This window comes from Balaenoptera musculus, chromosome 1 (assembly GCF_009873245.2).
Source record: "Balaenoptera musculus isolate JJ_BM4_2016_0621 chromosome 1, mBalMus1.pri.v3, whole genome shotgun sequence".
NCBI classification, from domain to species: Eukaryota; Metazoa; Chordata; class Mammalia; order Artiodactyla; family Balaenopteridae; genus Balaenoptera; species Balaenoptera musculus.
In genome coordinates this window covers 20994596-21055543 of record NC_045785.1, presented here as the reverse complement: position 1 = coordinate 21055543, position 60948 = coordinate 20994596, and the positions used below count along the sequence as shown (strand labels likewise).

General features: G+C 48.7%; 5 protein-coding genes across 9 annotated transcripts in view; 3 read left to right on the top strand and 2 right to left on the bottom strand.

Annotated features, from left to right (window-relative positions):
- Positions 1-284: 284 nt before the first annotated feature.
- Positions 285-13696, bottom strand: NUDC (nuclear distribution C, dynein complex regulator). Of its 2 annotated transcripts, none has more exons than XM_036824716.1 (9): positions 13461-13696; positions 11314-11391; positions 3868-4071; positions 3711-3776; positions 2785-2901; positions 2517-2711; positions 1218-1301; positions 1004-1122; positions 285-555 (listed from the first exon to the last, which is right to left on the bottom strand). In XM_036824716.1, exons 1-9 carry the CDS (start codon positions 13539-13541, stop codon positions 504-506), a joined length of 996 nt encoding a protein of 331 aa, XP_036680611.1. In that variant the 5' UTR covers positions 13542-13696; the 3' UTR covers positions 285-503. The 2 variants fall into 2 exon arrangements, with proteins under 2 accessions (XP_036680611.1, XP_036680604.1); XM_036824709.1 differs by having other exon boundaries at positions 288-555; positions 3862-4071; positions 13461-13663.
- Positions 13697-24663: 10967 nt separating this feature from the next.
- On the top strand, positions 24664-26481 carry NR0B2 (nuclear receptor subfamily 0 group B member 2). The gene is made up of 2 exons (XM_036864500.1): positions 24664-25244; positions 26216-26481. The coding sequence occupies exons 1-2, from the start codon at positions 24704-24706 to the stop codon at positions 26455-26457; spliced, it is 783 nt and encodes a 260-aa protein (XP_036720395.1). The 5' UTR covers positions 24664-24703; the 3' UTR covers positions 26458-26481.
- A 5-nt stretch (positions 26482-26486) lies between these two features.
- GPATCH3 (G-patch domain containing 3) lies at positions 26487-42564 on the top strand. Of its 3 annotated transcripts, XM_036864422.1 has the most exons (10): positions 26487-26578; positions 34439-35210; positions 35334-35441; positions 35999-36553; positions 37828-38246; positions 39791-39965; positions 40294-40353; positions 40960-41081; positions 41190-41317; positions 41819-42564. In XM_036864422.1, exons 4-10 carry the CDS (start codon positions 36121-36123, stop codon positions 42054-42056), a joined length of 1575 nt encoding a protein of 524 aa, XP_036720317.1. In that variant the 5' UTR covers positions 26487-26578; positions 34439-35210; positions 35334-35441; positions 35999-36120; the 3' UTR covers positions 42057-42564. The 3 variants fall into 3 exon arrangements, with proteins under 3 accessions (XP_036720317.1, XP_036720309.1, XP_036720323.1); XM_036864414.1 differs by having other exon boundaries at positions 34439-35441; XM_036864428.1 differs by lacking the exons at positions 26487-26578; positions 34439-35210; positions 35334-35441 and having other exon boundaries at positions 35675-36553.
- Positions 42565-42709: 145 nt separating this feature from the next.
- Positions 42710-54215, top strand: GPN2 (GPN-loop GTPase 2). Of its 2 annotated transcripts, none has more exons than XM_036864476.1 (5): positions 42710-43380; positions 43966-44122; positions 46839-46999; positions 51872-52002; positions 53495-54215. In XM_036864476.1, exons 1-5 carry the CDS (start codon positions 42970-42972, stop codon positions 53565-53567), a joined length of 933 nt encoding a protein of 310 aa, XP_036720371.1. In that variant the 5' UTR covers positions 42710-42969; the 3' UTR covers positions 53568-54215. The 2 variants fall into 2 exon arrangements, with proteins under 2 accessions (XP_036720371.1, XP_036720360.1); XM_036864465.1 differs by having other exon boundaries at positions 42710-43467; positions 53495-53867.
- A 6316-nt stretch (positions 54216-60531) lies between these two features.
- SFN (stratifin) overlaps positions 60532-60948 on the bottom strand; it is a 1449-nt gene continuing 1032 nt past the window's right edge. The window contains exon 1 of the mRNA XM_036864512.1: positions 60532-60948. This exon is cut by the window's right edge and continues 1032 nt beyond it. The gene's annotated coding sequence lies outside the window, so the exon portion shown is untranslated.

Genomic DNA, 60948 nt, shown 5'->3' with positions numbered 1-60948 from the left:
CAAGCCGGGCTGGTCTTAAACTTTGCTGAGTCATGGGCCCCTTTGAGAATCTGACATATGTTCTGGTCCCTTTAGCCACTTTTGGTCAGAATCATACACAGACTAAAAGCCTTGTTTGAATCCTCCATTTAAGTTAATGAGAAACTGAGCCCCAGGGAGGGGCAAGGACTTGCCCTAGATCACATGGCAGAACCTGGGCTGGAAGACAAGCCCCCAGATCCCAGCAGCAGCCATAAGAGGCCTGTCCCCCAGGGAAAGGCCAGAGGGAAGGGAGGACACAGGTGGAATTGGGTAAATAGTTTTAATGTGTAACAGCAGGCCAAATGGGAGGACAAGACACCCCTGAGGCCCCAGCCCTTCTCCCATGATGCCCTCAGACCTGTGTGTGGGCCAGCCCCATGCCTGCCCCAGCCCTGAGGCCCACAAGTCCCAGGGAAGGGTGGGAAAGGAAGGTGGGTAGCTGGGAGCTCAGCCCCAAGGGTTCAGGGGGGCCAACACAGGGGCTAGTTGAATTTGGCCTTGGAAAAATCCATCTCTGGATGCTGATCCATGAACCTGGGGAGGGAAAGTAGGAAGAAGGTGAAACAGGCCATCCCTCTCCCCCAAATTAGTCCCTTTCTCTTAGCTCCCACATGAAGTCTAATCTCTTTAGAACTCTGAGCAACTTGGAGCCAGGCCAGGCAGGAGTGGGGCCCCAGGGACTCTCTTTAAGGCCCATTTGAGGACCTGAGGCTGGAAGCTGAGGTGCCAACACTGGCGCTGTTTTTCTGTCGGTGACAATGACCGCCTGTTACCCCTTCCTACCCTGAGGTGGCCTTGCCCTCAAGATGACCTCAGCAAGTGATTAGGGGAGGCAAGCCAAGGCTATAAAGCCACAAACTTGGCTGGCTCATCCTGGAAGGGGCAGGGCAGCTCCTGTGTTCTGCTCAGTACACACTCGTTGCTGTCACCCAGGTCCAAGCCCCAGACACCTTCCCCAAACCCCCATCTCTCAGTTGCTCACTTCTTCAGAATCTCCTGTTTCTTCTGCTCATCTGAGGTGGGCAGCCCCATGGACTTCTGTCTCTGGTCGTACATCATCTTCTCCACCATGCTGCGGGTCTCACTGTCCAGGTCTGACAGCTGGGGGGCAGGCAGTGACAGGGATGGGTGAAGCTCTGGGGACACCTAGGCCCCTCACCTCCCAACCGAAGCTCCTCCAACCAGCCAGGGCTCACCTTGGAGTTCTCAGGGTTGATCTTCTTGGTATTGATCTCAGGGTCACTGGACACCAAGCGGCTCCACCACTCCATCTTGTTGATCTGAGAGGAAGAGGGGGACCACCGGGGGATGGGTGGTGGCTTGCTCTGTGCCCTGGGAACCACCACCCAACCCTTCCAGAACCGAACTCTCTCCCATCCACATCCTGCACTGGGGACCTGCGAAGGCCTGTACTGGGACCTAGGGTGCAAATGAACAAGACTTCTGCCCTCCACAGTGGCTGGGGGAGACAGACACGGAGACAGTCACAAATCAGCATGATAACGGAAAGAATAAAGTACAGAGGGAGGACTTCCCTGGTGGCACAGTGGTTAAGAATTCACCTGCCAATGCAGAGGACACGGGTTCGATCCCTGGTCCGGGAAGACCCCACATGCCACGGAGCAACTAAGCCCATGCACCGCAACTACTGAAGCCCGAGCGCCTAGAGCCCATGCTCCGCAACAAGAGAAGCCACCACAATGAGAAGCCCGCGCACTGCAACGAAGAGTAACCCCCACTGGCCGCAACTAGAGAAAGCCCATGTGCAGCAACGAAGACCCAGCGCAGCCAAAAAATAAATAAATAAAATAAATGTATACAAAAAAAAAAAGTACAGAGGGAGATATTCATCCAGCGTGGAGGGAGAGGTCAGAGCAATACATGGATGGGCTAGGCCTTTAAGGACATGCAGTAAACCACATTAAAAAGCAGGGAAGGACATTCCAGGTGGGAGGAAATGCAAGTGCAAGGGCACAGAGGCAGCCAAGGCCAGTCAGGTAGGCTGGGTCAGGTGGTATGTGCCATGGGACGCTTTCCTTGGACCCCTAGCACTTTACAGAGACCACATTCGTTTACTGGTGTCTGTAATCCCAGCTCTCTGAGGGTGTAAGGGAGGGAACGTAGGCTTCCTCAGGGCACAGTTTTCTACGTGTTGTTCACTGTTCTCTCTCCAGCGCTTAGAACAGTCTCTGGCACGTAGTAGGTGTTCAAGTATTTGTTGAATTGAATGCATGTACAAACCTAATGGAAAGGAAAAGGCTTTGGTACTAAGGACAGTTCCGATCCCAACTCCACCTCCTCCTAGAGGCAAAAGCCTGGGCAAATCTCTGAGCTACCCTTTTCCTGAGTCTAAAACTAGACAGACCTACTTTAAAAGTCTTGTTGTGGGGATTAAAAAAGGTATGTCCATCAGGCCCCCAGCACGGTCTCCGAGTTCATGAGCAGCCCCCTCTCCCTAAGTCACAACACAGGCCAGGAGGCGGGGCTTCTCGCACCTTCTCCAGATGCACCGTCACCACCTTGCCGTCCTCGATGAGCCACGAGCTCTCCTCCACCTTCACCTCGTTGTAAAGGTCCCCGTCCACGATCGCCGGCTGCCCCTTGAGCCCCACCCGGAGGCGCCTCCGCTGGATGTCCACCACCACGTCCTTCCCCTTCAGCCGGAAGTTCACGTGGAAGGGCACTGCCAGCTGCATGGGGCAGGAGCAGTCAGGAGAGGCCCCAGGCTGGCTCCCTCACCTCCGCCCCAGCCCCTGCACTCACGTCCAGCTCCGACAGGGTCTGGGTCCAGCGGTAATTGGGCAGGTCCGCCCCATTGCCGAAATTGGGCTTCAGCTTCCCTTTGTCCTTCTCGTCCTCCTCCTCCTCCTCCTCAGCCTCCTGCTCACAGTTGGGGTGCTCGGTTACTTACTTGACAGACCCAGACTGAACCCCACTGGGCCAGGCCCAGGGCTGGCACTGGGCGTACAGCCATAGAACAGTACAGACCTGGTCCCTGCCCAGTCCACGGCCCACTAGGAGCCAGAGGTAAAACCTGTTCTGATCTCTGCCTGAGAGGAGCTCAGATTGCTAGACCATGTGACAGCTGGGGGACGGTGACAGTCAGAGATGGACCCATGGGACCCACCCAGCTGGCAGTTCAAGCCAAAGGACTTAGGAAGAAAGCCCAGCACAGAACAGGTCATGAGGTGGCCATCAGTAGAGCTGTTCTAAAGTAAAACCAGGCTGACAAATGATCAACTTCCTTTTTCTGTGTCTGTAAGGTTGAGACCCTAGTCTCAGACCAGAACCTCTGCAAAGCCAAATGAGTGCCCCAAGGATTATTTGGGAAGCTGGACTCAGGTCAATGGGAGGAGCCCTGAGGGGAACATGCCTCAGGTGTGTCAGAGCAATCCACCATGAAGGGCCAGGCTGGGCCCACAGACCCCAGCCCACCCAAATGGTGCCTGTCCAGGCACTGCCCTCCCTGGCTCTTGGGCTTTCCTGCCAAGACTTAAAGCCAGTGGGTTTTGTTTTTTTTTTAACCCACTTTGGTCCAATGTGGAATCTTGAAGTATGGGGAGGATTCCCAAAGCTAAGGAGGGGCGGGGTGGGGAAGGGGAAGGCTTTCCAGAGAAAGGGAAAGGTTGAAGAGTCCCCGGAAGTTCCCCAGCCCCCTGCTAGTCCTGAGCAGCCCCAGTCCATCTCACCTGCTTCCCTGGTGAGCCGAGACTGCCATTCTTGAGCTGGGCTTCATGATTCTCTGCATCCTTTTTCTGTGGCAAAGGGCAAAACATTTGGCAAGAGGGTACCCACTTCTAGTGCCAATGGGGATCAGGGGGGCAGGGGAGAGAAGCCCACTCCTACTTGGTCAATTTCCAGCTGCAGCCTCTCGGCCTCCTCATCAGTCAGTTCCTTGATCTGGGGCCCAGAGGTCTCTGACTTGGCCTCCTTGGCCAGCCTGGCTGCCCGCTCCGCTTTCTCCCGCCGCTCAGTCTCCTGCCGAGCTCTCTTCTCCCGCCTGGCCTTCTGTGCCAGCTGGTTGTGGTGGTTGAAGGTCTGTGTGATAAGCTGAGGAAGAAAGAGAAGGCAATGAGGCATCAGGGGACGGGACATGTCCCAAGACGTGAGGCTAGTCCTATCTCTATTTGCTGAGTGCCTGGGCAAGGCATTGCACTCAGAACCTCAGTTTCCACATCTACAAAATGGCATTTAATACACACCTATATCATTGAGTTGTAATAAGAATACCTGCAGGGCTTCCCTGGTGGCACAGTGGTTGAGAATCCGCCTGCCAATGCAGGGGACACGGGTTCGAGCCCTGGCCTGGGAAGATCCCACATGCCGCGGAGCAACTAGGCCCGTGAGCCACAATTACTGAGCCTGCGCATCTGGAGCCTGTGCTCTGCCACAAGAGAGGCCGCGATAGTGAGAGGCCCGCACACCGCGATGAAGAGTGGGCCCCGCTTGCCACAACTAGAGAAAGCCCTCGCACAGAAACGAAGACCCAACACAGCCAAAAATAAATAAATAAATAAATAAATATATAAAAAAAAAAAAAAAGAATACCTGCAAAGAATCTGCTTCAGTAAACAGCGACCACTTTAAAAAAAAACAAAAAAAAAACAAGGCAGTCCAGGGACTAAGACCCAACACTGAAGTTGGACAACCTGCATTCTAATCCAGGCTTTGTCGCGCACTAGCTATTGTATTTTTGGCAAATTACTTAACCTGTTAAGAGCTTCAGATTCCTTATCAGCGAGGATGAGTTCCTACCTCACAGGGATGTTGTGCAGACCAAATGATAAGTGCTCTGAAAAGTCCTTCATTATGGAGTGAAGCTGTTAGAAGCAGAACTCCAGCCTCAGCCCCTCTGAGAAGCTCTTCCCCAGCTCTCAGGCCAGAGAGACCTTTCTTGAGGGAAAAGGTAGTCTCCTCCTCTCCTCAGCCTGCAAGCTAACCATTTCAAATCCTGCCTCTCCCATGAAACCTTCCCAGGATGCTTCCAACACACATCCTGCTAGCTGGTCCTCCTGCTGCCCAAGAGCAACCCCAATACTGTTGCCACCTGTCTGGTTCTGTGGCCTTGAACAAGTAAACAACTTTGACACTTTCTAAGCCCCAGTTTCATCAGCTCTCATGACATGTGTCACCTGGCTGAGGCTAACTCAGTGTGAGCTGGTGGAGGGTGGGGAGAAGCACCTTCTCTGCTATGAAAATACAATGGGAGAAATGGTTCTACCTCATGTTTTACACCAGCAGCTCTCAGAGTGTGCTCCCCTGACCCACGGCAACAGCGTCACCCAGAATTTGTTAGAAATGCTAAATCCCAGGCCCCACTCTACACCTACTGCATCAGAAATTCTGGGGATATGGCCCAGCAATCTGTATTTTTAACAAGCCCTCCTGGCCAACTCTCGTGCATACGTGAGAGTCACACCTACATTTGAGTTCCTGGTCTACTCCTACCTGTGTGACCCTGAGGTCATCTCTCTGTGCTTCTATCTTATTATTTCTAAAAGCAGTCTTACATAGCTATTCTTTGCCTAGAGTGTCCTTGCCCCTACTCCCAGGTTGCCTGGCAAACTCCTACTCATCCTCCAGGACCAGCTCAAGTGTCTCTTGAATTTCACCTCTTCACCTTTGGCAGGCTCAGGAATTTACCCAACTTAGGAAACCCAACTCTGTGTCAACCCACACACCTGGAGGAGGCCTCACAGGGCACCCACCACATGATCAGCGGTCAACAAACCATCTTTCAAGAATCTCTGAGCCATAGATGGAGGGAGAAAGGGATCTGCAAGAGCTGAGGGGAATCACGTGGGGCTCAGGGTCACTGGAGTCAGCCATGGGCTCCCAGATCTAGGGTTCTGCCAAATGCCCTGTGGCCTCTCATTCATTTGAGGCCAGTTCCTCCTCTTACCCTCACACCTCCAACCTCACGCCACACTGCAGTAGCTCCACACTCTTCAAGTTTAAAGGGTACCAAAAGAACCCCCAAACCAAATGGGTTAACAAAGTGAGGTGTGTATAAGAAAGAAATGAGCCACCTGAAGGCCATTCTGCTGTCAACAGAAGGGATCAGTCATGGCACAATTACGCCAGCAGAGGCTGTTCCACCACAGGGCCTTGGTCCCAAGTCCCTAATCAGGACCTTGAACTCAAGCCATTTGCCAATGAGTGGCCAAGGGGAGGCGGGAGCGGGGCCATCCCCTCTTCCCGCTCCAGTGAATCATGTTACGTCCCATTCGTCCTGTTCTTTCCTAGCTCCTGGAGGTTAGATGAGGGCAGAGCTGAACCACCAGGCATAGTCAAGGCCAATCACAGCAGCCTCTGACCCCCTCCTCCCAGTCTCCTCCCACCAGCTTTACCCGGGCCCAGCCCCAGGTAGAGACCCCTGGGAGTGTGTAGCCTAGGCAGGAGTACCAACTGGCAGGCTGTCAGAGCCAAGCTTCTGTCACTGGACACATCTTTGGGAACCACAGACCAGCAGAGTGGGGAAGCAGTGAGGAGGGCTGGGCCAGTTCTAAAAGACAGCCCCCGACTGCTCAGTGGGCATACCTGAACACAGCGCTCCCTGACCTAGGCTGGGCGACAGGGGAGCAAAGGGTGGTTCCCACAGCCTGGCCGGGAGACCCCAGAGGGAAATTTAAGCTAAACCCAAAGGCATGAGGTCCTGAACCTGACCATAGGGTGAGGGGACACATCTGAGGGAGAAGACACACTCCTGTTCTAGAACTTCATATAAATGGAATCATTCAATATGTGCTCTTATCTGTCTTCCTTTAAAAGGCTGAATAATGTTATATTATGTGTATATATGACATTTTGTTTATTCATTCATCAATGAACGCTTGGGTTGCTTCCACTTCTTGGCTATCATGATCAGTGTTGCTATGGGTGTACAAATCTCTCTTCAAGACCCTGCTCTCAATTTTGGGGGGTATTCACCTAGAAGTGGGATTGCTGGATCATATGATAGTTCTATTTTTAATTTTTTGAGGAACCACCATACAGTTTTCCACAGCAGCTGCACCATTTTACATTCCCACCAACAGTGCACCAGAGTTCCAATTTCTCCACATCCTTGCCAACACTTGGTGTTTTCTGGGGTTTTTGATAGAAGCCATCCTAATGGGTGTGAGGTGACAACATCTCATTGTGATTTTGATTTGACTTTCTCTAATGATTAGTTGAGCATCTTTTATAATAAAAAGTTTTTTTTTAAAGGAATTCCTTTATTTTTATTTATTTATTTATTTATTTATTTATTTTTGGCTGTGTTGGGTCTTCGTTTCTGTGCAAGGGCTTTCTCTAGTTGCGGCAAGCGGGGGCCACTCTTCATCGCGGTCGCGGGCCTCTCACTGTCGCGGCCTCCTTGTTGCGGAGCACAGGCTCCAGACGCTCAGGCGCAGTAGTTGTGGCTGACGGGCCTAGTTGCTCCGTGGCATGTGGGATCCTCCCAGACCAGGGCTTGAACCCGTGTCCCCTGCATTGGCAGGCAGACTCCCGACCACTGCGCCACCAGGGAAGCCCTCTTTTTTTTTTTTTTTAATAGCAAATATTATGTGCCAGACACTTTTTTTTTTTTTTTTAATTAATTAATTTATTTATTTATGGCTGTGTTGGGTCTTCGTTTCCGTGCGAGGGCTTTCTCTAGTTGTGGCAAGCGGGGGCCACTCTTCATCGCAGTGCGCGGGCCTCTCACCACCGTGGCCTCTCCCGTTGCGGAGCACAGGCTCCAGACGCGCAGGCTCAGCAATTGTGGCACACGGGCCCAGGCTCAGCAATTGTGGCACACGGGCCCAGCCCGCTCTGCGGCACGTGGGATCTTCCCAGACCAGGGCTCGAACCCGTGTCCCCTGCATTAGCAGGCAGACTCTCAACCACTGCGCCACCAGGAAAGCCCCGTCATTACGTCTCTTTTGCCACACATGTGTTCTATTGTGAAGAAGCAAACAGCTACCTTTTATTCTATAGCTTCCAGGTTTCTATCCTTGCAAGGTCTCCTCCACACAAGGTTATATATAGTTTCCCAGCTTTCCTTACTAAGCTCTTCTTGATCTGCAATTTATTTTTAGATATGAGTAAAACAGATGGTACAGTATGGTACACGTTTTGTTCTTTTACCAGTAGCCAGTTATAGCAGCATGAATCATTAAATCGTCCTTTGCCTATTGAACTGAATTACCTACCTTATTGGACACATCTTAAATCCTCATATGTGCTAGACTTTTTCTGGATTCTCTATTCTGCTTCACTAGTCCACTCATCTCTTCCTATGTCAATAACATACTGATTAGATTATGGCTTTATCCGAATCCATAATGCCTAGCCCCAAAGCTATAAAAACGAAAAGTATTTTTGTATTTCTCTAAGTTTGTAGCATGAAGGTATTTACAGTCATTTACAGTGGGAGTCATATCTCCCACTTGGTATAAATATTGATACACATTTCTCTGTAGAAATATTAATGTTTCATTACATGATGCTGCTCCTGACCCCTGGACTGGGGTACTGTACGTAATGTACAGTATATGCACTGTATTCCCTCCTAAAATCCAATGAATTCTAAATCCCAAAACACATCTGGCCCCAAGAGGTCCAAAAAAGGGTCTGTGAACTTGTATCCTCATGTGCCAGCCACACTATATGACCTCTTTTTATCCTTAAAACAGCCCTGTGAGGGAAAGATTATCCCCTTTTCCAGGGAAGAAAAATGAGGCTCAGAAAGTGATTCACCCACCACCACACAGCTGTCAAGCAGGAAGAGGGGGAGACCAGGATTCACTCACATCTGCCTAGCTCCAGAGAACACGTTCTTAACCAACGCACTTGGAAACGATGCATCTGGTGGCCCAGTGCACAGTAAGTCCCCAATACAAAGAAGTTACTGGTGTTACAAATGGAGACTAGGCAGGAAGGCTAGACAGGTTTCTGCCTGCCTGAGAGTCGGACCAACCTCCTGGGAAAGAGCTGACTCTAAGGGAGCAAAGAGCCAAGGAGCATAGCAAGGTCTAAGAGGGACCAGCAGACATCCAATCACAGCAGTGACACCATCATGCCCGTGACACCTCTGAGACACCACTTCTCAATATTATTCATCTCTCTCCCTTCTGCCTGCTATCTTACTCATCCTTCACACCTCAGGCACCTCTTCCTCATCAAGTCTTCCTTGAGCCCCCAACCTAGGTTAGTCCCCATTTTATGCTCCCAGGACTTCCGCCCTAACACCCGTCACTTCTTCATTGTCTTTTTTTTGGGGGGGGGCGGTTTGTAAGGGGGCCACACTGTGAGATCCATGAAAACAAAGACCATTGTCTGTATTCACCTCTATAATCCCGAAGGGTTTGTCATAGTAGCTAACACAGGCAAAGTGTTAAGTGCTCAATAAACATTAGTTTACAAATGAATGAATGCAGATATTACAAGGTCATCTGGCCCACAGAAAAATGGGAGGTGCTAGTACTAATACAGAAAGAGTATTTGAGCCACAAAGGGTCCTACAGGTCAGTGAGTCCACCTTCTTCCATTTTACAGATGTGAAGATTAAAAGGACCAGAGAATTGGTGGGAAATCAACCAGGCCACACAGCTAGACCAAGAACCCAGGACTCCTACTCCAGGCCAAAGTGTCTATAACAGAGTAGCCTCAGACCATCAAGACACATTATCAAGCATTTCAGCTTGTTAGAACCCTGAAGCCACAGAAAGCAGTTTGCAAAATATCTCCTTCTTGTTATTATGTCTCTTAAATTTAAGTGAAAACAAATATCAAAGTTATAAAAATCACGGTTCAGTGAGGTGACATGATTTACCAATCTTCAAAAACATAATCACAACCTAAGGAATTAGAAGATGTTCAAGGTATCAGAACCCATACCACAAAACACAATTCTCAGGAATCACCTCACACCAGTCAGGATGGCCATCATCAAAAAGTCTACAAATAATAAATGCTGGAGAGGGTGTGGAGAAAAGGGAACCCTCCTACACTGTTGGTGGGAATGTAAATTGGTGCAGCCACTATGGAGAACAGTATGGAGGTTCCTTAAAAAACTAAAAATAGAGTTACCATATGATCCTACAATCCCACTCCTGGGCATATATCCGGAGAAAAACATGGTCTTCAAGGATACATGCATCCCAATGTTCATTGCAGAACTGTTTACAATAGGCAAGACATGGAAGCAACCTAGATGTCCATCAACAGATGAATGGATAACGAATATGTGGTGTACACACACACACACACACACACACACACACACACACACACAGAGGAATATTACTCAGCCATAAAAAAGAATGAAATAGTGCCATTTGCAACACCATGGATGGACCTAGAGATTATCACACTAAGTGAAGTTAGAGAAAGATAAATATCATATGATATCACTTATATGTGGAATCTTAAAAAATGATACAAATGAATTTATTTACAAAACAGAAATAGACTCACAGACACAGAAAATAAACTTATGGTTACCAAAGGGGAAAGGGGAAGAGGGATAATCCAGGAGTTTGGGATTAACAGATACACACTGCTGTATATAAAACAGATAAAAAACAAGGACCTACTGTATAGCACAGGGAACTATATTCAATATCTTATAATAACCTATAATGGAAAAGAATCTGAAAAAGTATATATATATATATCTGTATGTTTGTGTGTATGTGTATATATATATATCTCTGACTCACTTTTCTGTACACCTGAAACTAACACAAGATTGTAAATCAACTATTTCAATTTTAAAAAAAAATTTTTTAAACCCTGCAATTCTCAAATCCTTGAACTTTTGCTCACAGCATCTGGGAAGACTGGGATAGCCGGCTTTGAGTTTTCCTATATCTGTCTTCTAAGCTCAATTTCTAACATTTGCCTACTCTCATCTCCCAGCTAGGTAATTAGAAAAAACCTCAATGGAAAAGGAACCAAAAAGCATGGTGTCAGGGGCAGAAGGCACTTTTACAAAAGACTCTGGCTCCAATCCTGGGTCTCCCGTAACTCAGCTCAAAAATTTGGACAACCCTAGCTCTCCCAAAACTCAGACCAATTTCCTCACTTGTAAATGGGGATAGTAACATCTGCCCTTCTCAAACTTCTAGAGGACCATGGGGATAGGGTAGATAAAGCACTTGGCAAGGAGAGGGGCTTCAATAAATGACAGCTTGCTTCCCTTCCCCGACTCTTTGCCCTTGGCATTTTACTTCTGCTATAGGTTATTATTATGCCAAAGGAAGGCCAAGTAAGCTCTTCTTCTGGAGAAACAGAGCTGCCCAAGGGACAGTGGTCCCCAACACTCACCTTCTCTGCCATCCCCTCTTCTCCTCCAACGAAAAAGTCCGTTTTGCGTCGAAGGAAGCTGAAGAAAGTGTTCACGAGCTGAAAGAAGACAAAGACCAAAGCTGTAGAGATGCCATATTGGGAGCCCCTCACCTACACAGAAGCTAACTTCCTTAGTCTAGGAGGGAACTTGGGACTGGACTGTTTCACCCCGAGCCTCCCAACTGAGAAAACAGGCCCTGACTTAGTCACTTCTGCCAGGAAGCCTAGCCTAACCTTACCTAGATCACCTGAAAGGCAGATTTCTCATTTCTTGTGTGCATGTGTATATGTGTTTCACATTTTTTGTGGTGCTAGAAGCAGCCTGAGGATATCGGACACTCCTCTGCATCCAGGGCTTAAAACACCTGGGATCCAGCTTTCCTCTCCACAAAATAAAAAGCCCATCCAGAGTGGCACTGGCTGAGTTACTAGGGCAGACCTAGAAGGAGGGGAACAAATGAAGCCACTTCAAAGAAGGTTAAGACCAACTAACTCTGGCTGGGGTATCAGTGTAGCCAAGTCGTTTAAGAGCATCGGTCTGGGTATCAGACTGATATACATTAGCTCTGTGGCCTTGGGAAAGTTTCTTAACTCCATAAAACAGAAACAGCAGCAGGACCTATTCCTAGGGATATAGGTGAGGATCCTCTGTGAGGAACAAAGGAGGTAATGGAGGTGAGGTCCTTAGCAGTGTCTCGCCCAGAGCAAGAGACCCTCTGCGGGAGAGTGAACTCATCACAAACAGGCACTGTGAACCATGACTTTGTCTACATCCCCAATGCCTAGCACCAGATCTGACTCAGAGTACATGCTCAATAAAATTTTTGCTGAATGAAAAGACCTAGTAGTGACCTAAGATTAGCACATATAACTAAGCCCTTTTATTTGCCCAAGTGAGTGGTTCTAAATCTGACGCTAGAATTTATCTCAATGGTTTCAATTCCTGCTTCTAGACACTTTTTCAATTCACTCAAAAACGAACTCACTCCCAAATCCAACTGTGTCAACAATTTAGGGGGGTGGGGGATGGGAGCCTTTCACATCTCCAAATTAATAGCACTCTTCCCACCTCAAAGGGCTTAGGAGTCCTTGGTCACCACAGGCACCTAAATGAGAGAATGGGAATGGAAAGCTCCATGAAAACATGTCCCCAGAGAGACACAGAATCAGAAATGGTCTGTGGAAAGCACACACTGGCCTAAGGATTCTGGTTCCCTCTAGGTCAGGACCCTTTTGGATAATCTTGGGCAAGTTCCTTCAGTTTCTTTATAGAAAGACTGATCTTGATAGGCTTTTCTACCTTTTGAACTTTCCATGGTTCAAAAAACCAACTCCAGAATCTCGACTAGTTGGTCTTTATCCTTCATACACTACGTGTTATTGGGTCTGGTCACTACACATGAATTATGTTCTTGCACACATCAATCACTCAACAGATACTTGCTGAATGTTCAAGCCTGATTACTGAGAATTCCTCACTGTCCTTCACTTCAAGACACTACTCTCCTACAAATACAGGAAATAAGGATAAGTAGCTCTGTCTCAAAGAAAGAAACTGAGGCCTGGAGACGTGGAACGGTCTCAAGTTGGTAGGTGGTGTAGAACAATTGTGAACACAGGTCTCCTATTCCCCCATTCAAGCCCTAAAAAGACCACGTGTTAATATCACCACCCCACCCCACACACACACACCGCACACATTCTTCCGCTCGTTCCAAGTCTTGGTACATGCAAATCTCAATGTCTAGAATAGATCATCCTAAAGGATGCTCTTCGGGAGCGGCCAGCAGAAAAGAAACGGGGCCAGAAGTATGTGGGAGAATAAGGGGGGCGCGGGGAGAGATCCCAAGACTCCGGGTCTTTTCCAGGGGCGGGTGCAGGGACGCCGGAGCTGCTAAGACAGGAACTACTGAGGGGCCCCAGGGTCCCATGACTGATACGAGTGCAAGACTTGCGGCAAGGAGGCCAGGCCGGAAGCTGGAGTGCAGTAAGAATGTGGGGGGGGATCCCAGAGCTCACGAGGCCCAGGGGTGTATCTCGGCCCTTGAAGGCAGAGAAGGACGGAGAGAGCGTGGCTGGGGCCCCCCGGGTGGGCCAGGCCGAGCCAACGCCGCACGGGCCGTTACCTCCTGCACGCCGCCCTCGTGCTGCTGCGCCATGGCCAGCAACATGCCGTCGAACCGATCCTCCTCCTGCTCTCCGCCCATCGTGCCGGCCGCTAGCTACGCTCCGAAATCTGAGCTCCGCACACGCGTCCCGCGCTCTCCGGTCCTTAGGGTCGCGTCCGGTCCAACCGCTCTAGTCCTCGGCCTTCCGCAGCGGAGCCGGAAATACGCACACGCCCCGCCGCCCAGGCCCGCCTGCTAGCTCTCTCTTCCCGCCTCTCTTCCGGCCTGCAGCCATTGACCGCGCGGCAAACAGCCCGCTTCGCCGGCCATTGGTCGACTTGCTAAACCAATTAAAGAGCTCGTCAGTGAAGCTGTGGGCGGAGACGAGGGCCCCGGAGTTTGGTGTGAGTTGCTATGGTCACCAGACGCTTTTTATGGGGCCTTCCAGAAAGCCCTGAGCCCCACTCCGGCGGGATTGGAAGCTAAAAAGGCACGAACTTTGTTCCTATGGGAATGACCTCCCAGCTTGTAGAACAGTGAAGCGGAAAGTGTTCTTAGTCATCTCTTCTAACCCTTCAATGAGTCAATTGAGGCCCAGAAAGGAGAAGGGACTTGCCCAAATGACCGCCCACCTCCGTCATCATTACATACTCCATACAAATTTGAAGGGTCCCCAAGCTTATAAGGGCTCTGTGCTTGGGTTAATTCTCTTCTGCGGAAGCGTAGAGTCTTAACTGCTGGACTGCCAGGGAAGTCCTCTTAAATTCTTAATAATTTTTGAACAAGAGACTCCACATTGTCATTTTAAACTGGTCCCTGTAAATTATGTGATGAGTGCTTTATTCAACCTTCACTTCAATTAATGTGCGGGACGGGTCCCAGCCATCTAAGGCCAACCACTTTACTTTTTTTTTTTATTTTTTTTTATTTTTTATATTTATTATGTAGTTACTTTTATTTATTTATTTTAAATTTATTTATTTATTTTTGGCTGTGTTGGGTCTTCGTTTCTGTGCGAGGGCTTTCTCTAGTTGCGGCAAGTGGGGGCCACTCTTCATCGCGGTGCGCGGGCCTCTCACTGTCGCGGCCTCTCTTGTTGCGGAGCACAGGCTCCAGACGCGCAGGCTCAGTAATTGTGGCTCACGGGCCCAGCCGCTCCGCGGCATGTGGGATCCTCCCAGACCAGGGCTCGAACCCGTGTCCCCTGCATTGGCAGGCAGACTCTCAACCACTGCGCCACCAGGGAAGCCCCAACCACTTTACTTTTGTATTGAATTTCATCATCTTGGTCTTTTCAGGGATTCTACTCTTCTTATTATCCTTTTCTAAATCTCCTGCATCACAATCTTCTTTCTTCTGGATCATCCCTTTCAACTTATAAACGCAATTCAATGTCACTTCTTTTTTTTTTTAAATAAATTTATTTATGTATTTACTTTTGGCTGCGTTGGGTCTTCATTGCTGTGCGTGGGCTTTCTCTAGTTGTGGCGAGTGGGGGCTACTCTTCGTTGAGGTGTGTGTGCTTCTCATTGCAGTGGCTTCTCTTGTTGCAGAGCATGGGCTCTAGGTGCACGGGCTTCAGTAGTTGTGGCGCACGGGCTTCATTAGTTGTGGCTCGCGGGCTCTAGAGCGTAGGCTCAGTAGTTGTGGCGCACGGGCTTAGTTGCTCCGTGGCATGTGGACTCTTCCTGGACCAGGGCTCAAACCCGTGTCCCCTGCATTGGCAGGCGGATTCTTAACCGCTGCGCCATGGGGGAAGCCCGTCACTTCTTTTTTTACTATTCTATGACCCCACTTTCTCCTCCTACCACCCCAATTTTCAGTTCTCTTTCACAGCAAAATTTGAAAAGATTGCTTGTTTCTCCACTTCCTCACCTTCCATCTCTTCTTTATTTACTCTAATTAGTCTTTTCTTAATACTCTGACCAAGGTTACAATGACCTACTTATTGCCAAAGCCAGTGGACCACTATTACTTTACTTGACTTAGCTGCATTTGACACAGTTGACCCCTTCTTCCTTCTGGAAATAATTTTCTTTTTCCTTAGGCTTCTGTTATGGACGGAACTGTATTCCCCCCAAATTCCTATGTTGAAACCCTAACTCCCAGTGTGACTGCTTTTGGAGATAGGGCTATTTAAAGAGGTAATGAAGGTTAAGGGAGTTTGTAAGGGTGGGGCCCTAATCCAATATAACTAGTGTCCTTACTAGAAGAGGAAGAGACCCCAGGGACTCATAAGCAAGCAGAGGAAAGCCCATATGAGGCAGCTATCAGCAAGCCAAAGAGAAAAGCCTCAGGAGAAAGCAAACCTGCCAACACCTTGATCTTGGACTTCCAGCCCTGAGAACTGTAAGAAAATAAATTTCTGTTGTTTATCACTCAGTCTATAATAGTTTGTTATGGCAGCCCTAGCACACTCATAGAGCTTCCATGTCACCACACTTACCTGGTTTTCTTCCCACCTCACTAACACTCTTTCTCAGTGTCATGACTTACTCAGATTTATAACTGTTGGGGGCTCTGTCCTTTATCCCCTCCTCTTTTCCTCTATCTATACTTTCTCTGTAGGTGATCTTTTTTTTTTTTTTTAATTTGGCTGCATTGGGTCTAAGTGCTAAGATCCCTTAGTACACGGGATCTTTGTTGAGGCATGCAGGATCTTTCGTTGTGGCGCACAGACTCTTCTTTGTGGCGTGCAGGCTTCTCTCTAGTTGTGCCATGTGTGCTCAGTAGTTGCGGCACGCAGGCTTAGTTGCCCGCGGCATTGTAGGTGATCGCATGATGCCTCTGGCCCAGATCTCTCCTGAGCTCCTGGAGAGCTCCACTTGGGTCGATTAACAGATATCTGAAAACTCACATGGCTGGTAATGGATGGTGGTGGCGGTTGCACAACAGTGTAAATGTACTTAATGCCACTGAACTATAGACCTAAAAATGGTTAAAGTGGTAAGTGTAATGTTATGTATATTTTAACACAATAAAAAATTTATAACTTTATGAGACAATCTGAAATTTGAACTCTTAATAGATATTCTATTATATTCAAGAATTATTTTTATTTTTAAAAACCAACATGGCCAACACTGATGCTCCCACACACACACAAATTCCTCCCAAAGTCTTCCCCATTGAGTTAAATGGCCCCTTCAAGCACCAATTTACAAAAGCCCAAAGCTCCACTCATCTACGCATTTGGATGAGCCAAAATCTGACCTCATCTAATCCATTAGTAAGTCCTGTTAGCTCTCCCTCCAAAATATATCTTGATTCTGTCGCCTCACCTTGCTGTGTGAAGCAAGATGCTGTTGCTACTCCAGTCTAAACCAGTATCATCTCTTGCTTGACATCTACTCCGACAGCTTCCTCTCTGGTCTCCTTACCTCCTTTCTTGTCACTTTGTAGTCCATCCTCCACCCAGCAGCCAGAGCAATTGCTCTTAAGGATAAGCCAGGTCTTGTTATTCCCTTGCTTAAAATTAGCCCTATTGCCATTGCATTCAGGATAAATTCCAAGCTCCCCACCATGGCCTCCAAGGAGCAACAACATCAGGGCCCTGCCCACCTCTCCAGTCTCATCTTGTCCCACACTCCCCTTCACACACCAGGCTCCCTCCACACTGGCTGCTTTCACTTCCTCAAATGCCCTGTCCTAGTTCCTAGGCCTTTGCCAGCAACTCCTTTTCACCCATCAGGTCTCAACCCAAATGCCACTTCCTCTGTGAGGTCTTTACTGACCTTGATATACAGATTAAATCTCCATCTCCATGATTTTTGCTTTCAAAGTACCTTGTGCTCATCCTGTGTAATTACTTACCACAATTGAAATAGACAATTAAGAAATTTTGGTTCTAGGGACTTCCCTGGTGGTCCAATGGCTAAGACTCCGTGCTCCCAATGCAGGGGGCCCGGGTTCGACCCTGGTTAGGGAACTAGATCCCACATGCATGCCACAACTAAGAGTTCACTTGCCGCAACTAAGACCCGGCGCAGCCAAATAAATAAATAAATAAATAAATAAATATTTTAAAAAAGAAAGAAAGAAATTTTGGTTCTATATCCATCCCCTTTCCCTGGAATATAAACTTCAAGAAAGATAGAAACTGTCTGATTCATCCAAGCATTCAGCTCAGAGTCTCAAATGTAGAACCTCAATAAATATTTGGGGAATGAATAAATGGTCTGTGCCTGATACTGTTGACTCTCATTATATAACTTTTCAATAAATATTGGTATAATTTATTTTACAAATTGGTAAAATTTATTGGTAAAATTTAAGTGCCCAGTACCGTACCAATCACTTTATAAACATTATTTGACTTAACATAATGCTCCTATGTTGTTATCCCCATTTAGGGGAGGAGAAAACCAGGGCCAGAGAAATGAAGTCATGTGCCCAAGGCCACACAGCTGAAAGGCTAGAGCCAGGATTCAAACCCACGCAGTCTGACTCCAGAGACCACACACTTACCCACATCTTATCTCAGAGTTCTGCCTCCCTGAATTGGCATTCTGATTTTATAAATCAGACCCAGGTGCTTGTTTGATGTGACTCCCCGCTGAGAGACCTAGGCCTGATCTTGAGCCCTGGTAAATTCACTGAAATAATAAATGTTGCCCAGGAAGGCCTCTTGGTGATAAGTCAGCCTCCCCTAGTCTGACCCCGTCTACATTTGAACACCATCAACAGCAGGTAAGGGCTTCCCTGGTGGCGCAGTGGTTGAGAATCTGCCTGCCAATGCAGGGGACACGGGTTCGAGCCCTGGTCTGGGAAGATCCCACATGCCGCGGAGCAACTAGGCCCGTGAGCCACAACTACTGAGCCTGCGCGTCTGGAGCCTGTGCTCCGCAACGAGAGGCCGCGACAGTGAGAGGCCCGCGCACCTCGATGAAGAGTGGCCCCCACTTGCCGCAGCTAGAGAAAGCCCTCGCACAGAAACGAAGACCCAACACAGCCATAGATAAATAAATAAATAAAATTTAAAAAAATTAAAAATGACGAACCATTGGCAAAAATCATTAAAAAAAAAACCAAAAAACAGCAGGTAAGTGCGTGATTACACCACCATGTGCTAAGTGCTCTATTAGGGGCGGTGAACCCGATGACCTGGGAAGTCAGGGAGCGAGCAAATTGTTTTGCCAAAGAGGTGGAGAGGGAAAAACTGTGAAGCCTGTGCTAGACCATAAAGGGTGACCAGGAACTTACCAAACAGACAGGGTAACGGAAAGACATCCCAGACACAGGGAACAGCTTGGAGGCACAAAGCTGCATGACACGTTCAGAGTATGAAAAGGCATCTAGTCCTGACTCTGCCTCCCAGTTCCAGTCCTTAACCCAGGCCCTCTGCTGCCCAGGGTCTCCCAGCTGCATCCTCAAGTAGTCAGGCCTCTGTACAGAACAAGAGCAAACGTGTGCACCGTGGTCATAGGATTGCAAAGCACTTTCACCCACGTTGCCTTGCGGGGTGCCCTTTAATTTACAGGTGATGCCCAGCCCAGTGCCTGACACTGGGCAGTAGGTGCTCAGCAAGTGTCACTGCTTAGAATGATGGTGGTTGTTGTCCCTGTTGGAATAGTAACACCTTCGTCCCATTGTCACATGAGGATTAACTGAGATAATTATTGGGAAAGCACTTTGTAAACCATAGAGGGCTGTACGGATGAGAGAGTGTTGTCATGACCTTTTCCTCCAGAAAGCCTTCCAAATTCAAGCTACTCAGCCCCATGGCTCCACTGTAGGGTTCCTGCCCCCCCACCGACATGGGCACCCTGGCGCCCCTGTTAGAGCTACTGGGAGCAGGGCTGTCTCTCCCTCCTCAGAATGGGGCCTCCTCAGGGCTGGCCTGTGTCTCCCCATCACACTGAAGGCCCCCAAGAGCCAGGCTTATCTCCTCTATCAGACCAGGGTCTCTGGGGCCTGGCCTGTGTCACCCCAATTAGGTCTGGGGTTCCTAGAGCTGTGTCTTCCTCTTGAGACTGGGGACTCCTGAGGGTTGACCTGTGTCTCTGCCTTCAGACAGAGGGCAGCTGATGGACCATCTTCCCCCAAGAGGCCTCCTACCCCTCTGAGTGAATGGCCCCAGTCAGGCTCCAGGCTGTGGAGATCCCAGCTGAGGCCTTTCCTCACCCTCCAGGGCCTCCAGGGCTGACCCTGGCCTTCAGGCCACACACAGGGCTCAGAAGACACAGTTCCTCACAGTGCAAAAAAATGCAAGACTTAAAACCCGGGGACCCAACTTCCAGCCCAGCTTTTCCATGACCCCCAGTGAGGGGTCTCCTCCCTCCTCTGGGTCTCCTCTTCCTCAACAACTTCTTCCTCAACCTCTTCCTCTATGAAACAAGGGTGAAAACAACAACAACAACAATAACAACTGTCCCTTTTACAGAGCACTTGCTGTGCCAGGCACTTTGTGTTCTTACAACACCTAAGAAACGCATTATTAGAAGCAGATTTGCTGTGAAACTAATGAAGCTCAAATTCCAGGACCTTGCATTTGCATGGGCCCTTCCAAGGCAGCAATGTCTTCTTAGGTCCCAGCAATGTCTTCTTAGGGTCAAATACATGTATATTTTTTTCTTTTTAATTTGCAAAAAATAAAAAATTTAAACTACAACTGGTCAAGATCACTGTTTTTTCCCACTCTATCCTTCTTCCCAATATGAATTATTCCCAAAACACCTGGAAGTATGCGGGTGGTGGAGGAGAAACAAGGATTTGTATGGACCAAGAAGCAAATCTGTGCAAAATTCTTTTGATCATTCATCACTAATTTGTCATTTCATATTGACACCAACTCAAAAAGGAAGTTCCCTCCTATAAGGAATAGGCAGCATATGCAATTATAAATGTTCCATGCATGTTTTTCTTTTCCAATAGGCATTACACAATGTAGAATTTATAAAAATTCTGATTACAAACCTACAAGCAGTACTACAGGTAGCAAATACTGAGTTGGCCAAAAAGTTCATTTGGGTTTTTCTATAAGGTGTTACGGAAAAACCCAGATGAACTTTTTGGCCAACCCAATACATCTATGTGTGAAAGGGCATGTTTTACATCTCCTTACTATCAAGAATAAAACTTAAAAGAAATTAACCTTGCAAGAGGAAAGACAGAATCATCTCTCTATTCTCACTGTAGAAATTTATTTTTAAAAATCATTGACAGCTCTACCTCCTTCTCTTCCTTTCTCTTCCTGAAAATGTCCATCCTAAAGCTATTGGGTAGAAAGGAACAAGGTAAAAGCACACACCAGCAAAGGAGGGCACCACGGTGGCCTCAGCAGGGGCAGGAGGGTGTCCTCAAAGAGCAGCGACCTGCGCAGAGGGACAGGCCCAACAGGGTGAAGAAGAAGTCCATGAGTGGGAGGGGGCAACCTGACCCGAGGTATCAGAGCCCAAGTGGGGAGAGGAAGGCATCTTACAGCAGAGAGGGTTGTGGCGGAGACGGCAGATTGGTTACAAATGGAGGCTTGATCCAATGAGTAAATAAGTTAAAAATAATGAAAACCAGATTTCTCAATGTCAGAGAAGAGAGGTATAATATAGAAAGGGCGAAAACTAGAATGAATCCCATTATAGTGGATTAAAATTACAGGTAATAGGGCTTCCCTGGTGGCGCAGTGGTTGAGAATCTGCCTGCCAATGCAGGGGACCCGGGTTCGAGCCCTGGTCTGGGAAGATCCCACATGCCGCGGAGCAACTAGGCCCGTGAGCCACAATTACTGAGCCTGCGCGTCTGGAGCCTGTGCTCCGCAACAAGAGAGGCTGCGATAGTGAGAGGCCCGCGCACCGCGATGAAGAGTGGCCCCCACTTGCCGCAACTAGAGAAAGCCCTCGCACAGAAACGAAGACCTAACACAACCATAAATAAATAAATTAATTTAAAAAAAAATTACAGGTAATAGTATGAACTCATGTTTTTCAGTATGTATAAATAAACATAGGTATAAATGTGTGTGTGTGTGTGTGTGTGTGTGTGTGTGTGTGTGTGTGTGTGTACATTCCCTAACTCTGGGAGGGCTGGGAAGCAGTGGCACCCTAATAGCAATTAATAGATCTTCGTTTCTAAATATGATTCTGGTACCCAGATCATGGTTTTTAAATACTATTCTCCACTAAAAGATTAAATCAGAGCTACGTGTAGTACTAGTTGATTCCAGGGGCTGGAAAAGTGATATCTTCATATACCAGGAAACAAAGGATGTTCAAAGAGTAATGGGGGCATGTCAAAAGGACATAGACTCCAGCTTGAAGGGGCTCCCATTGGCCAAGTCTGTGACAATCTGAGCATCAAAATAAATAATGATAGTAACAGACTACAAGCCACTGAATAAAATAGGAGACCATGAATTCATAGTTAAATACAAACACACACAGGTACATTCAATGTATGAGGAGGAATGTTTACATAGTTTCAAAGTACCTCCTCAAGAAATACTGATTCAGGGACTTTCCTGGTGGGCCAGTGGCTAAGACTCCTCGTTCCCAATGCAGGGGGCCCAGGTTCGATCCCTGGTCAAGGAACCAGATCCCACATGCTGCAACTAAAGATCCTGCATGCCGCAAGGAAGATCCCTCATGAGCGGCAACAAAGATCCCGTGTACCACAACTAAGACCCAGTGCAGCCAAATAAATAAATAAATATATATAAAAAAAAGAAAGAAAGACTGATTCACTACAAAGGGGGAAAGAGTAACTGGTATACGGAAGAGTCTGACAGAAATCCCCTTAATCAAGTGACCAAGTGAACCCTGGGACAAATGGAAATGTGTCCTCCCTGATATATCAGGGTGTATCAAGAACACAACATCACTTCCAGGGACAGTCCTACTAAAGATACATAACCTGAGTCTAATCACAAGAAAGCCACAGACAAACTCCAATTGAAAGCCATGAGACAAAATAACAACTCTTCAAAAGTGTCAAGGTTGTGAAAGGCAAGGACAGACTAAGGATAGTTTTCCTGACCAGTAGGGGCTAGAGTGACATGGCGAAGAAATGCAATGTGCGATTCTGGACTGAGCCCTTTTACTATAATGATTTCACTGGAGCATTAGGTGAAACTTAAAGGTGAAAACTAGAGATTAGATATTAATTTCCGATGTTCAATGAGATTAGATGTTAATTTCCTGGTTTTATTCAATGCTAATTTCCTGATGTTGATGATTATGTTGTGGTTATGTAGGAAAATGTCCTTGTTTGTAGGAATTACACACTAAAGTATTTGGGGGTGATGGGACTCAGGTTGGCAATTTACTTCCAAAGCGTTCAAGGTAAAAAAAAAAGTTCCCTGTACTGTACCTGCAACCTTTCGGTGTTTGCGTCAGTTTCAAAATAAATATCATTAACATGGGAAGAGGCGAGCAAAGAGTGTGCAGCTAAAATATGTAGGCAAATATTGTCAGGCAATTGATCAGTAAAAGTACTTTGTTATTCTCCTGGGTTTGTGATGTTTGTACTTTGTACTGATTTGTTTTATCATTTATTAAATGTTCACTTTCACACCTGATTTTCTATTCTTAATGAAGGCCCTACAAAATTGTATCAGCTTCATGCCCCGTAAAACCAATATTCATGAGTGGGCTTTCTTACTACCCTTTTAAAGATGAGAAAACTGAGGCACAGAAATATAAAGTGACTTGCCCAAGGTCTCTCAGTTAAGTGATGAAGCAGAATTTGGACCCAGCCAGTCTGACTGTAGACTCTCCTTCCACAGGATGTTGTGAAGACCCAGTAAGATAAAAGGGCATTAAAGGAACTTTATAAACGTAAGAATGAAGATTATTATGCAATTGTAATTGCATGAAAGATGCGTGCCTGTCTGCTGGGGCCTGTTTGCCTTAGTTCCTTAGTCAGAGGGAAGGGGGAGCAAAGTCCTCCTACTGTATGCCAGAAACTGCTTGGAATTCAACACGTAGGATTTCACTTTGTCCTCACAGCACCCCTGCAAGCAGGCGTTGTCCCGGATGAAGCTTCTGAGGCCCACAGAGATTTGGGGTTCAGCCCACAGTCACATAACTGAAAAGTGATAGAGCCAGGAGCAGATGCCAGGGATGGCGATGGCTGCCCAATAGTGTGTTAGCAGAAGGCTTGCCAGGCCGGGCTTGCCAAGGTCTACAGACGTAACGCAGCCAAGGACCTTCCCACCAGCTCTCACAACCCATGCCCCAGCATCTGAGACAGATGCCTGGGACAGTGGAGCCATATGACTGGTGGCAGAGCAACGTTTCTGCCCAGATCATAAGTGGGCAACATCTGCAGACCAGGAAGCAGCAGCAAGGTAGGGACCCAGGTAGTCACCAGCTCTGGCTGCACAATTGGGCCAGTGGGTCCAGGGGAAAAAGCAAGGACTTTGGAGTCAGACTGATGTGGGCTCTGTCTCTTCTTAGTGGTGTGAACTTGGGCAAGTCACTTTACCTCTTTGAGTCTCAAAAAGTAAGAATCGTGCCTCATAAGGAAGCTCTGAATATTAGAGTGGAAAGTGCCTGGCATATAGTAGGTGCTCAGTAAACAGCAGTATTTCATTGTCATTCTGCAAGGGCTTCTCAGCAGATATGGCCCCTCAGGAGCTCCAGGAATCCAGGCTGGGGAGAAAGAGTTCTTAAGGACCTTATTCGTGCAGGGCCCCCCAGAACTGGAGTCAGAGGAAGGCAGCCTCCTAGACTGCACAGTGGGCAAAGTCCTCCCAGCCCCCCAGGATCCTGGCTCCCTTCCCTGCAGCCTGTTCCTCACCAACAACAGGAGTAGGGCCTCAAGGTTAGGCAAACAAGTGAGCGATAAGGCGCTTCCAGGCTGGGCCTTGTGTTCAAGGCTTGTCCGGCTCTGGGGCTGGCTTCCTAGCTGAGCGAGAGTCCTGCAGGCACCAATAGGGACACCTGCCATGGCCACCTGCTGATTGTGCACCTGAGGCCTTGGTGCCTTGGTACAGCCTGGGTTAATGACCCTGTTTATCCACTTGAATCATCTGATAAGGGGCAGCAGGGCCAGCAGGCAGGTGACCCTGTGCCCTGCACCCGCTGCTTCATTGACTGAAGTGATATCAGGGCCACGTGGAGCTTCCAAGCCTCCCTCCCCCGCCACTTCCCCACCGGTCCTGCCAGGGTCAGTGTGAGTTTCTTTTTTTTTTTCAATGAACATGACTTCTGGAGTCAAGGTTGTTGGGCGGTTCCCTCCTCCCTCCCCCATTTGGGGATATAAATAGCACCCACAGCACAAAGCAGAGGGCGGGAGAGCCTGGAGGAAGGAGGAACAGATCCTCAACCATGAGCTCCAGCCAGCCAGGGACCTGCCCATGCCAGGGTGCTGCAGGCCGCCCAACCATCCTGTATGCACTTCTGAGCCCCAGCGTCAGGGACTGGCCCTCTGTGCCCCCAGCCCGTGGCCGCTGCCTGTGCAGGCAGCACCGGCCCGTCCGGCTGTGTACTCCCCATCGCACCTGCCGGGAGGCCTTGGATGTTCTGGCCAAGACGCTGGCCTTCCTCAGGAACCTGCCGTCCTTCTGCCAGCTGCACCCCCAGGATCGGCGACAGCTGCTGCGGGGCTGCTGGGGCCCCCTCTTCCTGCTTGGGTTGGCCCAAGACACTGTGACCTTCGAGGTGGCTGAGGTCCCAGTTCCCAGCATACTCAAGAAGATCCTGCTGGAGGAGCCCACCAGCGGTGCAGGCAACGGCCAGGTGCCGGATCGGCCCCAGCCCTCACTGGCTGCAGTGCAGTGGCTTCAGTGCTGCCTGGAGTCCTTCTGGAGTCTGGAGCTGGGCCCCAAGGAATATGCCTACCTGAAAGGGACCATCCTCTTCAACCCTGGTGAGCTCCCAGACATTCCTGGATGGGCCACGGCTGGAGGGGGGCAGGGCCCAGCCAGGGACAGCGCCTTCTAAGGGCTTGACATCTGTGATCACTTTGGGTCCTGATTATCACCAAATAGTCATCTCACAAAAGAGGCTCAGAGAGGCTAATTGACTTGGTGAAAGCCACACAGCCAGGTTGGGGCAGAGCAAGAATGGGGACTCAGGTCTATTCATATCGGTATCTAGTCCTTGCCACTCTGCCTAAGAAATTGCCCTGACCCTCAGGGAAGGTGGGAGTGGGGAAGGGGAGGGTGGGCAGACACAGCTGTGCCTCAGTCACGCCTTCACGAGAGGACCGCATGGGGAAGTTCTGAAGGTGAAACTCTGTGGGTTCAGAAAGACCACATAGAGAAGAGGAATAAAGATGAAGGGGTGTGGGGGAGGAGAGGGAGGAGTCCCCATAAACTTCAGCCAGGAGAGCAACGGATACAGGAAGTGTTCTTTGTAATCTGGAGAGCATCTAGATGAGAATTCCTCACCAAAGGCCCTCATAGAATGCATTATTATAATTCATTATAATCATAGCGAATACTCATATTACACTTACCATATGTTAGGTCCAGTTCTAAGGCTTTTACATATACTAGCTCATTTAAACCTCATAACAAGCCTAGGAGATAGGTACTATTATTTATCCCAATTTTACCAATGAGGAAACCAAGGCACAGAGCTTGAGTAACTTTGTCCAAGGCCACACAGTTAATAAGTGACAGTGTGGGATTCAAACCCAGGCAGCCTGGGTCTTAACCATTGCTCTATACTGCCTCTCCATAAAGGATGGATAAATGAAGTGATAAATAAATAAATTAAGGAGGTAGTAATGGGGCCTCAAAGGCCAAGCCGCTGGCCTCCGGTCTTGGGCCAGTCTTGCCCCATTGGTGTCAGAGTAGGCTATTCACCAGCCATCTGTGCCTTCTCTGCCCGCAGACGTGCCAGGCCTCCACGCCTCCTCCCACATTGGGCACCTGCAGCAGGAGGCGCACCAGGCCCTGTGGGAGGTCCTGGAGCCCTGGTGCCCAGCAGGCCAAAGCCGCCTGGCTCGTGTCCTCCTCACGGCCTCCACCCTCAAGTCCGTTCCACCCAGCCTGCTTGGAGACCTGTTCTTTCACCCCGTCATTGGAGACGTTGACATCGCTGGCCTCCTTGAAGACATGCTTTTGCTGAGGTGACCTGCTCCAGCTCAAGCAGAGACTGGGTGGAGGCTGGCAGCACTGATTCGGCCTGGTTGATCCCTGGGCGACCCAGTGCTGCCAGAGGCTTCCCATGAGCAGCTGGTCCCGGCCCAGCCAGGTGGGCTATGGGGCCCTCACTCAGCCCCACCCCATCTTGGCCTTCCTTGGTTTGGACACAGTGCTCCAGCTGTCTGGCCAGCGCTTGGTGGTCCCAGAGCCTCTGGGCCAAGATTCCTATCCCCTCCTGGGACGGGGTTGGAAGTTTCGACTGCTCATTGGGCCAGGAGTCCTATTGACTTTATACAGAACTGACTTAAGTTATTGGGTTTTGTAATAAAAGGTGTGATACACTTGGAGCCTGACACTGTAGTTTGTCCATGTGGAAGGGACCGGTTCACCTCCAGAGCCACCCTGCCCCTGTCAGAGGGAGCCCAAGAGGAAGGAACTATAAGTGGCACAGAAGCCAGACCTCAGGAAACTGGAATTTTAATTTTTCAGAGTGGGATGATGATTTCATTTCTGGGGGTGAGATTTATTTCACATGGGTCTGAATCCAGGGGGCAGTGTCCGTTCAGGACCCTCTCTTGTCCTTGCCTTTATCTTAGGAGGTAGGGAGTGTCTCTCCCTGTCTTCAAATCCCCTGCTGACCCCTCCCTCAGCTCCTGCCCCAGCCTCCCTCTCACCTCAGTGAGAACTGTCAATTACAACCAATAAGGAAAATGAAGCAGCCCATTTCCAAATTGAAACCGACAGGTTACAGGAATTTCTGCAGTTTGGGATCATTCACTTCCCCCATTCCTTCAGCGGACAAAGGAGGACAGTCCACTGTTCTCCCGATGGGAGGGGGCAAGGGCAATTAGGGCTGGTCTGGCAGCTGCTTGGAAACCAGAGCAGACCGAGGCTTAGTTGCCACACCAGCTGTTAAAGTCTGAAACACACTTCCATGACCGTTGGCTCCTAGCCACTGCCTGGAGCCCCCCTGTATTTCCCTCCACTGCCCCTCTGTGCCGGCCCTTCTCCTGGAATCCATCCCCATGTCCAGCAGCCAGAGGGCAACGCTTGGCACAGCCACGGCTTCCGGGGCTGCTCCATTCACTGCATGGCTTGTGTCTATTCTGATTAGTCAATGTCTATGCCTCACCGTTTGTTAAATATTTTGAATATCACTCAGGTCAAGGTCACTGACCTGCAGGGTGGGCAGGAGGGAATGATAACAACACACATGCCTATAGGACCCCCTTTCAGGTCTCCTCCTTTCTCCAGCAATGAGGCCTGTCCCAGCCAGGCCCCGCCCCCCTCACCACCACAGTGTGGATTCTTCTCACGGGGGGCCAAGTTAATTATTACTCAACGAGAGGTCATTCACTCAGGGACAGCAGTCTAGGAGTCATCACTCAGACCTTTCCCTAAGGCCACAAGGAAAGGCACCACAACTGAACCGGCCATGTACCCATTATGGGCACCCAGTGCCAGCAGCAAGGGCACCCCTGTCCCTTACCCAAGCACCCACTCACCACTCAGACACCCAGAATGAGACAGAATGGCACAGCTCAGACCCCACAACGAAGACACTCACACAACTCAGACCTACAACTCTCTCTCACAGACACACTAAGTTGAACAACTCAGACACGCTTACATAGACCCACAAAACAGACCCTCCATCGGCCCACACACAGCACAGAAATGCACAGCCCAGATACACTCACCCAGCGACATATGGCAAACACATTCACAGAGAGGAGACATGCCCCCAAGCCAGACGTTCACACCTACACCCCTCCACCCATGGGTGGGACACACCAGAGCATGCTCTCCACCTTCTGTATGTCACAGTAAAAGAAAAAGTGGCCCCCAGCGTAGGGAGACCTGAGTCCGTACACTTCAGGTTCTACCCAGAGGCTGCAAATACAAGCCAAACTGCTCTGTCCAGCATTTAGGGCCTCAATCACTCCCTTTTCCCATGGCAACCCCAATATCCACCCTCCTCTCAGAAAGGCCATGTCCTGCTCAGCGACACCCCCCCAGCCAGGACCTAATCATATCCCCAAGTAGAGACGTCCTCTAGAGCCCAGGAACAAGCCCTGCACCCCTCTACCCCTTCACCCTCCACCAGAACCCCAGACCCAGACCTCAGTCCCTGACACCTGTCCCTGCCCTGCCCCTCCCACCCCTTGGGCCCATCTCACCTTGCAGACGCATGAGTCAACGCTTTCAAGAGCAGATGACTCATCTCCCCATAGGAGCCAAATCCTGCAGATTCAGGGATTTGGGGTCATTCTATCTTTTATGTCCCTTCACCAACTGCCCCCGTTAGTTTACTGTTGCTCCTCTCTGAACCTCAGACTGAGTCTTCCTGCCTCTCACCCACCCTCCCTAACCCTGAGCAGGCATTAGAAAGCGCTCCTCTCCACTCTCCACCCCAGCCTTTTCCCTCAACTTACCTAATGTTTCCATCATCCAAATAGCTTCCCTTATTAGCCTACCTTGTTCCTTTGCAAATTTCTTCCCTACCCCTCCACATGATTGGGGAGCTACACTTCTTTTTTTTTTTTTTTTTTAATAAATTTATTTATTTATTTTTGGCTGTGTTGGGTCTTCGTTGCTGCGTGCGGGCTTTCTCTAGTTGCAGCAAGCGGGGGCTATTCTTGGTTGCGGTGCGCGAGCTTCTCATTGCGGTGGCTTCTCTTGTTGCAGAGCACGGGCTCTAGGCGCACGGGGTTCAGTAGTTGTGGCACGTGGGCTCAGTAGTTGTGGCTCGCGGGCTCTAGAGCGCAGGCTCAGTAGTTGTAGCACACGGGCTTAGTTGCTCCATGGCCTGTGGGATCTTCCCGGACCAGGGCTCGAACCCGTGTCCCCTGCACTGGCAGGTGGCTTCTTAACCACTATGCCACCAGGGAAGTCCAAGCTACACTTCTATTTCTTTTTTTTTTTTTTTTTTTTTTTTTTTTTAAATACTTATTTTATTTAATTAATTAATTTATTTATGGCTGTGTTGGGTCTTCGTCTCTGTGCGAGGGCTTTCTCTCTAGTTGCGGCAAGTGGGGCCACTCTTCATCGCGGTGCGCGGGCCCCTCATTATCGCGGCCTCTCCCGCTGCGGAGCACAGGCTCCAGACGCGCAGGCTCAGCAATTGTGGCTCACGGGCCTAGTTGCTCCGCGGCACGTGGGATCCTCCCAGACCAGGGCTCGAACCCGTGTTCCCTGCATTGGCAGGCGGATTCTCAACCACTGCGCCACCAGGGAAGCCCTACACTTCTATTTCTTGTCTGTATCTTTTTTTTTTTTTTAAATCTCAGGAGGTTTTTTTTGTTTTTTTTTTTTAATTTTTATTTATTTATTTATTTATTTATTTATTTATGGCTGTTTTGGGTCTTCGTTTCTGTGCGAGGGCTTTCTCTAGTTGTGGCAAGTGGGGGCCACTCTTCATCGCGGTGTGTGGGCCTCTCACTATCGCGGCCTCTCTTGTTGCGGAGCACAGGCTCCAGATGCGCAGGCTCAGTAATTGTGGCTCACGGGCCCAGCTGCTCCGCGGCACGTGGGATCTTCCCAGACCAGGGCTCGAACCCGTGTCCCCTGCATTGGCAGGCAGATTCTCAACCACTGCGCCACCAGGGAAGCCCTCTTGTTTGTATCTTTTGAGTCACTCCCTGTGCCCTACCCAAGCCTTCTAGAGGAACATAAAGACAAATTTAGCAAAACTAAAGAGAAAATTAGAATACAGTTTTAAAAAATACTTTTATTTATTTATTTGGCTGCACTGGTCTTAGTTGCGGCACGTGGGATCTTCGTTGCCGCATGTGGGCCCTTCGTTGTGGCATGTGGGATCTAGTTTCCTGACCAGGGATCGAAACCAGGCCCCCTGCATTGGGAGCGTGGAGTCTTAACCACTGGACCACCAGGGAAATCCCTATAATACAATTTAATAAGGGCAATAATGCTTTCTCCATGAGACTGCAGGGTTTCCAAAGGTGGGAAGCTGCCTTCACTATCAGTATCTTAACAGTGGGAACTGTGTCACATCAACCAGAGAGGGTAGAGGAAGAAACAGGCTTAGACAGGGTATGCAAATTTTTCAAGGTTTGGACTGATCACCATCTGTGCTGGGATTTGAACTCAGGCCTGTGTGACTGTGGAGGCCGGGCTCTGGCCACCAGCACAGGCTGGAGTGAGTCATGGCCAAGATCAGGTTGTCTGGAGCCAGCTCAGCCACTGTTTACTGACTGTCTCTCAGCCTGATCCCTGTCCTCAGGCCCAGCCAGGGATGACTCACTAGGAAGCAGGAGAGTGGCTGTGGCTCTGGGTCAGCCTCAGGTACCATTTTATTATCATCATTATTTCTACCTTCATTAGCCAAATCATTGACTGCTTATTAAGCAGTCAGGCTGTTGACGGGTGCTGTGCCCTGTGCTGACACACCCTGCCCTTGGTACAGTCACGTAACCTAGAATTTATGATGCCAGCAAAAAGCCAATACCCACTATCCATCCGTCCATTCATGCCATTTTCAACATCTTTCTTGATGTCCACTTGTACCAGATCCTGTGCTAGATGCTGAGGAGCACAGAATAAATAAGACACAGTCCCTGCCTTCATTGAACATCCTGTCTATGGCAGAGACACACACACACAAGTAACTGTAACACGGAGTGATCTGAACTGTGATAGAGGGACATCCAACAGGCAGCAGGGGCTCAGAAGAGGTAGTAATTAAATCTGCCTGGAGATGGGAAAAATGCTTCAGCCAAGTGGTAGCTGCTATGAGCTAAAGAGATTGAATAGGGAGTTGCCAGGCAAGAGGGAATGATAGGTGCAAAGGCACAGAGGTGTCAGAGTTCAAGGGTGTTTTGCTAACTGCCAGTGGTCTGGGGCAACTGGATCCCAGGAGACCTAAGAGCAAGAGAGGATCCTGGAGAGTTGAACAGGGGCCATGTCACAGAACAAGGCAGCAGAGAGAGGCAATCCCAGTGAAACTGGTGGAGGCAACAAGGCTAAGGTCTCGGGGAATCAGGGTTAACAAAGGGGACCATCCATTTCTGGCAGGTCATTCTGGGTAGCTACTAAACAATAACCAGCTAACAGTTATGGAGAGCTATGCTCTAAACACATTATATGGATTATGTTATTTAATTCTTACAACTCTATGCTGGAAGTACTATCATTATCTCCATTTCACAGATGGAGAAACCGAGGCACCAAGTTAGGTAACTTGCTCAAGGTTACACAGTTAATAGTGGTAGAGTCAGGATTTGAACTCAGCTGGTCTGGATTTAGGGCCTATGCTCTTAAATGCTATGCTATCTTGAGTCTTTAACGGTCAGAGATGATCAAGTGGAGAATAAATAACAGCACCTAGACTCCTTCTCCCCACCTCACTGTAAGGTATAATGAGAGTGAAAATGTAGTCTTGGGACTTCCCTGGTGGCGCAGCAGTTAAGAATCTGCCTGCCAATGCAGGGGACAGGGGTTCGATCCCTGGTCCGGGAGGATCCCACATGCCGCGGAGCAACTAAGTCTGTGTGCCGCAACTACGGAGCCTCCGTGCTGCAACTACTGAAGCCCGCGCGCCTAGAGCCCGTGCTCTGCAACAAGAAAAGCCACCACAATCAAAAGCTGGTGCACCACAATGCAGAGTAGCCCCCACTCACCACACCTAGAGAAAGCCCCCATGCAGCAACGAAGATCCAACACAGCCAAAAATAATAATAATAAATAAAATACACAACACACACAAAAAATTTTTTTAAATGTAGTCTTGGTTACCTTTGGGTTTAAGTTTTTGATGAGAAATCTGGCCTGTTTGTTCCCCCAAGGAAGTGGCCCACTTTCCCTGGAGAGAGTCCCCAGCCACACTCAGCAGCACATCCCCATGTTAGTGCCAGGACTATTCATTCCATCAGTGATGATGTTCTGATAATCTACTACACACTGAGCATCCTGTGAGTCTTGGAAATTTCATCCCACAAATGGCAATTGTGTGTAGTCATAAGTGCGTAACCTCATCTAACAGCTTTTCCAGAACACACCATTTTTATTTCAGTTCACATCATTTGCTACGTAACACTTATTTTTCAATTCTCAGATTTTAAAAAACATAGCTTTAACTAAACCTTTTCTGTATAATATACATAAAAGTACGCAAATCAGACCTTTATAGCTTGGTGAATTATCACAACATGAACACAACCCTGTAACCACCACCCAGCTCAAGAAATAGAGCATTAGCAACACTCCACAAACCCTCCCCATCATTACCACTCCGTCCTGCCCAAAGGGTATCACTAACCACTAATTTCCAACATGATAAGTGAGATTGCTTGTCTCAAACTTTATATAAATGGAATTGTATAGCATGTACTCTTTTGTGTTTGTCTTCTTTTACTTGATATTATATCTGAGATCCAGATATAATCTATGCTCTGTGTAGCAGTAACCCATTCACTTTCATTGTTGTAAAGTATCCCATTACAATTTATTTATCCATTATACTGCTGAGGAACATTTGGTTCATCAAATAATAATGCTAGCATTATTCTTGCACACGTTTTTTGGTGCACGGATGTTTGCAGAACTGGTGCTATATAACAAGAATCGGAATTACCGAGTCATAGAATGTGTGCTCAACTTGAGTAGATCTTGCTAGTTTTCTAAAATAGTGTACCAATCTAAACATCCATCGGCAGATTTTAGAATCCAGACGTAACGTTGTCCCTTTTCACAATTACCCAGATGCTCGTTAGAACTGTTTCTATTTTTTATTTCTTGAATAGGTGGATATTTGTGACCACCACAATGTAATCACTTGCTTTATTGCTTTTTGAAATATTATTTTCCCTTTTAAGATTTTAAAAATATTGAGTAAAATATGGGACTTCCCTGGTGGTTCAGTGGTTAAGAATCTGCCTTCCAATGCAGGGGACGCGGGTTTGATCCCTGGTCAGGGAACTAAGATCCCACATGCCACGAGGCAACTAAGGCCACGTGCCGTAACTACTGAGCCCATACGCTCTGGAGCCCTCGTGTCACAACTAGAGAGAAGCCCGCACACCACAACGAAAGATGCCACGTGCTGCAACTAAGACCCAACACAGCCAAAAATAAATTAATTTTTTAAAAAACTTTAAAAATATTGAGTAAAATAAAATATTTATAAAATATATGTAATATATAAAGAGTAACAGTACTGGGAATTCCCTGGCATTCAGTGGTTAGGACCCAGTGCTTTCACTGCCACGGGCCCAGGTTTAAAAAAAAAAAAAAAAAAAAGAATAACAGAATAACAGTACAAGAACCCTCATCATTGTTCCACAGATCATTATTACCATCAGCTTTTGACATCTTTCTAAATCTATCACCCAAAGATAATGACTACCCTGAATTTGGGGTTAATCATTTCTTGATCCCTCCCAAAGGCAGCAAGGCCTCCAACAACCAACCAGCTTTCCCTAAGCACCTACTATGTGAAAGGCGTACAAAGATGAAAAATTAAAGTAAGTAGGGAGGGACTTCCCCAGTGGTCCAGTGGCTAAGACTCCACTCTTCCACTGCAGGTTCGATCCCTGGTTGGGGAATTAAGATTCCCACGTGCCACAACTAAGAGTTCACATGCTGCAACTGAAGATCCCGCGTGCCACAACTAAGACCTGGAGCAGCCAAATAAATAAATAAATATTTATAAATATATAAATAAATAAAATAAGTATGGAAAGCGCTCTCATATTTGTGACTCCCCATTCTCATGAAAATAACAGGTAACGTTTAAGGAGGGCTTACTGTATGCTAGGCATTTACTGAGGACTTTTATATGCGTGATGACATTAAATTCTCACCACAATCCTCTAAGGGTAGGGACTATTATTCCTATCCAACAGATGAGGAAATTTAGGTTCAGAGAAGTTGAGTAACTTGTCCCAAGTCACACTGCTAGCTAAGGATCAAATTTCTAAGACTTGACTTCTTTTTTTTTTTTTTTTGGCAGCACCACGTGCCTCGCGGGATCTCAGATTGAACCGGCCCGGCAGTGAAAGCCTGGAATCCTAACCACTAGGCCACCAGGGTACTCCCTTTATGATCTTAAAGCATACTTATATGTGTATCCTTAAAAAATGTTGATTTGTATTTTTTGAACTTTATACAAGTGGAATATTCTGTTTTCTGACTTATTTTCACTCAGTATCATATACCTGAAATTATTGGTACTAAATGCCAGTTTTTGCTCTTACAAACACTGCAACTATGAATATTCATACATACTGTCAAATAACAAACAAATCTGGACTTAGGAAGGAGGGACTTTATTTGAAGTGATTATTGCAAGGAAGGAAAGGAACTACTGAAATAGGGAGAAGGAAGCTATTGCAGAGAGAAGCTCTAACCATAAGACCTACACGTTTCTCAAGGGTTAGGCAAAGAGGTTTTCTTTCATAGGGGGGAGTAAATAAGGCTAGAAAGAACTGGGTGTGAGGAAGTGGGATGACCAGGAATGGTTTATGGCACAGTAGATCAGAGAATGTTTTACCCTGAACCCAGCCTATTCTCAGGAGGGGCTGTTAAGAAGGAGTTGTGTACAGCTCAAGCTGGGGGAGGGGGACACAGCGCAAAGTTCATGGACCTGGAGGAAGGAGAGAAGCTTAACCAAAGTTTAGTTAACAAGCATTTTGTTTTCGTTGCTCTGTGGGGAAAAGCAGTTCATCTAAGCGTTTATGAGGCAAAGAATTGAAATTTGGAGTCTGTGTCTAGCCTTGCCATAGGTAAACAAGGGGGCACCCATGAGTTTTATGTAAGTAATATAAGGAAGGGTGTCTCTTTGCAGTAAGTTGTGTTCCAGAACACAAAAGGGTGGGAGGGGTTTCTTAACTTTCGCGGTTTTCCAGGATCACAGGGCTTGAGCGAGGTTCAACATTGTCGGTACATCTCCTGATAAACATACGCAAGAATTTCTTTAAAATATATAACTAGAAGTGGAATGGCTGGGTCAAAAGGTATGTGTAGTTTCACTTTTACAGGGTAATGCCAAATTGTTTTCCAAAGTGGTGGTACCAGTTTACACTTCCAACAGCGTATGGGAGCTCCAGTTGCTCTACATCGTCAGGATTTAAAAGAGGATTTGAGGATTTAAAATTTTTTGCCAACCTGGTGGCTATGAAGTGGGTCTCATTACATTTCTTTGATGATTGAGATTGAGTATCTTTCATTGTTAATTGCATGTGTTTCTCTTCTGTGAAGGGTCTTCGGCCCACTTTTCAATTGGATTATCTTTTTCTTACTGATTTGTGGGAGTTCACCAATATGTTTTGGTAGCATAAATGGATTTACGACTGAAAAGGCTCTAAACGGATAAAGAATTGCGATTAGGTTTGGGAGATATCCAACAGCTAAAAATCTTAAACACTGCCCCTCCCTCAGGCTTCTGATTTGATCCTCACTAGCGCCTTATGAAAGAGAGCCGTAACCCCACCTCTCAGGTCAGTTTTACCCATCACCACCGGCTTCTGTCTGCGGGAAAGGGACCTAACGACCTCCTTCCGTGCTTTCCCAGCTCTTGGTTCCACGTCCACAACCCCGGCGAACTAATCACCGGTTACGCAGTATTGCAGCACCTCAGCGCCCCTCGCAATATTCTCGCAAGTGTTGGTTCCAGCCGATCATGTGACACCCAAGATGGCGGCGTCCAGCGCGGCGGAGGAGGCGGCAGTTTACTTAATAGTGAGCGGTATCCCAGCGGAGTTGCGCTCAGCCCAGCTACGGAGCTACTTTAGCCAGTTCCGGGAACAGCGCGACTGTGGCTTCCTCTGTTTCCATTACCGGCATCGGCCTGAGCGGGCCCCTCCCCAGGCTGCTCCCGACTCTATCCTAACTCCTATCCGCCAGGGTCTCGGCCAGACTTCACTCAACGATGCCCGCACTCTCTCCACTCAGGACTCTGCTCCCGCCCAGACCCGCACCTGCTGCTGCGTCATCTCGGTACGGGGGCCAACTCAAGCCCAGAGGTTTCTCCGTATGTACTCGGGCCGCCGGTGGCTGGATTCTCAGGGGACTTGGTTACCTGGTCGTTGTTTCATCCGCAGACTTCGGCTACCTACGGAGGCATCAGGTACGAGTAGGAGAGATAATAGACTGAGACTACTAGAGGCACTGGAACAGAGGCACCGGTCCGATTGTTGAGGATAAGTCAGGTCTCTCGTTAGGGCTCTTTAGGAGTTTATATCATTTCTGGACAAAGTTTCAGGCTCCACTCGCACGTTAGAAAAACTCGGGGAAAAAAAAAAAACAGAAAGAGGCCTATTCAGATGATCTTTCCAATTTATTAAGTCTATTCCGAGACCCTTTTGATTTTGCACTGACATAGAAGGGGAAAAAGGAAATCAGATATTGTCTTTGTTGCTCCCCACCCAGTCCTCTGTTGGCAAGATGAAAATGAAGAGACAAACTCTTTTCTCTGGACAGCTCCCATTTTCATGGGAAATCACTTTGATAGGGAAACAGGAAGCACAGTGCAGGGCCCTCTAATTTATTCATTCAACAAATCTAGCCTGTATTGCTAGACGTAGTGTGACTCTAGCTGGTATGCAGAGAACAGCTGGACACAGTCTGTACTTAGAATCCAGAGAGGAAGACAGATTTGTAAAAAGGTAAGTGTCACAGAGATGCCATTCTAATTGTTAACATTTACTGAGCACTTCCTGTGCACTTACTGGGCACCGTTCGAAGTCTTTCGTTTTCTTATTGACTCCTCACAACAATCCTATAAGGTAGGAGCTATTGTTACTCATTTTATAAGTGAGGAAACTGAAGAATACAGAAGTTGTGTTATATTACAAGGTGACAGAGTCACAATACTAACTGGGCATTTTGCTCCAGAGCCTGTGCTCTTTTAACACCAACTGCTGTGAGATGACAGAGGAGGGAGAAACCCATTTCCTAGAAGGATTAGGAAATGTGGCTTTTCATTTGGATCTTGAAAGATAAACAGGAGTTGGTGGGAAAGAATGGTGTTCAAAGTAAATGGCATTTGCAAAGACACAGAGATGTGAAAGCCCATGAAACTCTCAGGGCATGTTAAATTGTTTGATGTGATTGGAACACATGGTATGACGGTGTGCAGGGGGTGAGGTTTGGTGGCAGTTGAGAATCAAAAGGTCATCAGGAACCAGATCTGGAAGAAACTTGTAAGCTTAGCCTAGGTGATGAGAAATGGCATGAAATTACTAGGTGGTTCTGGTCAGGGAACAGAGGAAGGGACACTGGAAAAGTTTGAAAGGGAGAAACAGCATTAGGCTAAAGGATTTAAACCTTGAACAGTTTCTGGCTCAAGTGTTGCTGGAGACTTCTAGGTTTCAAGAGCTGTTCTTCTCCCTGCTTCCCAAGGTTTGGACTCCTTTCCCTTCAAGACCCGGAAGGAACTGCAGAGTCGGAAGGCTGAGAGTGAAGCCTTCACGCTGGCCGACCTGAGGCAACTGCCAGAGCTGAACCCACCGGTGCTGATGCCCAGTGGAAATGTGGGGACTCCCCTGCGGGTCTTTTTGGAGTTGATCCGGGCCTGCCGTCTACCCCCTCGGATCATCACCCAGCTGCAGCTCCAATTCCCCAAGACAGGTTCCTCCCGGCGCTACGGCAATGTGCCCTTCAAGTATGAGGACTCAGAGACTGTGGAGCAGGAAGAGCTTGTGTACACAGCTGAGGGTGAGGAAATACCCCAGGGAACCTGCTTGGCAGACGTACCAGCCAACCCCTGTGGAGAGCCAGAGGAAGAAGAGGAAGAGGAAGAAGAGTCACACTCAGATGACGTGAGTACAGAGAGCCACCTTGTCCTCGCTGGCAGCTTAGAGAGGCCAAGGCATTAACAGTACCACTCTTCAATTGTGTATTACCAGAGTTCTAAACCTGGGGTCCTCAGGAGGCTTCCAAAGACTTTGAACTCCCTGACATTGAACGTAAAACTGCATTTGCGTGTGCAGGTATATGTTTCTGTGGGAGAGGGGCCAGAGCTTTTATCAAAAGATTCTCAAAGGGGTCTTCTTTTCATTCCTTCAGAAGAAATGTAAGGAGGGTCCCTTTCATTGATGAAATCTACTGACCAAGAGACAAGATGACCTAAGGAAGCAGACGCACAGCTGGGATGTGAACCCAGTCCCCTTCGCTGCTTGTCTAACTTCTGTGTGCTTTCATTATGTGGTTGAGAAGTCGCCTCTATTTTCTGACCTTGAGTCTGTGGATTGAACGCTAGCCTCCACTCTAACATTATCAATGAAATAGACATTTCTTCTACCTCTTTCTCCAAACTTGGTTGTTCATCCATACAATCGGGAGAGGTGTGATTTGTTGGGAAACTTTTTTTTTTTTAAATGCATACTCTGGGTAAGAAGTAATTGACCTGTGTCTTCAAAGTTCCCAGCTCAGAGTTGCTAACACATCTGGACCACATCCTTAGTGTGTGGTACTGTCCTGCCTTTTCTCCAGCACCTGCTCTGTAGCAGTGATTCCTGAGATCTCCTGGAGTTTAACTGGGGCAGGAGTCCCCAAGATTTCAAGCCAGGAGTCATTCTATCATTCCACAAGTCCAGTCAAGCAGTTGTAAACACAGGGGCTAGCGCAGGGTTCCAAAGACATTCTAAGACTCATTTCCTTCCCTCAAAGAGCCTTGAAGCTCCCTGAAGAGAGAGAACCAGCATCTGGAAAGGGGATTGGTATGGTATGGGTTTGAACGCTGGCTCTGCCCCTCTCTTAGGCAAATCACTTTACTCCTTTAAATCGAGGTTTCCTCACCTGTAGAACGGGAATAATGGTGCTAACCTCACAGGGTTGTTGGGGTGATTAAAGGAGATAAGGTATGTGAAGGGCCTGACACAGTAGATGATAGGTTTAGTTCTTGTCCCTTCTTTCTTTGTGACAGAATGTAGAAAGGCATAAACAGGGTGTATTGATTAGCAGTGACAAATTCAGAGACCAGTGAGAGTGCTGTGGGCCTCAGTGTGGGGGACCTCATGTGAGCTATAGAACTTGAGGAATGAGGAGGATTTAACCAAGTGAAGAGGAGGTGGTGGTGGCAGAGGAGGGCAGATATTCAGGCAGGGAGAACAACATGGCCAAAAGCGCAGGGATAAGAGTGAGTCAGGCTTGTGGCGGAAGGGGCCAAGTATGTTGAGAAACAGGGCATGGAGAGATGTTTTGGTCACGGCTTAGGGGCCAGAAAGTGCTGCTTCTAAGAGAAATTTGGAGGAAAGGAGCTGAGGTCCCATCTATGGGACCTCCTGTGCACTGAGCTGCCCTCCTCGTGGGCCTCAGGTCAGGAAGCTGGACGGGCAGGTCACCTCTCCCCACCTTCTCCCAGGACGACGACCGGGGTGAGGAGTGGGAGCGGCACGAAGCACTGCATGAGGACGTGACCGGGCAGGAGCGGACCACTGAGCGGCTCTTTGAGGAGGAGATCGAGCTCAAGTGGGAGAAGGGTGGCTCAGGCCTGGTGTTCTACACTGACGCCCAATTCTGGCAGGAAGAGGAAGGAGGTAACACTGGCACCCAGGCAAGGGCAGGGGTGATCCCTGCTGCATTCACTCAGGGCGCTCTGCTCCACACGGTGGGTTCCCTGGCAGTGAGCCCAACTAAAGGGCTAGGGAAGAGGCTTACGTTGGTCGTATATGAGAGACCAGCCATCCTTTCTAAGGGTGAGGGATCAGTGGAGTGGAGAGAAAATGCCCTCCTACAAATTCTGAATGACCCCCCTTCAGAGGAGAGATTTGAAGATAAAAGCCCCAGGTTCTAGAAAGTCTAATTTAACTCTTGACAGAACTGAGAGTCCTTGGCTCACTCTGCTTGATGCTTTTCTATCTGCAGACTTTGATGAACAGACAGCCGATGACTGGGATGTGGATATGAGTGTGTACTACGATGCAGGTACTGGGCCAGAGGTTGCAGTACTGGGAGGTGGAATGGTGCCCTGGCCTTGCAGTGACACTTTACCAGACCTGCTTAGCAGAGGCTGAGACAGGGCACCAGTTCCCTTGGGGTAGCCCACTGAGAGGGTTCCTCTCTTAAAACATCGCTAGTTGAGTGCATTAAGTGCTGGTTGTGGGCCGAGCCTTTTTCCTTTCTTTGTGGAGGAAGGACATGTGGCGACAGCCCTCAGGGAGCTCTGGTTCTGATGGGCAGACCCTAGTAGAGTGGGAGGGTCAGGAGTTCGGGCTCTGGTTAAGAATTTAGATTCTGGAGTCAGAAATGACCTAGGGTGGTTGGGGGGTGGGAAGGGAAGACCTGGGTCCTAATTCCATCTCTCATTTTTTGGCTTTATGACTTTTCTGTACTTCAGTTTCCTCATCTGTAAGATGGGACAGCTGTGGTTCTTATTCTTGGCGAGCTCCCAGTCTAATGGGAGAAATAATAATACAGTAATAACACACCATAGAAATGAATATTTAAATCTTGTGAGGAGGGCCTAGAAACCTGATTTTCCCCCCTTCTGCTGAGAGAGACCCTTCCACAAATTGGGGTCTACTTCCTCAGATGGTGGAGACAAGGATGCCCGAGACTCTGTCCAAATTCGTCTGGAAAGGAGACTCCGTGATGGCCAGGAGGCCGGCTCCGTGATCGGACACCAGATGGGCACCTTCGAGCGCCACACCAAGGTGAGCACTGTGCCAGCCCACTGACCCCCCTTTTTTCCTTCTTTATCCTCATTCCCTTCCCCGCCCCCACAGGAGCCCCATCTCGAGTCTTCTCCCTTCCCTCTGCAGGGCATTGGGCGGAAGGTGATGGAGCGGCAGGGCTGGGCCGAGGGCCAGGGCCTGGGCAGCGGGTGCTCAGGGGTGCCCGAGGCCCTGGATAGTGACGGCCAGCACCCCAGATGCAAGCGTGGATTGGGGTGAGTATGGGTGAGGGACTTCCCTGGGAGCCCAAGTGAGCCTTTCAGCTGTACCCTCTTCCCTCTGGTTTTGGATTGGGTGCTAGAGACCCCTAGGGAATGAACTTCAGAACAGAATTAGAAGGAAAAAGTAGGTCTGGCGCTAATTTTTTCAAGACCGAGTCCTCAGGCTTGACAGGATCATTAATCTCCTGGGGGAGTCATTCCCCCAAGTCTGAGGAGTTTGGACTTGATGATTGCTATTAGAAAGTGACTGTAAGTCACAGAGTGGTGACAGTTGTTTTAAATTTCGTGTACTATTTAAAATGAAAGCAGTATGTGAGGCCTCTGGTTGCTGGCACTATCAATGGATGGATAAGGGGGCTGGAGAGCAAAGATCCAGATTTAAATGCTCAGTCTTTGGGACAAACCAGATATGTAGTAGCTATTACCCTGTCCTTTCTCAACCCCTTTACTGCGGTGAGGTAGCAGCCTTCTCACTGAGAGCTCTTTTTGATCCAGGTACCATGGAGAGAAGCTCCAGCCATTTGGGCAACCGAAGAGGCCCCGTGGAACTGGCTTAGGGCTCATCTCCACCATCTACGATGAGCCCCTACCCCAGGACCAGGGGGAGTCGCTGCTCCGACGCCAGCCACCCACCAGCATGAAGTTTCGCACAGATATGGCTTTTGTGAGGGGTTCCAGCTGTGCCTCGGACAGCGCCTCAGAGCCTGCGTGGCAGGTTCAAGGGCTTCCTTAATCAGGATCACTCATAATTGCACAGTGGCAGCCCTCTGCCTGGCCTTATCTCCCACGGAAGCAGAAAGAACTCTGGGAGCAGCAGTCTGCGCGGCTTGTTCAGAACTTGCCTTCTGCCTGTCTACCTCAGGGGCATTTTTACAAAAAGCCCCCTATCCTCCCCTTTAATGATAGGGCTTAATGACTTGTCCTCGGTGGTCTCCTAACCCTAGTCCCTGTTTGGGCTTGCTCCTGTTGCCTCCCCCAGCACCTTGAAAACTGGATTGACTGAGGTTATCGTCACAGCCTTCCTGGGGGCAAGGGGAGGGTGGGAGTGGGTTCAGCATGAAGCCCAGAAAGAGGGGAAAAGGGACATGGAAGAGGAGAGGATTTGTGGTTGGAAGAGATGGTCTTGGGGCGGGCCCTCCATCGCCTCTACCCTTAACTGGCTGGGACCGGGCAGCGGAGAGTCCGCTGCAGGTATCCCGGGTCTGCGACCTGACGAGAGAATAAAACAGTTTACTACCGAATTTCTCTTTCTCTTCTAATTCGGCCGGGAGGAAGGCGGGGAAATCCCCAGAAAGGTAACCGCCCTCCCCCAGGGCCCCACGTCCGCCGCACGCACGACGTCACCACGCCCTTCGGCGCCAAGCTGTGTCGTCACCATATGGGCGGGACTTCCTCTCCCGGCCCTGCTGTTTCCGACGTCGTCCGGAAGTCGGGTGCTGGTCCCGTTAGTACCTGGCCATTTGGTCGCCTCACATCACGCGGGTCCCTGCTCTTCCTCCTTAGGCGACCCCCGGGCATCACCGCCGGCCCCCGACGAAGTGCACGTTGGGGATCCCGTTGCCCTTGGCTCTCGTCTCCGGTTTGACTCCCGCCCTGCTTCCCTGCCGAGCTTACCTGCTCCGCACGGGGCCGTGTGCCGGCTGCCCATGGCGGGGGCCGCTCCGACCACGGCCTTTGGGCAGGCGGTTATCGGCCCGCCGGGCTCGGGGAAGACCACGTACTGCCTGGGCATGAGTGAGTTCCTGCGCGCGCTGGGCCGGCGTGTGGCGGTGGTGAACCTGGACCCGGCCAATGAGGGGCTGCCGTACGAGTGCGCCGTGGACGTGGGCGAGCTGGTGGGGCTGGGCGACGTGATGGACGCGCTGCAGCTTGGGCCCAACGGCGGCCTGCTGTACTGCATGGAGTACCTGGAGGCCAACCTGGACTGGTTGCGTGCCAAGCTCGACCCCCTCCGCGGCCACTACTTCCTCTTCGACTGCCCTGGCCAAGTGGAGCTTTGCACGCACCACGGAGCCCTGCGCAGCATCTTCTCCCAGATGGCGCAGTGGGACCTCAGGGTGCGTCTGGGGATGGGCAGGCCCATTTTGCAGATGGAGGAACTGAGGGAGGAGAACAGATGCCACGCCCCCATGTCCCACAGCGAGGTAGGGGCCGAGACGCTTTGGAGTAAAACAGGTGTGAGTTCGAATCCTGGCTCTGCCACTGCCACTGACTCGCTGTGTGGTCCTGGGCAAGTCAGTTTATCTCTCTGAACCTCAGTTTTCTCATCTGTAAAATGGGTGTGTCAGTACCCAATTTGGGATTATTGGGAGTATGGAAGGGGTTATGTGGAAAGTGGCATGGTAATTGTTGTTGTGACTTGTGGGCAAAAGAAAGTGAAAGAATAGAGTCAGATGCAGTGGGAATTGAACCAGTTGCCCACTGGGAGGCTCAGTGCAAGGCATCTTGTAGAAAAAGATGCCCCACATCTCCTGGGATAAGGAAATGACTGTGGCTATTAGAATGAAACAGAAGCAGGAAAAAACTACTGGGAAGACTTTCCCTTTGCCCTCAGAAGTCCCCAGTCTGATGGGGGAGACATAGGCCCTAATGTTCCCTGCCTCCCCAGGCCGCTCTCACCCTGTCTCTTCCTTCCCTCCCAGCTGACTGCTGTCCACCTGGTGGATTCTCACTATTGCACAGACCCTGCCAAGTTCATCTCGGTACTGTGTACCTCCCTGGCCACCATGCTGCATGTGGAGCTGCCGCATGTCAACCTCCTCTCCAAGATGGACCTCATTGAACACTATGGGAAGCTGGGTAAGAGATCCTGTTCTGACAGGCAAAAAGTAGGGCAGCGGCTGGGCTGGACAGAAGCAGAGATCTCAGCTGAAGGAAGCTGCTTCCAGGGACCATGCATGGCCTGGTGATAGTAGCCACAGTCAGGTCTGACCCCTGCCCATTTATTTTGTGCTGCTCTGTGCCAGATACTGTTCTGGTTTTGGGGACAAGAGAGCTACAGATGGTGATATGTATTATGAAGGAATTAGTAGAAAGTGATGGGATAGTGAGCGGTTGGGAGTGAGGGGAGTGAACAGTACCATCTGAGCTGAGACCAGAATAGTGAGAAGGAGCCAGCCAAGGCAGAACTGTTCCTAGGCAGAGGGACCAATAGGGGTCCCTATTTCCCTAATCCTTAAGGAAAGAGTTTTGTTTGTTTGTTTGTTTGTTGGTGGGTTGGTTTTTTTTTTTTGCCATTTCACATGAACCACAATTTTTTTTTTTTATTAACTTATTTTTTTGGCTGTGTTGGGTCTTCTTTGCTGCGCACGGGCTTTCTCTAGTTGCGGCGAGCAGAGGCTACTCTTTGTTGCGATGCACGGGCTTCTCATTGCAGTGGCTTCTGTTGTTGCAGAGCACAAGCTCTAGGCACGCAGGCTTCAGTAGTTGCAGCACACGGGCTCAGTAGTTGTGGCTCGCGGCTCTAGAGCACAGGCTCAGTAGTTGTGGCACACGGGCTTAGTTGCTCTGCGGCATGTGGGATCTTCCCGGATCAGGGATCGAACCCATGTCCCCTGCATTGGCAGGCGGATTCTTAACACTGCGCCACCAGGAAAGTTCCGGGAAAGAGCTTTTTGTGTTCAAGGAAAAGGGGGTCGGGAGTAAAGAGAAACCAGGGTAGCTGAGATAGTGCCCAGGGGAAGGGTGGTAGGAAACGAGGTCAGAGAGGTGGGCAGGGGCTAGAACCTGTACTGTTGAAACACAGAGGAAAGCCATTGATGAATATGAAGCAAGGGAACACTATGAACTAAAAAGGCCCTTCTGGCTACTTTGTGAATTGAAAGGGGCAAGAATGAAAACAGAGATCCTGTAGGAGGTGTTTGCAGCAGCCCAGGCAGTGGTAGTGGGAATGGAGAGAAGTAGATAGATTCAAAACTTACTCATGTGGAGACAGAGGAATTAAGGATGACTCTCAGGTTTCTGACTGAACCAGTGGACAGATAAAGGTGCCGTTTGTCAAGGTGGAAAAGTCTGAGAGAGAAGCAGGCTGGCATGAGGCAGGGACGTTGCCTAGGAGTCTATGGCCAACATTTTTTTTCCTGCAAAATTAGTGCCCTGCTGACTGGGGCATTAGTTCCCTAAATAGCCTCTTCAGCCACAAAGGAACCTAGAGAAGAATAGCTGAAATGACCAGCAGTGAGCAGGAAGGGAGGTTGTGGGGAGAGTGAAGTGTCAGGGCCTTGTCCAGGGAGGGTGACTGGCTGCCGGTTGGGACATGGAAGGATGGGGATAAAAAGCCCCATTTTATCTATGTCCAGATTTGTGTCTTCCAAGCCTGTCTCGCCCTTCACAGCCTACAGCCCAGATGGCTACTTGCTGGTCCTCTACATTTCTAGCTCTGACTCTTGCCAGTCATCCTCACAAGAGACTGAGGTACAAACCAGATCAGGCAATTGAGGCCCAGAGACATTACATGAATAGCCCAAGGTCAGTCACTTAGCTAGCCTGTTAACTGAGATAAAATTTAAACCAAGTGTACCTGGCTGCAGTTTCTGCATTCTCAGTGAGAAACGTACCTGTCAGGCAATCCAAGAAGTTTGTTGGAATGCCCAGCACTTTCTTCCTTGCAGGCACAGGGGTGTCAGTTTCTAAATAGAGCTGATAAGAACGCAGGAAGCAGAGCTCAGGGAGTGAGTCAGTCGATCCCAATAGCCTGATTCCCTCGGCTCACTTTGGGACAGACCTGCTGAGTAGCCCAGCTGCTTGAGTCTTCCAGGAAGAAGTGGACAGTGCAGAGAGGCCCACTTTCCTTCTCTTAGTGTGACGTTTGTATTCATAGAACTGAGTCAGGGACCTCTGAGTCATCTAGTCTAATCTTCTCATTTTACACTAAGAAGGAACTGACCTGGAAAGGGAAAGTGATTTTCCCAAGAGGCCATCCTGCTAGATAGAGGCGCTAGATAGTGCGCCGGGTCCTGGGAGCTCTGCCTGGCTATGAGCTTTTTGAGGCAGGGACCAAGCACTATTATTGGTACATGTTCTACCTTACTACTACTGATCAAGCACTTCTCTGAACCAGACACTGGGGTTTATAGCACTTAATCCTCACAGTAGCCCCATGAGGTGGGTAACAGCCCATAGAGCTAGTAAATGGCAGAGCCAACAAGTGAAATCAAGTATTTTCTTCTTAGTAAGTTCATTTCACTGCCTCAGCAAATGTTTGTTGAATGAATGAATGAATGAGTGAGTGAGTGAGTGAGTGAGTGAATGAAGGCAAAGGAAGAAGGAAAAAAATATGGTCCCTGTCCTCAAGTCTTTAGCCTGATGCCAGCTGCTCTGGAACACCAGGTTTTCTTCTTTTTCTTTTCTTTTTAGTTAAAGTATAGTTGATATACAATGTTGTATTAAGTTCTGCTGTACAGCAAAGTGACTCAGTTATACATATATATACATTCTTTTTTTATATTCTTTTCCATTATGGTTTATCATAGGATATTGACTATCGTTCCCTGTGCTAACCAGTTTCTCTTCTTAGCCTTCAACCTGGACTACTACACAGAGGTCCTGGACCTCTCCTACCTGCTTGACCACCTGGCTTCTGATCCTTTCTTCCACCACTACCGTCAGCTCAATGAGAAGCTGGTGCAGCTCATCGAAGACTACAGCCTGGTCTCCTTCATCCCTCTCAACATCCAGGTACAGACACACCTCATTGTATTGCACTTTGCTTTATCGTGCTTCACAGATACTGCTTCTTTTTTTTTTTTTTTTTACCAGTTATAGGCTTGTGGTGACCCTGCATTGAACCAAGTACATGTTCCAACAGCATTTGCTCACTTTATGTCTCTATGTTACATTTTGATAATTCTCACAATATTTCAAACTTTTTCATTGTTGTTATATTTGTTATGATGATCTATGATCTGTGATCTTTGATGTTACTATTATAATTGTTTGGGGCACCATCGACTGCACCCATATAAGACAGCGAACTTGGGAATTCCCTGATGGTCCAGTGGGTAGGACTCTGTGCTTTCACTGCTGAGGGCACAGGTTTGATTCCTGGTTAGGGAACTAAGATCCCGCAAGCCGCATGGCGTGGCCGAAAAAAAAAAAAAAAAGATGGCGAACTTAATCCACAAATGTTGTGTGTGTTTTGACTGCTCCACTGAGTAGCTGTTCCCCCATCTCTCCCTCTTCTCCAGCCTCCTTATTCCCTAAAGCACAACAATGTGGAAATTAGGCCAATTAATAACCCTACAACGGCCTCTGAGTGTTCATGTGAAAGGAAGAGCTTCACATCTCTCTTTTTTTTTTTTTTTTTTTGGCCACACAGCATGCAGGATTTTAGTTCCCCAACCAGGGGTCGAACCCATGCCCCATGCAGTGGAAGCACAGAGTCTTAACCACTGGACCGCCAGGGAAGTCCCATGCCTCTCACTTTAAAAGCTAGAAATGATTAAGCTTAGTGAGGAAGGCATGTTGAAAAGCCAAGATAGGCCAAAAGCTAGGCCTCTTGTGCCAAACAGTTAGCCAAGATGTGAATGCAAAGGAAAAGTTCTTGAAGAAAATGAAAAGTGCTACTCCAGTGAACACAGGAATGATAAGAAAGCAAAACAGCCTTATTGCTGATACGGAGAAGGTTTTAGTGGTCTTTATAGATCAAACCAGCCACAGCATTTCCTTAAGCCAAAGCCTAATTCAGAGCAAGGCCCTAACTCTCTTCAGTTCTATGAAGGCTGAAAGACATGAGGAAGCTGCAGAAGAAAAGTTTGAAGCTAGCAGAGGTTGGTTCATGAGGTTTAAGAAAAGAAGCCATCCCCATAGCATAAAAGTGCAAGGTGAAGCAGCAAGTGCTGATGTAGAAGCTGCAGCAAATTATCCAGAAGATCTAGCTAAGATAATTAATGAAGGTGGCTACACTGGGAATTCCCTGGCGGTCCAGAGGTTAGGACTCTGCATTCACTGCTGAGGGCCCGGGGTTCAATCCCTGGTTGGGGAACTAAGATCCCACAAGCGGCCGGTGTGGCCAAAAAAAAAAGGTGGCTATACTAAACAACAGATTCTCAATGTAGACAAAACAGCCTTATACTGGAAAAAGATGCCATCTAGGACTTTCATAGCTAGAGAGAAGTCAGTGCCTGGCTTCAAGGCTTCAAAGGATAGGCTGACTCTCTTTTTAGGGGCTAATGCATCTGGTGACTTTAAGTTGAAGCCAGTACTCATTTACCATTCCGAAAATCCTAGGGCCCTTAAGAATTCTGTTAAATCTACTCTGCCTGTGTTCTATAAATGGAACAACAAAGCCTGGACGATAGTACATCTGTTTACAACATAGTTTAGTAAATATTTTAAGCCCACTGTTGAGACCTGCTGCTCAGAAAAAAGTATTCTTTTCAAAACATTACTGCTGGGACTTCCCTGGTGGCGCAGTGGTTAAGAATCCGCCTGCCAATGCAGGGGACACGGGTTCGAACCCTGGTCCGGGAAGATCCCACATGCCACGGATCAACTAAACCCGTGCGCCACAGCTACTGAGCCTGCACTCTAGAGCCCGTGAGCCACAACTACTGAGCCCACGAGCCACAACTACTGAAACCCACGTGCCTAGAGCCCGTGCTCCGCAACAAGAGAAGCCACCACAATGAGAAGCCCGTGCACCGCAACAAAGAGAAGCCCCCGTTCGCCGCAACTACAGAAAGCCCACACGCAGCAACAAAGACCCAACGCAGCCAAAAATAAATAAATTAATTAATTAAAAAAAAGAAACATTACTGTTCATTGACAATGCACCTGGTCATCTAAGAGCTCTGATAGAGATGTTGTTTTCATGCTTGCTAACACAACACCCATTCTGCAGCCCATGGATCAAGGAGTCATTTTGACTTTCAAGTCTTAGTATTTAAGAAATACATTTCTTAAGGCTGTAGCTACCATAGATAGTGATTCCTCTCATGGATCTGGGCGAAGTAAATTGAAAACCTTCTGGAAAGGAGTCACCATTCTAGATGCCATTAAGAACATTCATGATTCATGGGAAGGGGTCAAACTATCAGTATTAACAGGAGTTTGGAAGAAGTTGCGTCCAACCCTCATGGATGACTTTGAGGACTTCAAGACTTCAGTGGAGGAAGTAACTGCAGATGTGGTGGAAATAGCAAGAGAACTAGAATTAGAAGTGGAGCCTAAAGACGACACTGAATTGCTGCAGTCTCATAATACAACTTTACGGATAAGGAGTTGCTTCTTATGAATGAGCAAAGAAAGTGGTTTCTTGAGATGGAATCTACTCCTGGTGAAGATGCTGTGAAGGATGTTGAAATGGCAACAAAGGATTTAGAATATTACGTAAACTTAGTTGATATAGTAGCAGCAGGATTTGAGAGGATTGACTCCAATTTTGAAAGAAGTTCTACTGTGGGTAAAATGCTATCAAACAGCATTGCATGTTACAGAGAAATCGTTCGTGAAAGGAAGAGTCAGTTGATGCAGCAGACTTCATTGTTGTCTTATTTTAAGAAATTGCCACAGCAACACCACCCTGATCAGTCAGCAGCTATCACCACGGAGGTAAGACCCTCAACCAGCAAAAAGATTACGACTCACTGAAGGCTCAGATGATGGTCAGCATTTTTTAGCAATAAAATACTTTTTTTTTTTTTTTTTGGGGTGCGTTGGGTCTCCATTGCTGCACACGGGCTTTCTCTGGTTGTGGCAAGCGGGAACTACTCTTTGTGGCGGTGTGCGGGATTCTCATTGCAGTGGCTTCTCTTGTTGCGGAGCACGGGCTCTAGGGGCCCGGGCTCAGTAGTTGTGGCACACGGGCTTAGTTGCTCCACAGCATGTGGGATCTTCCTGGACCAGGGCTCGAACCCGTGTCCCCTGCATTAGCAGGCGGATTCTTAACCACTGCGCCACCAGGGAAGTCCCAGCAATAAAGTACTTTTAAATTAAGGTATGTACATTGTTTTTTTGGACATAATGCTATTGACTATATGCTTAATAGACTACAGTATAGTGTAAACATGACTTTTGTATGCATTGGGAAACCAAAAAATTCGTGTGACTCACTTTATCATGAAATTTGCTTTACCTTGGTGCTCTGGAACCCAACCCGCAGTATCTCCGAGGTGTGCCTGTACTGGGCACTAAGAAGCCTCGTCCCTTGGCTATTGGCTCTGCAGTGCTTGGGAGCACACCAGGCTACGTGTCCAGGAGGCTTTGAGGCCTCAAACAGTGGTCTTTGTCCTGGGTCCAACTGTCATTCAGTCTCCTTGGTTTCAAGACCAGTGGTGGCCAGGATTCCAGTAAAGAGAGTAGACCAAATTTTGGCCCTATCTGTTCTGTTTTTTTGTTTTTTGATTTATTTTATTTTTATTTATTTATTTTTGGCTGTGTTGGCTCTTCGCTGCTGCGCACGGGCATTCTTTAGTTGCGGCGAGCGGGGGCTACTCTTCGTTGCGGAGCATGAGCTCTAGGCGTGCGGGATTCAGTAGTTGTGGCACATGGCCTTCAGTAGTTGTGGCTCACGGGCTCTAGAGCGCAGGCTCAGTAGTTGTGGCGCACGGGCTTAGTTGCTCCGTGGCATGTGGGATCTTCCCGGACCAGGGATTGAACCCGTGTCCCCTGCATTGGCAGGCAGATTCTTAACCACTGTGCCACCAGGGAAGCCCCCCTGTTCTGTTTTGCTGGGTTCTCTCTACACGTGTTCCCTCCTCAGTGTGAAAAAGGATGAGTTCAGAAAGTTATCAGCAAGGGACTTGACCAAGGCCAGGGACAAGTCTTTCAGCCTCCTTCAAGATGGGCAACTGCCTGTTGACTTTGCAAAGTAGTACCCAACCATTGTGTCTCTCACCTTGCACCCTACAAAGGTAACCTGGGAGACAAAGGTGCATGTTAGATTCCTTTCTGCTGGGGGTGAACTTAAGGGAACTTGTTTCTTCTCTGTTTAATGCCACACTTTTCTCCTCTAAAACGAGGAGGTGAAACCTATAATATTAATCATACAATTACCACTTATTGAAGGCTTTCTGTGCTAGGCATTGTGCTGAGGACTGTACATGCATTATTTTGATCTCTCTTTCCCATAATGTGATGTAGGGACCATTCTTACCAGTTTTATGTGGACGAACAAATAAGTTACATGCATATTTATTGGGTGCCTACTGTTAGATAAGTTCTGTGCCAGGCACTGGGGATGCCTGGACAAACAAGTTCCCGACCTCAAGGGGTGCACAGTCAAGTAGGAGAGGCAGATGAGTTAATAACTTGCCAATAGTTAGTAAGATGGTAAGGATCATAGCTACAGTGGGGATAAACCCAGGGGACTGCGGCTGTGCGTAGAGGAGCTTATCTGTTCTAATTTGGGTGGGTTGGTAGTCAGGAAAGATGAGGTGTAGCCGGGCCCCTGGGGACACGTAGAAGTACTCCAGGCCAAGGGAGCTGCATGGACAGAGGCTTCATGAGGCAAGATCAAGGGGGGTGTTTGGAGACTGCGATCGGTTTGGTACAACCTCAATTCCACATACCTCTATTTCACTCAGAGCTGTTTCTCTCCTCCCTGCCCAGGACAAAGAGAGTATCCAGCGGGTCCTGAAGGCTGTGGATAAAGCCAATGGCTACTGCTTTGGGGTCCAGGAGCAGCGGAGCCTGGAGGCCGTGATGTCTGCCGCGGTGGGAGCTGACTTCCACTTCTCCTCGTATCCTTGCTCGCTAGCCTCCGTCACAGCCAAGAGCGGGAGGCCAGGGGCTCAGGAATGGCCATGTCTGCCCTTGCAGATGACTGATTTCTCGTTGACCAGTGGGCTCCCTGGTAACTGGTCCCTTGGAAGGCTTCAGGGTTGTTTGTACCTGAGGACAAGGGAGGCTATCGATCAGAAGGAGCAACAAATACAGAGGCCCAGACATGAAGGAGCACTGGGCGCTTAGGAGAGGTGCGAGGGGCTCGGTTTGCCTGGTGTCTTGAGTGTGAAGGGGAAAGGGAGATGCAGTGGGAAGGGGAGGTAGGCGATGGAGGAGTGTGGACTTCGGCCGTGGGTGGCCAGTGGGAACCAGCATACTGTTGTTGAGCGGAGCATGATGCAATCAGATGTACGTTCTTGAAAAGCACCTCCAAGTGTGGAAAATGCATTTAAGGGATGTGATTGGGAGCAGGAGAGTTTTTACAGTCTCCAGGTGAGATCAGATGCAACATTACCAGTGAGAATAGCAAAAAGGGTGTGGACTGGAAAAATATGAAGGAGACAGACAGCCAGAGCTGGTGGCCAGGTGGTTACGGGATAGAAGGAGGTGGAGCAGAAGTTAGACGCCCAGGTTTCTGGTTTAGTCAGTGGTAGGGGGCGGTTATGGTCACTGAGGCAAGGAAAGGAAGAGGAGAGGGCAGGTGTGTCACGTGGGTGGCAGGGATGGGAACTGGCAGCTGTGCTGTGTTTGAGGGGGCCGTGGGATGTACTGGAACTCAGTCTCTCTGGTGTAGAATCTCAAGTTGTGACGCTGGAGTCCTCTAGTATAAGAGCCGTGGTGGCCAACCTAGCCATAGTCAGACCCCAGCCCCAGGCCTCAGGTCGGCCAGCCTCACACAGCTCCATGGGCAGTGTCGTGGTCTTTTCCTGTGTGACTCTGATTGATGTCCTTCCTGCCCCACTTTCCTGCTATTCCAGAGAGAGCTGGGGAGCACCCTATAGCCCAAGCAGAAAGTTGTTGTTTTCTTTGAGCTCCTTTGAGTTCCCTCCTTTAGCTAAAGCAGAGAAGTCACAGAGAAGTCATTTGTTGAGCACCTACTGTGTGCCGGTTGCCATGCTGGGCGCTTTATATTCGTTGTCTCATTTGGTCCTCACGACTCCGTATTACAGATGAGAAAAAGGAAGTGGCAGAATCGGGGTTTAACCCCACGGCCTGGCTCCAGAGCACGTGCCACAACACAGAGCTGGAGGGTTAGTGCTCTCTGCTTCTCTGCTCCTCAGCAGTGTGGGCAAGAGGCAAACAGAGGAGCATTTGGGTCTGGTTACTTTGAGGGACTCCTCCGACCCAATTGTTCCCTGTTGCCTGAAGCTCTAATTATGAGGAAGGGAGTGGGATGGGAGGAACCTCCAGACGCAGCTAGAGGGCATACATCACAGAGGTCAGGTCCTGCCCAGACCAGTTCTCCATCCTTGCCTATGCTATCGGCCTTGACAAGCCCTCCTCCATCAGCACCCTGGGCCTGCAGGAGAAGTACCTGGCGCCCTCAGAGCAGTCAGTGGAGCAGGAGGCCATGCAGCTATAGCAACAAGCTGAGCTCTGGAGAACAAGACACACGACCCAGCGCTGGGGAGAGTGGCGGCTCCCAGTGAGCAGCGAACAGCTCAGTGGGCTGCAGATCCAAGGGCAGCGCTTCCGGCCAGAGCTGGGAGACTGGCGAGGGGATACTCAGCCTTGCAGAGGACTTCTGGCCAAAAGCCACACATGTGGCCAAGCAGAGCACCAATCACAGCCTCATGATCTCTGGGTGCTGCCACCAGGGATTCAGCACTGGTCCCACTCGGGCTGTGATGGAATGTGCTACAATACAAGAGTTTATCTTCTACTTTTTGTGGCTTCCAAACTTTCTTCAACCATCCAAGCCGAGTGAGTTGGGAATATGGGAATGTCACCTTTCCTCAGAAGAGTCCTATTTCTTCATACTGTAGGGCAGTGTTTCCCCCAAAGCACGGGATTGTACTAGAGGGTTGGCTCTCAGTCCTCAGTTATGCTCTTTGGTTAATCTTCAGTTTTAACAGTGAACCTCAAGCTTGAGGTCTCACAGACAACACTTCCTAGCAGATCTTGTAATGTTTTATTTTCGTTGTATTTATGTCAGGGTTTTGTTTTTTGAGGCAAGTGTTAACTAGTTTTCCATTTATAGTATTGATTAAAAGTTGACTTTAAAATGAAATTATTTATACAAAATGAGTTGCTTAAAGAAAAATATCAGTATATAATCTGATATCATGAGGGCTGTGGGAAAAATCAAGATGGCTTGAAGTTGGAGATGCTGGTGTTTGCTTCCTTTGCTCTTCTTGCAACTGGTTGGATGCAATTCACATTTTCAACCAGTAGGTAGCATCCCAGGCTTATTTTTTAATTTTAATTTTTTTTTCAGCTGTAGCCTGGAAGCAGAAGGGGACAGATGGCTGTCGTGCCAGTAGTCTTATTTGCAGACACTCAGTGCTGTTAATACATGGGAAGGGCTTAGCATTTTACAAAGAGCTTCCACACACACAGTCCTCATGTGGCTTTCACAGCAGCTCCTAGGGATATAGACGAGATGGGGAATAGTACTAAGCCCCACTTTACTGTGAGGAAACAGAAAGATGAGGAGTTTGAACTTCAGTCAGCCTCTCTCTCATAGCTCACTTTGCTGAATACTTAATGGTGAAAAGTCAGGGCCCTCCTCCCACAGGGTTTGTAACCAATCAGGAGAAAGAATTTAGACACCTGTAGGGTATTACTGAATCATAAATCAGGGGGAAGATAGATGACTGGTGGTTTGGACAGTTGGAGAATTCAGTTTAGGAAAACTGTTCTGAAGTAGCATTGAGATGGGGGTGACTGGGCTTTGCTTCTCACATTTGGTCACCAGAGCAGAAGGCAGAAGAGTGAGGGGCTGTGAGGAGGCTCCCCGGGCTGGAACCCCCACTCCCACGCCTGGCGGGATAGGGGATGATAACTGGGTGCTCCTTCCCCGACTCTCATCTGAGGAGTTCAAAGCACCTCATCCCTATTGACGCTGTGCACGGTGGGTGGGGAGTGTCAACAGTGCAAACCAGGGAAACTGAGGCCAGGAGGCACTGCCTGGGGCTGGCTGAGTCACCTATGGGGCCTGGAGCCCAGGAATAATGACACCCAGGCTGCTGGACAGATCCCTCATCAGTTAGGGCATGAGGGTGGGTGCTGTGTTTTTGAAACTAATACCAGTAGCTGTGGTCATGGGTTTTGATGCTTACCCCATCCTGGAGGCCCCAGCTATCACCAAAGCACACCAGCTGGAAGGAAGCATCATTTAGAACTCTATGGCCTCATATGCAAGCACCCTGAGCATTTATTCTCTGCAGTCATCAAGTGAAGAAGGATGGAAAAATTCCAAACTTTATTTTCAGGCCTTGGTGTGACAACAAGGGTGATTTCTCCTCTAGTAAATGGAGCTCTGTCCGCTTCCCACTGATAGCAACGTGATTTTCTATCCCCCCTGTCATGATTGGGAGGGGATAGCACAGTGCAGAAAAGCAGAGGTGTCTGGGTTCCAGGTGAGGTCTGTTCAGCATGAAGTGTGTAGGGTAAGAGAAAGACCATCCTCGATTTGTCAGCATATGACGACTGTCCTTAAGATTTCTTTTTTTCCTGATGGAAAAGTAAAAAGCTTGGAAAATGAAAATAAGTCACCCGTAATCCCACCACAGATAAATAATTTTTAAATATTTATAATAAATTTTCTATTCAAATGTATATTTTGTGTTTTTTCTTATTTTTCTATGCACTCAGAGGGATAGCTATAGCATTTATATACGTGGGATATATTGTTAATGCTTTGTAACCTGCTTTTTTCAGTTAACATTATTTCATGTAACTAAAACTATAAGGACCTTTTTAATGTCTACATGATAATATTCTGGAGTATGGCTATAACATTGTTTATCCAGACTCCCATGGTTAGCCTTTAAGTTGTTAGCAATTTTTTTGCTATTGTAAATAGTGCTGTGATTAACATCTTTGTCTGACTCTCTGACTTTTAACTTATGATAAAGTCCTAGAAATAAAATAGCTGATGTTTTCTAGGTCCTGGATTCATATTGCCAAAATGCCTCCCAGAAAAATGCCACTTTACATCTCACAGGCACTGTCTGGAAGTGCTCTTCTCACCCCCGACCTCACTTGGCAATCGTGAACTTCCGGAGGGAGGAAACCATCCCTGAATGCTTTCCAAGGGACCTTCTTGGTCTTCTCTGCTAACCAGACACTGGGCTATACTATGCATATCTTGGCTCTGAATTTGGGGACTTCCAACAGCTGGAAGATAGTGTTTGGAACCTATCAGTGACCACAGCTAATTGGAAAGGCTTCCAGCCCAGACAAAGAGGCTTAGGAGTGAGGGTGACACCCTAAAGCCCACAGAGCTGAAGCACAGCCAGTCTGCCCTCAGCTGTTTCTGAAGTAGCAAAACGCTCACCCACAGCTGGCTGAGAATAGGAAGCCTGATCCCATTAGGGTCTGTAGGAAGATGAGGATCCCCTTAGGATCTGAGAGATTCTCTGTCCTTTCTCAAGGCTCCTGAGAGAGACAGGGAAGTGACTTCCCAGCACTACTAAGGCCCACCCTGTTTTTGGAAGAAGCTGGGAGGCCCAACTACCTCAAAATCCTGGAGGGAAATTCTCTGTCAAGCTGAGTAGCTCCCCTCCTCTCCCTTTTCCTCTCTCTTGCCCCTGGTTGTTGAGCCTTTACCCAGCCTGGTCTGGGCTGCTCACCTCCTCTTCCTGCCCCTTTGGAAGGAAGAGTCTCAGATTACACAGACCTCAGTGGCATCAGGCTTCCTGAGGGTAGGGGAGAGCCATATGCCTCATTTCCAACCCACTGTGTCCTCCATGTCCAGCCAGGGGGCCAACTTCACATAGCCCCAGAAGCCCAGGTGTCCCAAGTGGCTCTGAGCCTTAGTCTCTTCATAAGCAAAACAAAGATGATAATATGTATTGCTGTGAGGAATAAGGTATGAAACTGCCTGGCACGTAGCAGTCATGCCATGTGCTCTTATTACTGTATTCTGTTCTTTAGGAAGAAGCAGGAGTGGGGCACTTTTGGCCAGAAGAGCAATCTTGGTGCATCTGAAATCAGGTTTTCCCAAAAAGGCACTGGACACTTGGACATTGTGTGTGTGTGTGTGTGTGTGTGTGTGTGTGTGTGTGTGTGTTGGTGTGTAGGAATATCATGCCTTTCTGGAAGGAGACACAGTGGCTTGCCTGACCCCAATGCCTTGGCCTAGGGTGCCCAGTTAGTTCTGAGAAGGTACCTTAACCCCAATGCCTTGCTTTCCATCACCTACTTCTGTGGATCTACAGAGCCAATTTGGACTTTGCTCTCTGAAGTAACTGCATATAAGAGAGAGTAGATACCTTCTCTAGAAAATTTTAGGTTGCAAATTTTCCCCATACAACTCAAATTCTTGGGAGAGGAAAATCTTTGTAAGCCCTGGGCCTCTGTTTCCTGGGGGATAACCTGGCAGTGCATTAAGGATAGGACTGTGGTTACTTGACTCTTCGTGAGCCCAATTTCTATCTAGACAGCTTTGCTTTATCCCAGAACTAGCTATATTTCCATTTCCACAATAGAGGACCCGGCACTAACCTGGTTTCCAGGCATTTGGAAGGACAGTTTTAAAACTAAGTTTTGAGCTCCTTCCTGCACACAAAAGCTTGCTGGAGACGCTGTGGGAAGAAGGAAGAATAATGGGACAAAGTTACCATTTTTAGGGAGCTCTCTGGGGAGATAGATAAAAAACCCAGGACATAGTTGCAAACCTAGAGGTAGAATCAAGTAGGTATGAAATCATGACTGAATAAATGTATTTACATAAGTGAAAGAAGTTGGCAGACTAGATAGCATACCCAAAGCTCTGTATGTGTTAAAGTGAAAGGGATGGTGGCTAGTCATGTTTTGACCTGAAGATAGCTTTGAAATTTGGAAAAGGTTAAAAGAAAGTGCTCAAGTGCAGAGGACAACTGGAAAGAGTGGCCACCACGAAATTTCCAGCAGAACTTGGCAATCTTACCAACTTTGCCCTCTGGGACTAATTTTTTTTCATTGAGATATAATTCACATATCATAAAATTCATTATAGAGTTTACAGTTCAGTGTTTTTTCATATATTCACAAAGTTGTGCGACTATCACCACTATTTAAATCCAGAACATTTCATCACCCCAAGAGAAATTCCATATACATTAGCAGTTGGACTGAAAAAAAATTTTTTTTTTAATTTTATTGAAGTATAGTTGATTTACAATGTTGCATAGGACTGAAAAATTTTAAATGTCAAATTTAGGCCAGGAAAAGATGACAAGAAATGCTCACTGAGACCCCACCCTGGGTAACATTAAGAAAGCTTTAGATAGAAAAATCTGGGACCCAGTTCAGAAGCTGGTGCCTAAGCCAGCTCACAGCTAGCTGTCTGATTTGGTGATACTCCAATCCATAGCATCTGCTTTTAAAATCTGTCAACACCAACATGCTACCTTAGGGTAGCTCATTTCTTTCCCCATAGAGGGCAACCATGAGCGGTGTAGAGGGAGTAGGCAAAAGTCAAATGCTGAGAGAAAAGAAAGAATTTCCTTTCTCAGGACCTACCCATTAAGAGGAAGTCACCAGACCTGTCTGGTAAGAGAAACCAGGTCACTTCCAGAGCTGATGGTAAGTTACTTGCCCTCTCCCAGAGTCTCTGACTGGTTTGGAACCTTGAAACCCAACACTGTTCTGGGAAAAGAGAGGTGAAAACGAGGGACCCAGAAAGCATCAGAGTGGTCCTGCCAGCTTCCCCTGTAGAATTAGTAGCTCTGATAAGAGCCCTTTAATTTTGAGTCCCATGGGTGTGAACAAACTTGGACTCTGGGGAACCTGATGAGGCTGGACTGAGTTCCCCCAATACTGTCAGGTGGAGGAGTGACCACTTGATGTCAGGCCGGTATTCTCAGGAGGCCCAGTGATCACGTAGGTCAGATTTGGCACTAAAGCTGTTCCTCAGTACTGGGCCTTATTATTCTGCTTTGGGCACAGAAATGCTGGATAAATCCTAGACTATTGATGCTGGAAGGATTAATAATGGGTAACATGTATTGAATATGTACTATGGGCTACTTTACATGAATGTATTTGCTCAAACTTCACAGCAACTTTTAAGAGGAAGGTACTATTTTTTAATCCCTACTTCACAAATGAGGACAGAAGGTAAGCATGGTGAAGAGCCTTGGCCAAGGCAGGCTGGGAGTCAAACCCAGGCAGTTTTAACTTCACATTTTTTCGTTAGAAAGCCTTTAGTCCAAGCCCCTTATGATACAGAAGGGGAAACTGAGGCCCAGGGAGGTATAATGGCTTTTCCAAGCCAGTCAGGGACACTTCCAAGCCTCCTGGTTACCAGTTCAGTGCTGCCTGGGCTCTGGAGTGTGATGGGGACACCTTGGGGGCCTTTTCCTAGCCGATCCTGCCCGCCCGGCCAGGCCCAGGCACCGCCGGTACAGCAAATGACTCAGAGGGCAGGGACTACCTTTCCGCACGGCCCCGCCCTGTCCCGCTGCTCTGAGGATGCCGAGCTCTCGGGTAGGACGGGTAGCAACTCGTCCGAGTGAAACCGGGAGAGCGCCGCCTCTGGCACCCGGCGGGTGGCGGGAGCCCCTCAGTGGCGCAGCTCGTCACGGCGCCTGCGGGGCCGAGTGGGCGGAGGGAAGACGCAATGCGCGCAGTCCGCCGCTCATTCTCCTATTGGTCAGTCGGGCCCCGGGGGCGGTACCCTGAGTATCTCCCTCCCGTGATTGGATGACATCGGCCTCGGGCCCGCCTCCAGCCTCGGGCTGCGAAGGCCTGGCCGCACGGGGAGGCCGCATACCTAGGCGTGTTGCAGCTGGGAGCGGGGTGGGTGGGGCGGGGCGGTGGAGGCTTGGAAGCGTAGGGCAGCGCCGGTCAAGGCGGACGCGCTCCTCGCGGCCCTTCGCACTCAACTTGAGCCTCCTCGTCGTCAGCCCGTTTCATTTTTGTCCCCATCTCCGAAAGCTGGAGGGCGGTCTTCTCAGACCTGGGCTTTTAAAGGCAGCATCATACCCCTGCCCCAGGCCGTACTCCCCTCCGCTCAGATCTAATGACTCTTTCCCGCTTTCAGATCTCAGGTGCCCAGAGCCGCTCACTGCAGCGTACCCCTCGGGCGCTGTCCTCGGACCTCACGCCTGGTTTCCTGTCCCCTCAGACCTGAGCTCTTAAGCCTCCCGCCCCGCGGCCCCGGCAGAGAAGCCTCCAAGCCATCTTTGCACTCACCTGACCCTCCCGGGACGGACCAGTTTGGAGGGACCAGACCAGACCCCGATGGAGAGAGCTGGACCCCCAGCCTCTCTCCTGGAGTCACTGGCTCCAGTGTCTTGTCTGCGGGTCACTGAGCCAGCCCCATGGGAGGTCAGGGTCTCTGTAACTCATACACCAAACCCTGTCCCGTCCCTCCGCAATAACTGGAAAAGACAGGAGGAGTGTCACAGGGGAACTTTATTGAGAGGAAACATGGTCACACCCAGCAGACATGCTTTCCCTCTCTTCCTTGGTCTTGCTCGCTGCACGCACACACGCGCACACACTCTCTCTCTCTCTCTCCCTCTCTCTCTCTCTCTCTCTCTCTCATCTCCAGCCTCTGCCACACAGTTGAGTTCTCAGCCACAAGGGTGGGACACTCCTCAATTCCTAAGATCCAGAGGTAGCAGGGGCAGGAGGGGGGCGGGGTGGGGAGGAAGTGGCCAGGTTCAGGGGTGGGGTCGGGGGGCGGAGGTGCAGAGAGCAGGGCTGGGTGGGATGACCAGTGGCCAGGAGCACCTGACAGCTGCAGGAAGCATGGAATCCTCTGGCTCCAGGTGGCCTCAGCTCTGCTGGTTCCTCTCTGTGGAGCCTTT

Excerpts from the sequence above, each read along its gene's own strand:
- NUDC (XM_036824709.1), bottom strand. The coding sequence starts at position 13,541 with ATGGGCGGAGAGCAGGAGGAGGATCGGTTCGACGGCATGTTGCTGGCC. Across the intron at positions 4,072-11,313 it reads AAGAGGGGATGGCAGAGAAG|CTTATCACACAGACCTTCAA; the intron begins GTGAGTGTTGGG and ends TTTCTTCCTCAG. Across the intron at positions 1,302-2,516 it reads TGACGGTGCATCTGGAGAAG|ATCAACAAGATGGAGTGGTG; the intron begins GTGCGAGAAGCC and ends TCTTCCTCTCAG.
- GPATCH3 (XM_036864422.1), top strand. The coding sequence starts at position 36,121 with ATGGCGGCGTCCAGCGCGGCGGAGGAGGCGGCAGTTTACTTAATAGTG. Across the intron at positions 36,554-37,827 it reads GCTACCTACGGAGGCATCAG|GTTTGGACTCCTTTCCCTTC; the intron begins GTACGAGTAGGA and ends CTGCTTCCCAAG. Across the intron at positions 39,966-40,293 it reads CTGGCAGGAAGAGGAAGGAG|ACTTTGATGAACAGACAGCC; the intron begins GTAACACTGGCA and ends TTCTATCTGCAG.
- NR0B2 (XM_036864500.1), top strand. The coding sequence starts at position 24,704 with ATGAGCTCCAGCCAGCCAGGGACCTGCCCATGCCAGGGTGCTGCAGGC. Across the intron at positions 25,245-26,215 it reads GACCATCCTCTTCAACCCTG|ACGTGCCAGGCCTCCACGCC; the intron begins GTGAGCTCCCAG and ends CTCTGCCCGCAG.
- GPN2 (XM_036864465.1), top strand. The coding sequence starts at position 42,970 with ATGGCGGGGGCCGCTCCGACCACGGCCTTTGGGCAGGCGGTTATCGGC. Across the intron at positions 43,468-43,965 it reads CCCCCATGTCCCACAGCGAG|CTGACTGCTGTCCACCTGGT; the intron begins GTAGGGGCCGAG and ends CTTCCCTCCCAG. Across the intron at positions 44,123-46,838 it reads TGAACACTATGGGAAGCTGG|CCTTCAACCTGGACTACTAC; the intron begins GTAAGAGATCCT and ends TTCTCTTCTTAG.